General features: G+C 42.4%; 2 protein-coding genes and 3 pseudogenes across 3 annotated transcripts in view; 2 read left to right on the top strand and 3 right to left on the bottom strand.

The window, feature by feature from the left end:
• The window catches only part of LOC117162608 (uncharacterized), a 522-nt gene extending 243 nt beyond the window's left edge, over positions 1-279 (top strand). The window contains exon 1 of the mRNA XM_033344444.2: positions 1-279. This exon is cut by the window's left edge and continues 243 nt beyond it. Within this exon, the coding sequence (XP_033200335.2) occupies positions 1-279 (279 nt within the window).
• An 18,355-nt stretch (positions 280-18,634) lies between these two features.
• LOC143305048 (protein RRP5 homolog) lies at positions 18,635-19,824 on the bottom strand (annotated as a pseudogene).
• An 886-nt stretch (positions 19,825-20,710) lies between these two features.
• Positions 20,711-21,878, bottom strand: LOC143302420 (uncharacterized; annotated as a pseudogene).
• A 20,088-nt stretch (positions 21,879-41,966) lies between these two features.
• Positions 41,967-49,644, top strand: LOC143305046 (RRP12-like protein; annotated as a pseudogene).
• A 22,156-nt stretch (positions 49,645-71,800) lies between these two features.
• Positions 71,801-72,089, bottom strand: part of LOC143305044 (omega-amidase NIT2-A-like) — a 9,822-nt gene continuing 9,533 nt past the window's right edge. The window contains exon 5 of one of the 2 annotated variants that reach the window (XR_013061723.1): positions 71,801-72,089. This exon is cut by the window's right edge and continues 555 nt beyond it. The gene's annotated coding sequence lies outside the window, so the exon portion shown is untranslated. The other variant, XM_076627622.1, reaches the window with a different exon arrangement.

Here is a 72,089-nt window from a genome sequence, read left to right on the forward strand (position 1 = left end):
GGGATGATGGTGGTGGGGGTGTACGTGTCACCTAACAGCGGACGGGCAGCGTTCGAGGAATTCCTAGACGGAGTTGGCGACTGCGTCAGGCGACGACTCCCCCGACAAGTGCTCGTCCTGGGAGACTTCAACGCGCACTTCACGGAATGGGGGAACGCCAGGACCAACGCGCGCGGCCGCACGCTATCAAACTGGGCCGCGGGACTTGGACTTCTGTTAGTGAACAGGGGCTCGACCAGTACCTGCGTGACGTGCAGAGGGAGCCCATTGTTGACATAACATGGGCCTCCCCCGAGGCATTCAGGCGGATCTCAGGCTGCAGAGTGGCCCAAGGGGTCGAGACGCTGTCGGACCACCTCTACATATTCATGGAGGTGGACGCACCTGGACCTGGAATGCCGACGACAAACGACGGGCACGGCCCGCCGAGGGGGAGGCGCGCGCGCCCACCGCCCAGATGGAAAATAAAAGAAAGGAATGAAGATCTACTCCGAGCGGCTGCTATAGCAACAGCTTGGAGCTGGGAGGCCTCGACAACGACGACCGAAGCAGACGTGGAAGAGGAGGCCGAGAACCTCCGCCAAGCCACGACAACAATCTGCGACGCATCCATGCCACGGGCCACACCGGGCACGGTGCGAAGCAGAGCAGTTTACTGGTGGAACCCCGACATCGTGGAACTGAGGACGAGATGTGTCCGGGCCCGAAGACAGTACCTAAGGGCCCGCCGCTGGCGACGACGCGACGAAGAAGAAGTCTCCTTGCGCTACCGGGCGTACCGCGCGCTACAGCGCTCGCTACAAAAGGAAATTAAAAAAGCGAAGGACCGTGCTTGGTCCGAACTGGTCGAAACAGTCGAGTCGGACCCATGGGGAAGGCCATACAGGAAGGTGACACAGAAACTACGCGCGAAGGGCCCCCTGACAACGACGGAGATGGAACCTGCGCTGCTGACGCGGATCACCGGAACGCTCTTTCTCCCACAAGAAAACAGAGCGGTGGAACGGCCACGGGAAACGACACGACCGCTGGAATGGAGGGACGACTGGGAAGTCACGGAGGAGGAGATATGGGAGGCTACCAGAAGAATGACCCCCCGCAACGTGGCACCGGGCCCGGACGGAATCCCTAGCCGGATCTGGGGGGAAGTGATGGGGGTCATGGCCCCCAGACTCCGGCACCTCTTCACAAGATGCATGAGGGAGGGAGTCTACCCCCGGGCGTGGCGGACGACGAGACTGGTCCTGCTCCATAAAGAGGGCCGACCGACGACCTCGCCGTCAGCGTACCGGCCGATATGCCTACTGGACGAGGTCGGCAAACTACTCGAGAGGGTAGTCGCCGCCCGCTTGGAACGACACATAGCGGGCCAAGTGCCAGGTTTGCACGAAAGCCAGTACGGCTTCCGGAAGGGGCGCTCGATGATTGACGCGGTCAAACGCGTACGAGCGATTGCGGAGGACATGGTCTCCCGGAAAGGCGTGGCGCTGGCGGTTTCCCTGGACATCGTCAACGCGTTCAACACCATGCCATGGGACAGGATAGTGACGGCCCTGGAGCACTTCGAGGTTCCCAGCTACCTCGTCCGATTGATCCGAGCCTACCTCGACGACAGGTGGGTGTGTTACACCAGTAAGGAAGGAGAGGAAAAGCGATCCGTCGAGCGTGGCGTCCCGCAGGGCTCGGTGCTGGGCCCCATACTATGGAACGTTGCGTACGACGAGGTACTGCGATGTCCGCTACCCCCAGGCGCGGCCATGATATGTTATGCGGACGACACCCTAATCCTGGTCGAGGGTCGTGGCTGGCACGAGACGCTGCGCATTGGCGAAATCGCAACGGCCTGTGCGATCCGTGCCGTGAACGAACTGGGCCTGAGAGTCTCCCCTGCGAAGTCGGAGGCCACAGAGCCGCCCCGCCACCACCCCAACGGACTACGGCCAGAAGAAGTGACAGCGCTAGGGGCAACGACCTCCCCCTAACGCCTACTCAATAGCCGGCTCGAACAAGAGAACGCGAGAAGGGGATGCAACTGAAGTTAATTCATAAGAGGTTCTTGGAGCACCCCTGTCACGCGCATAAGGTGGTCATCGTGGAGTTTTAGTCGGTAGGAGTCCGACACTACTCTGCTGTTACGCGATTATTGCAGCAGCGGAGTGTCCATGAGGATTTCTCCACGTACAAAAAAAAAAAAAGGTTACGAACATTCGGAACGCGGGATCGAATCCCGGCGACCGAAGTCCGATTTTTATTCCACGATTCTAAATAGGAAGAAAATATAGCAGTACCCCCAGCAGCGACATCTACAGCCACCAACCACAATCATCACGGACTCGACTCATCCTCTACACATTATTTGACTCCAACAATAAAATAAAAACGATCCTCAGTAATCAAACCGCACTTATCAAACGCTTGCTAGACTATGCTAAGACGAATCAACTCGAGAACGTTAGCAATGTCATACGCAAGATTGAAAACCATAACGAGAAAAACGAAATATTGATCTCTTTACTAATTCAGACTGAATCTACCATATCGGAGCTCCATATTAACATCGACGAAATTTTTAACACTATAGTATCAGGAAAACAAGGAATCATAAACCCGCAAATTATGGAACCCAAACAATTCTTAACAACACTCGACCAAATAACGAAGCAAAACTTTATGAGTAATCATATCGATCTTTCAGTTCAAAACTTTCTACTAATTCTAGATCTAAGTAAACTAAAATTATGGACAAATGATAACAAACTCATATATATGATAACTGTATCGTTTTCAGAAGACAACGAATGGAAAATAACAAAAATTTATCCGATACCTTTCAAGCAAAACTCTGTATTTATCGCACCTGTAGTAGAAACTGATACTAATCAGCTTAGAACGATACACCTTTGTCGATAGCCACTACTTAAACAAATATAAACGAACGGCAATCATCGACATTTGTAAGGGAACTCAGTCAAGTCACAATAGAATCAGTTCACCTAAATGTAGAATCGAATTAACTAATAATCAACAGACAGTCAAAACCTGCCCAACTGCTGTATTCAAATTGGAAGAATTGACGTTCGTACCCTTACAGACAGAAAATCATTATATCATTATCATTAGGAAAAATGTGCAGATCGACGTATCGTGTAAAACACATAAAATCTTAGAAATCAGACAACCGAGTTTAATTAGCAGCAAAACTGGAGTTCGACTCGAGACGTCGTTGCTTGCGGACGTGTTTGCCGCGAGCTCCCGCTCGTGAGCATAAGGCTAGTTGTAATAGTAGTTGGTTAGGGGTAGATGTGTCATATCGTGGGTGGAATTAGTTTAAAGAAAACATGAGAAATACCAATTTTTAACGAGCTAGATAGTGATGGATAATTCCCATTTGAGATGAATTAGGGTGTCGTGGGTACGTACAGTGATTTTAGTTTATTGTTGACTTGAATAAGATGAGAGGGTTTAACGGATGCAAGAAGTCACAGGCTAAATTGGAAGGCGTAGCGGGGCTAAAATCGATATAACAATTAATGTTATTGAGTGAGTAAGCGTTTAGTGGATTTTAATTGAAGTTAAAGTGAGCTAAATTAATATTAAGTTAATCTATTGGCTAAATTAAAGGAAATAGAAATTAGAATTTGACTAGGATAGGAATTGAAATAAAGTGTAATTACGGTGCGGGAACTATAACAAATGAATAACTACGAGTCACATGTTAAGGTGAACGTAGGTTATAGACAGAAGTCTGGTTCGCGACGCAATTGAGAGCGGACATGTTGGTGGATCGCTCTCGCTAGCTAGGTGTTTGACAATATACGATGATACATGCGTGTGAAAATGCAAGCAGGATTGCTAAGGATTGTGGTGAATTACAAGGGGTGTGAGTGGAATAATATTGAGACGATATCAGAGTGTATGCATATGGAGGCGACAAGGATTATAATCATATGATCGTTTGAGTACAATTAAAGTGGGAGAAACATGAAGCGTGGCGGTCAATATTGGCATGATAAGTTGTAGGGGAATAGCTGTTAAATTAACTCGAGTACAGCAGCAGCAGCGTAGGATAAAAAAGTGTGTGATGCATTAACGGCTCATTGGTGATGGTGTCTATGATGGATAGCGGTGAATAAGTAAAAGGAGGAGTAATATAATATGTGAGTGTTAGCATACGCTGGTGATCTTCAAACCAAACAAGGGAAAAAGAACGAGTAGCATACATTATATGAATAAATATGTCGGGTTTACATTAGAATTAGGGTTAGGGGCGTGAAACGAATCCTCGCTTGGATTACGCGTTGTCGTTATGCAATAGAGAAGACATTGACTAGTGCAAATACGATTATCATAGAACCGGACAAGTAACCGTGGTGATTAGATACTCGAGAAACTAATGACAATGATCCTAGGTTCAATAACGAATCGGCGGTCGACGGGATGATAGATGAACGTACTCACAAAATCTAAGTCGGACGCGTAATATTCACTGGTCGTAAAGAGTTACTCCTTTCATCAATGAGATCGCGAGCGAGAATGCCTTTCCCGTCCCGATGATGCCACAGAGGAAAACTATAATGGGGTGTGTCTAAGGATACGAGATCATCGGATTCGTCGAGAAAAGCCTTCGTTCAGAAAGTAAGGGAAATTGGCGTTGCTGCTAATGGGTCAATCTCCATATCGGTGGTTAGAAAAAGATGCTAGCCGCCCTCGAGGGAAAGTTGCTAGTGGGAGACGCCGCTCGTTGAAAAATAGGTCTCCCCTATTTTCCTGTAGTTGGGACAAAGACCGTTTGTCTGTTTGAAGGACTTTAGTTGACTAAATCTTAAGATTTATAACAGGCCCTCGGGCTAGCTGAACATGTACTGCGGAGACGCATCGACATCTGGCAATCATCTTACTCGAAGAATAGGGTCTGCGTGTGGCGAGCTACGGGACAGAGCCCGTTGGAATGTTTACTGTCGAGTGTTCCAACTATTTCCTTTTTAAAGAGAACTATAGAATTATTCCATGCCTTTGTTAGACAAAGCGTTCATCCCGTGACCGCGGCTACGTTTGGCGACTGACTGTCGCCTCGAGCCCAAGCTCATTATCACAACTCGCGAACAATTACAATCGGATTGAATAACTACAATTGTTCAATTACAGCTATAGTAGACTCTGGGTTGCAATGTTGCGGGATTATCCAAAATTCCAAAGGCTCCGGTGTTCTTTCATCTCCGATATATATTACACTCCGAAGACCTCGATAACCTTCTTGTACGCACGCTTGTTGTCAACCGACCCCACCAGATTCTTCTAACAGCTTCGAATCGTCTTTCGTCTCAACTGAGACCTGGACGCTCTCCGACGCTTACACACACATTCACATGTACAGTGTAAATGTATCGTCTACCTAACAGTAGTAAAATTTATTGCATGAATCCAAAATAGTGGCGGTTCAGAGTGCTATAATAAAGAAGATGTCGAGCGCTAATTTAGAAAGGTTTTTATGCTGAGATTTTAGTCCTCCTGTAGGGATTATCGCCGGGTGTATATCAGAGGCGGCTATTCCGTTACTATCTGGTTATTGTTTCGATAGCTGTGGCATGCAGTATGTTTTGTTCACCCTATTACTGCTTCTTAACATGTGACGTTACTGAGCGTGTGACACTAGCACATCCGATACCAGGCGGGCCCGTCAGCCTCGCGGTAGACGCATCGGATTACGCCATAGGAGCAGTATTACATCAACGCGTGAACGACAAATGGCTGCCGCTAAGATTCGTTACAACATCCTTGACCTCCGCGCAGCAAAAAAATATAGAGCATATGACCGCGAACTTCTTGCTTTGTACACCGCAGTTAAACGTTGTAGATAAGCCGTAGGAGGGAGAAATTTCGCGATATAAACCGATTACAAACCCCTCATGTGCGCGTTCAATCAATATCTACACAAATGTTCGCCGCGACAATTTCGCCATCTTGACTACTTCGGACAGTTCACGACCGACATCCGATACATTAAAGGCTTGGACAATAATGTAACCGACGCTCTATCTGGCATCGAAGCGATAGGGAAATCTGTGGACCATAAAACTCTCGCCGCAGCGCAAGAAAACGACACCGAGCTACGCGACATCGTCAAGTCCGATACATCCGTATTACAATTAAAGAAGATACGTTTTCCTGATTACGGCGTATCAGGCGATTTTGTATGACCGTTTGTATCGAAATCCTTGCGGCACAGCGTATATAATTCGCTCAGGGACTTTCCCATCTTTGGATACGCGCTACGCAAAACATGGAGACGACGTGTTTCGTCCGATCGTCAATAAACAAAGATTGTAGAAACTGGGCACGACAATGCCTGGCAGCCTATGGTCCACGTACCGTCATTCCGGTCCTCAATAAACCTAAGGACCCACCATAAACCTTAACTTTTTAGTTTAATTGTTAGCACATGTTTTCAAGTTAATGTGCTTATCCGGAAGGATTTTCTAATCCTATAAGTGTTTTCGGTTTATGGCTGGTTCTTAGAAAACTCGTCAGGTTTATTAGACTCTGTTAAACATTACGGAGAGAGCGGGTAGTCACCTAATGGGAAAAACGAATGTTTGTCTAACGACAAAGCTGGTTTTTTCCATGAACAAGTTCACCCATGAGCCACGTTGGTAGGAGGCTTCCTCCTCATACCTTTATGCATTAAGGTGGGTTATAATCAAGCGGCATCGCGGACCGTTACCCTCACTTTTCATAACGAAAAGTGTGAACAACGAATCCGCTTCCTTTGTTCAAAAAATACCTACAAACCGAGCTTCCCTCCATAATTACATGAGAGCGGAAGTTCAGTTAACTCTCCATTCTAACATACTCAACACCTCAAGACTTCCTCTACGACAACATATCTACTAGGACTCGAGCTCTGTCTTCAGATCAGTCATCGTCTCTACACTGATTCTCTCATCTAAGAGCAATCCATTTATTCTTCACTTACCTCTTACGTATCGGCGTTACTATCTTGTGTAAAGTTGTTGGAAATACATATTTTATAACCCTGTTAATCGCAGCGTTATATCACCTCAACCACCCCTAATATCTCAACGGGAATCAGGGGATCGATTTGTTCGCGGCGTCGATTATTACAATCGTAACGGGAATTTACGACTTCCGTGGCGAATTTCCTAGCGGAAGCGTCTCCCCGCGATTGGTCGAAAATACAGTATGCTTATGCGAATTTCAAGAAAATTGCAATGGGTTACAATGGATTACAAAGGGAGAGGGAAGTGCAATGAATTATTACGATAAATTGTAAGGGGTGTGAAGTGGGATGAGATGATAGGAGAATTGGTGTGAGTGGAATAGTATTAAGTGAATATCAGGGTGTATGTTACAAGGGAGTCGACGTGGATTATGATCGAGTGAGTAAGTTACAATATGTTTGGGTATAATTAAATGGTAATATCCTAGCTGAACAAAAATAAATGGAATAATTGGAGGATCTAATGTTAAATGTGAGAGAAACAAGAAGTGTAATGCTCGATAATCATGGCGTGATGAGTCATAGGTGAACAATAACAAAGAACATAAAGCAATAAATTATTGAACTATTGAATTAAAATATGAAGAGGAGTTGGTAAAGTCGAATATCTATAGAAAATGCAATTACGAATTTCAATTTAAATGATAAAACTTTAAAAGGAAATAAAATTAGAATTGAATTAGAAGAAGCCAGAGTTAAATAAAATATAATAAAGAGTGGTAATATAATGGAGGAGTATTCTACGTAATATAATTGAAGAGCTATATAAATATAAAGTTTTAAGAAGAAATTTATTTTCAATCTTAAGTAATTTAAATACAATAGCTTAGGATAAATATATTTGGAACTATAATGACTCATCAGATAAAGTCAGTTCATAATGGAAAACAGTGGAAGAATTAGAAAGTGGTAGTATATATCGTTGATTTTCAAAACTAAAAAGGAAAGGAATTAGTAGGAAACAGTAAATAATTTAAAAAGTAATAAATTAATGTATATAACGTATTCGTAAATGTTTAATATGCGTGAGTACGTTGTTGTAGATAATTCGAAAGGACGTTGGTTGTTCGCATTTATTGACGAGTTATTATAGCTCCATAACTACAAATTAATTAATTAATTACAAACTACTAAATTAATGGTTAGGGCAAGAATTGACACAATTCGAATTTTTTACATTAAGCTACGTTATATGGGATAGAATATAGAATATCAAAAAATGTAACTAAATAAAGTTTAGCTAACTAAAAAGTGAAAGATTAAAAAAGCCTTTAATAACAATAACTCATCACGCTAAGCCTGTTTATCGTGTTTTGTTTTTGTTTTAGTCGTTATTTATTTTACTTTTAACTGAATAACGAGAATGGTTTTGTATTAATTGACAACGCAACAGTATTTAAAATTGGCTTCGAGATGATAATTAATATAATAGATTTAAATGTTGTAAGATTATGAAGTATGATAGAGAATGCAATTGCACACGATGGAACACAATAGTACACTAACACTACCCTTTGGGTGGCTTCGACACGGTTAATACCTGCTGGATTGGCACATGAATATCAGTAGATCGATGAATTGAAGAAAGTACATGTGGGTGGTAGCGAACACGGTGGGGTTTTCTTGTCACTGGGGTCAACTGTGAGTTGATGGGATAGGGGAAATGTAAATGCAAATGCTTATATGCAGTGGAGTGTAGGAAGTAGGGATCACATAATAGTTTGAACGACGTGATGAGACGCGCACGTGTCACACGGTTGCCATATTGGTAAGCGGGCCCCTTCTTTAGGGGCTTTATGATACATAAAGGAGTGGTGCCATCTACATGCATGAAGTAAAGTATTATTCAATATGAAATGGTATGTGTCAATCTGGCTAAGTGGGTCACTTGGTAGCAATGGTTAATTAGGAAAGCTTAGTAACAAGTACCGAGGGACATCTATGCAGTAGGGCTCGATGTGCGCTGTTACGGTGGAAACCCCATGTACCTCCGAATTAAAAAGGGTTTACCCTCCAACGGGCAAGAAAAATCATAATTATTGGCGGAATGAACAGTTGATGAAGTTAAGAAAGGAGGAGGTGATGACGACGAGAAGAAGAACTCAGAGAGCAGTGGCGTGAGGAACTGAAGACGCGGTACAGTGGGTTCAGGAGTTGCAGAAAAAGAAGAGGCAGACGAGGAAACTGATTCGAGCCCTTGTCGATGAGCTTTTCTTAACGAGACCGAGGGGAAATATAAGTAGAATCCACGGGAGTATTAGTGTCAGCGAGGGCTTGATCACGAAGGAAGCGCTACTGGATGCCGGAGCTGAGATGAACCGGAATAAAGCGGTTGGTGTAGATGGCATACCAGGAACGATGGTAAAAGAAATTGAAGATTGCAAAATTACGTGTTGAACAGTGTTATCAACTGAGCACGAAGAAATTCGTTTTTCTTGAAAATGAAGCTTTATACGGAAAGATTTTATTCCACATTTTTCTCTTATTTTTGCACGTAAAATAACTTCCATCTGCTTAATCGGTAACTAACCAAATTTATATGTTTCAAACAGATTTCCAAGATCAATTTTCTCGAAAACAAAGCCTGTTATTCTTTATATCTTTCTTGTTTTTCTTCGTACATAACTGTTTTTCGTTTGTTCCTAGTACTTGACCGGACCTTATGTTTCACATATTCTAACATACTCTATTCATATAAAAATTCGTATTATAATAATCGTTATTTTCGATATTAAAATTATTATTAAATATTCGTTTAATTAATCTTAAAATTCTGATACAGTTATGAAAAGCTATCAAAATAATGATGTCTAGATTTTACAAGTATGCCACAAAATATATGTAGAGTTTACATTAGAATTAATGTTAGGGGCGTGAAACGAATCTTCGTTTGGGTTACACGTTGTCGTTATGCATTAGAGAAGACATTGACTAGTGCAAATACGATTATCATAGAACCGGACAAGTAACCGTGGTGATTAGATACTCGAGAAACTAATGACAATGATCCTAGGTTCAATAACGAATCGGCGGTCGACGGGATGATAGATGAACGTACTCACAAAATCTAAGTCGGACGCGTAATATTCACTGGTCGTAAAGGGTTACTCCTTTCATCAGTGAGATTGCGAGCGAGAATGCCTTTCCCGTCCCGATGATGCCACAGAGGAAAACTATAATGGGGTGTGTCTAAGGATACGAGATCATCGGATTCGTCGAGAAAAGCCTTCGTTCAGAAAGTAAGAGAAATTGGCGTTGCTGCTAATTGGTCAATCTCCATATCGGTGGTTAAAAAAGATGCTAGCCGCCCTCGAGGGAAAGTTGCTAGTGGGAGACGCCGCTCGTTGAAAAATAGGTCTCCCCTATTTTCCCGTAGTTGGGACAAAGACCGTTTGTCTGTTTGAAGGACTTTAGTTGACTAAATCTTAAGATTTATAACAGGCTCTCGGGCTAGCTGAACATGTACTGCGGAGACGCATCGACATCTGGCAATCATCTTGCACGAAGAATAGGGTCCGCGTGTGGCGAGCCACGGGACAGAAACCGTTGGAATGTTTACTGTCGAGTGTTACAACTATTTCCTTTTTAAAGAGAGCTATAGAGTTACTCCATACCTTTGTTAGACAAAGCGTTCATTCCTTGTCCGCGGCTACGTTCGGCGACTGACTGTCGCCTCGAGCCCAAGCTCATTATCACAACTCTCGAACAATTACAATCGGATTGAATAACTACAATTGTTCAATTACAGCTATAGTAGACTCTAGGTTACAATGTTGCGGGATTATCCAAAATTCCAAAGGCTCCGGTGTTCTTTCATCTCCGACATATATAGATGAAAGGACACCGGGTCCTTCCTTTGGAATCCATCGGAAAACCCCCAATATTTTAGCCTCTATAACTTAACTCGATTACAATTGTTCGAGATTTGTGATAATGAGCTTGGACTCGAGGCGACAACCAGTCGCCGAACGTAGCCGCGGTCAGGGGATGGACGCTTTGCCTGACAAAGGTATGAGGTAATAGTATAGCTCTCCTTAAAAAGAAATAGTTGTTGCGGCACTCGACAGTAAACATTCCAACGGTTTCTGTCCCGTGGCTCGCCACACGCAGACCCTATTCTCCGGGTAAGACGATTACCAGACGTCGATGCATCTCCACAGTACATGTTCAGCTAGCTTGAGGAGCCGTTATAAATCTTAAAATTTAGTTAACTAAAGTCCTTCACACAGACAAACAGTCTTTATCCTAACAGTCCCTAAATCTCCAACACCTACTACGGGAAGATACGGGAAGTCTGCTTTTCTCAAGGACGACTCTTCCCGCTAGCAACTTTCTCTCGAGGGCGGTTAGCATCCTTCTTCAACTACCAACATAGAAATTAACCAATTAACAGTGACTTCCATTTCCCTCACTTTCCTAAGGAAAACTTTCCTTAACGAATCCGATTATCTCGTACCCTTAGCCACACTTCCGTAGCGTCATCGTCACAGAAAGACAGTTCCTCTACGTTCCTTGAGTAGTCATCATTTTAACTTATATCGCGCACTTTGCTCAATCGCCACCTTAACTCGTCGTCTATCAGTTGTAACCGAGAATTGCGAATCGTTAAGTGTAATCGCAAGTTCTACGCAAAGTATAGAAAGAGAGAATTGTTAATAAATATACGGTTTAAATATCTCCGAGTGTTTCTTTGGCACCTATCACGTCCGACACACTTCAAATTCAGACGACATGATCCGTTAATTTCGCGATTTCCTGTGTCTTCTACGTGACACTATATTCCATTATTGTGTGGAAGAGAAATCGAATAATATTAATAACTTAAAAAGGAAGAAACAAAATCAAGAGAACATGGTAGTCGCCAAAAGAATAAAAATTGAAAAGTTACAAGAAGTACCAAAGATGAAAAGCAAAGGGAAACGAAACAGAGAAAAACGAACGTGTGTTTAACGAACAGGAGAAGAAAAGATTAAACTGAAAGATACCAAACCTTCCAAAAAAGATTTGAGATATGCGCTTATCAATGTTAATAATGGTGACGATAACGAGCAGAAGCCAAGGATATTTGCGTATGGATTTTACTGGGATAACAACCCTGATTTAACTCTCCTTCAACGTAAAGAGTAATCTAGCGATTGTGAAGAAAAGCTAAAACTGAGAAATAAGAAATTAAGTGCCGCTGAACGTTGAGAACAGAAAACACAGAAGGAACGTGAAGTTCGTCAAAGAGAAGAAGCGCTCGTCGATAACCAGTTATCAAATTCTGCAGATCAGTTCGACAGATTAGTTTTAGCAAGTCCAGACAGTTCAATAGTATGGTTACAGTATATGGCGTACCATTTACAAGCAACAGAAATAGAGAAAGTAAGTGCAGTGGCGACAAGAGCGGTGTAGACGACTAATTTCAGGGAACAGAAGGAAAAATTAAACGTTTGGAAGGCTTAGTTGAATTTAGAATCGAAATTTGGAATTCCTGACTCATTAAATGATGTTTTTCAAGAGGCAGTGAGGTCTAACGACTCACTGAAAATATACAGTCACATGTTGACTGTTCATGTCTGGCTGGCAGGCAGATGGAATTAGAGAAAAGAATTAATACCATGATTGGGAAGTTTAAACATATTCCCGAGACATGATTTAATAGTGGAGAAGAATGATTAAAAATGGGTTTGAAGGATAAATCGAGGCACATTATGCAGAGAGCATTGCAATCTTTGCCAGCATCTGAACGTAACAAGTACTTTCTCCAGGACATTCCTATAATTTCATTTATGAAGTAAGCACTCTATGAAATATCAACTCTTTTTAGTTATTATTATCGCACAACTTGTCTTCTACATAGTATTTCTTTTCGAAAGCAAATCTTACCATGCAAATAGGCGTAATACTTTATTCTGAGGAACTTAATGAGATATATCGTTTTGAGGTGGTATGGTGATAGGTGCGTAAGGAACTACTCTTGGTGTTTTTAACGAATAACAGTTTATTAGAACTGTTACGACCGATCGCGGAGAGACGCGGTCGCTAGGAAAACGCGTCAGCGAGAGGCGTAAATTCTCGCTACGATTCGGTGAATCGACGCCGCGAAGTAGTCGTTCCCCTGTTTCGGGTAGGATAACAGAGGTGGTTGATTGAATATTACACAGTAGTAAGTTAGGTCACCGTTTATTCCACAACTTATAACGAGGATAGTTACACTGGTGCGTATGTACGAGATGAGTGAGTGACTGATCTGCGGGTGTGTATACCCGCTCGAAGGATGTTGACCGTTCGAAGGATGTGAAATCAGTGTTTTTGGGAGACGATGCTGTCTCGGTGGAAGGCTAAGGATCGGTCCCTCCAGCGCACGGGACCATCGGATTTGTTGGAGCCGATGTTATTTAGGAGAGTGAGGGAATAGGCTTCGTTTTTAATTGGTTAAACGAAGGGTCTTAACTGTCCTCGAGAGAAAGTGATTAATGGGGGGAAAGTTGCCGCGTGCGTGACAAAAAAAAACAACTTTCCCTTGTCCTGCCGTGGTAGACAATAGTGTTTAGCAACTCCTCGGGACCAGATGTTTGTTTTGTTTAAAGGACCTTTTCTAGTAAATCTATGATTTATGGACGGTGCTTAAGGATAATGAGGGTACGCCGTGCGGACGAGCGGACCTCTGGTGTCCTTCTGGCCCGCGGTGTGTGACCTGGGCCAGGCAGAGAGTCGCGCGGCGTAACATCCTCCCCCCGTTGAGAGGGTACCGATCAAAATTTCATTAAAGGTGGAGTTAATTGGAGCAGCCGCCCGACTCCTTGTTGATTGCTGATTGTCCTTATTCTGCGTGATCGGGTTGGCTCGTTGGTAGGACGCGCTGCGTGGCACGTCGTTCCAAGATGCTCGTTGCCGTATGACTTGTGGTAGTCTGGATGAGGCCGTTGTCGCCAGGGTGACTTCGAAGATACGGTCGAAGGCCCGTTGCCTGGATGGCACGTTGTCCCCTTTGTAGTCTGGATCGCCGTCTTCCTCGCCGATGCCGAGCGATTTCCAGGTGAAATTCACGACCCAAGAAGTGTCGTGAATCTTGCTTCTGGAAGTGTCGTTAAACACCTCGGCCCAGGAAGTATCGTCGAAGGGAACGTCGGTGATGCTTGGTGAAGATTCATCAAGCGCGGTGCGGCGGTTTGAGGTTGATTGGGAGGCTGGACTCCCTCCGATGACCCGCTCGAATCGCATTCTCTTAGTGATGATTCTTGATAGAGGAGAAGCGTTGGGCGTCGTGATTTGGACTTGTTTTGCCATTGGAGAGTGTGGTAGCGTCGTTGCAGCCAAGGGTGACTTCAGGGAGAAGTTCGTGACACGCGACTTGTTCGGTGTGGCGCTCTGTGAACTCAGCAGCGAATCGTTGAGATCAGATAGAATGTTCTGTAAATTACCGATACCATTTGAGTGATTAGTCATGGTATTAATAATGAGGCAATGATTCTGAGTAGGGCCAATTGCAGGCGTAGCACATCTCTGAGGTGGCGAAGTAGGAGTCTTCGCGTTACGTCTCGAAGTGTGACTGTCCGATGCAATGTTTCTAATCTCGGGTGGTGCAGATGACGTGATGTAAGAGAGATGATTGGACGTCGATACGTTGTGTTGGACGTCCATCGTAGAAGTATTGCCCGAAGAAACACTGCCCCTGGATGGTTTGAGCACAGTGGATTTCGAAGCCTTTACAGTAGGTTTCGACTCGACGTTGACCTTGTAACTATCCTGGATGGGATTCAACCCGTTACTATCTAGGTTGTGGGCTGCGGTTAAAGAGTCATGAACGTTCGATGCTAATGTGGTTGTCGTCGGGCCGCGTTTAGGTGACACGTTGCGAGTGTGATGCGATGAGCTTCGCGTGTCTTGCGATGGGATCGGTGGTCTCTGGAACCTGGTCTAGGAGCCTTGTTGCTGCATTCCGGAGGTTTTAGATTCGCTACTCTCTTGGAGGCATCCGTTGAGGAAGAATTAAGTTCGATGAGAGCGCTCAATCGTACTACCAGATCCACATAGACATCGAGTAAGTCCACAGGTGCGAAGTCGTCGAGCTCAAGTAATTGGTCGTTGACAATGTTAAACCGTTTCCAAATGTCGTCCACTTGTTTTCGATAAGTTCTTAAGGTGGCCTTGTAGTGCTGACCAGACTGTTCGTATTCGTCGAGTGATTTCGATACGGCCTGGAATTGGTCGCTTAGATTGCTTCGCTCCCGATGCAAGGAGGTGATTTTCTCTGCGTTTCCGGTTGCCATTGTTTGTTAGATAAGTGGAATGGTTATAACTTACTTCTGTTGAAGATTGTCCAGTTGCGGCAGGAGGTTGCGTGGTTGCGTTTTAACCACCGAATTTTACCTCTTCAAGGGTGACGATCCTTGACGTTACTGACCTCGCTGGGGGGTAACGCTTCCGCTGCTGGTTATGTTGGATTCACGTGGCACTGTATGATAGTGGGTGTCACTGGTGTGCGCTTTTCACTTGACGCGTGATGCGGCTTTGAGGATCGAATGATTCGACCGGTTACGTGTCCACACTTTTCACTTGTCACTGAATCCGGCTCGAAAGATCGAATGTTTCGACCGGATGGGTGACAAAACTATCCACTGCCACTGATAATCCGGCTCGAAGGACCAAGTGTTACGACCGATCGCGGAGAGACGCGGTCGCGAGGAAAACGCGTCAGCGAGAGGCGTAAATTCTCGCTACGATTCGGTGAATCGACGCCGCGAAGTAGTCGTTCCCCTGTTTCGGGTAGGATAACAGAGGTGGTTGATTGAATCTGACACAGTAGTAAGTTAGGTCACCGTTTATTCCACAACTTATAACGAGGATAGTTACACTGGTGCGTATGTACGAGATGAGTGAGTGACTGATCTGCGGGTGTGTATACCCGCTCGAAGGATGTTGACCGTTCGAAGGATGTGAAATCAGTGTTTTTGGGAGACGATGCTGTCTCGGTGGAAGGCTAAGGATCGGTCCCTCCAGCGCACGGGACTATCGGATTTGTTGGAGCCGATGTTATTTAGGAGAGTGAGGGAATAGGCTTCGTTTTTAATTGGTTAAACGAAGGGTCTTAACTGTCCTCGAGAGAAAGTGATTAATGGGGGGAAAGTTGCCGCGTGCGTGACAAAAAAAAACAACTTTCCCTTGTCCTGCCGTGGTAGACAATAGTGTTTAGCAACTCCTCGGGACCAGATGTTTGTTTTGTTTAAAGGACCTTTTCTAGTAAATCTATGATTTATGGACGGTGCTTAAGGATAATGAGGGTACGCCGTGCGGACGAGCGGACCTCTGGTGTCCTTCTGGCCCGCGGTGTGTGACCTGGGCCAGGCAGAGAGTCGCGCGGCGTAACAAGAACTAATCAACAATCTGAGTTAACAATTAATAATCAACAATTACACTTAACAGACAACGGGTAACAACTAACAAATAACGATAGACACCGAGATGTCGTTCGTCGCGTTGCTATCGAAAGGGACCGAGGAGTTACACTTCTAATGACGCAAGACAGACTGACCCTGCTTTTTGTTTTTCTTCGCGCAGATCCTTCCCTTCGTAGCCCATCGATATCCCCACTAGCGTGCATTCATAAGATGTGCCGCCTGTGCTGGCGCGTGTATGCTCTTCCGAGAATTCGGCGGAAAGAGTGTGAGGATATCGATGATACATTGGGCACGTCGGTGTTGCGCTTTGGTGGCGTCGCGCTTTGTATCCGGAGCCGTTGAAAAGTTCCGTGGCCCGTGCCGCCACAGTTTTATTTTAGAATGAACAGTATAAGACAGATTTATCTTTAAAATTCTTCAACAGGCTCTGATTTTTTTGCTTTACAAGCTGCAGGCAACTGATCCTAAACCAGATGGAGGAACCGGCTACACCGGGGCAATAAGCAACGAGCCAACCCACGTGCGACTACATCACGAATCAAGAACATTATATCCAGAGATGAATTTACCATAGACCTATGGTACGATCCATATTTTTATGTCCATAGTCTATGACTACATTTAGGAAGAAGTAGACGGTGGCCGCGCGGTTTTTGATTTAGCTTCTCAATTTTGGCTACTAACTATTAAAAATTTGTAGTTCGTCCAAAAATTCAAAATGTGTCTTTCTTCAAATTGATCAATGGTACACTTCATACAGAGCATCACATAAATGAATCGGGTAGATATCTCGAGTCGAAACAATATAAATCTACATTATTTAATGTCTTCAGGATGCATCATGGATTATCTCAAAAAATATGCTTAAGATAGACGCAAAACGTAATAACCACGAACGGGAAGTACAAAAACGAAGACTTCTTGGACAAGGGTATCTACCTGGGTACCTACAAAACCAACTTGTATAATTTCAGGCACAATTCAAATGTCGCCGAGACCTCTGAAGAAGTCAATAGCGCCGACGTGGTTGTAACGATCGGTTAGCTAAAACTACTGCTGCACAATGGAGCAGTTGCGTCCCAAACGTACTAAAAGATTTTTGATTAGACATATTCCTGGTTTTGTCATTACAGAATAATCAATAAAAAGGACGCACTTAAGATCAGAGAAATTGTAAATATGTCAAGTTATTATTACCTTTTTCATTTTTATATGTATCAATATTAATAGTATTTTGCATATGTGGTAGAAAACTTTACATAACTGGACTGTTTTAGGTATTGTGTAATTAAGGTTGTATTTTCGACCAATCACGGGGAGACGCAATCACGAGGAAAAACGTCAGCGGGAGTCGTAAATTTCCGTTACGATTATAATAATCGACGCCGCGAATAGATCGATCTCCTGATTTCTGTTGAGATAATAAGGGTGGTTGAGGCGGTATAGCGCTGCGATTAACAGGGTTATAAACTATATATTTTCAACAAGTTGATACCGTTGTACTTACAACTTACGCCGTTGCGTATGATATATGTCGTAGACGACGATTTAGCGTATGAAGATGCGATACACATGCACAATATTCTTTGGTAATCGAGCAAGACCCTTACAGTTGAGTTTCTTGTTGTAGTTGACGTAGCAATAGAGGAGACTGATGTTCCGCTCTCATGCAATTACGGAGGAAAGCTCGGTGTGGGTATGTTTTCTTGAACGAAGAAAGCGGATTCGTTGCTCACACTTTTCGTTAGTAAGGTGAAAGTAACGATATGTGATGCCTATTGGTTGTAGTCATGTTACTGAGTGGTGAGAGGAGAAGGAAACCTCCTACCAACCTTGCTAGGGGGTGTCATTGTTTACGGGAAAAAACCGGATTTTCCGTTAGATAAATATCCACTTTTTCCGTTAGGTCACTACCCGCAGTCTCCGTAATTTTTAAGAGCGCCTAATAAACCTAAGCACCTTTCCAATAACCCTCCATAAACCGAAAACCTTTCTAGGCTTAAAAAGTCCCTCAGGACAAAAGGATTAACTTAAAACATGTGTTAAAATAATGACGTTGGAAAGTTAAAGTTTTATGGTGGGGCCTTAGGTTTATTGAGGATCTGTTTAATGGTGCTTGGGTCTTGACGGTCTGATAATGAAGGACGTCGCACAGATCATCTTGCGCGAAGTAACGAAGGTTTTGCTCACATGATGTAATGAAATATGTGTCAAAACGTTTTATTATTTTTAATCATTTTGTACACTGCTTCTCTAGATATTCTACAGCCATTTGTTGAACACGAGTCACGTCTTCCTCAGTACCATGCTGCTCTTCAAAATTGATGAACTTTTTAAAGAGGATCTTCACCTTTCTAGGCGGTAATGCCTGAACAACTGCTCTCTCTAGAACTTTCCTGTAAATGCAAATTATTAGAAGGTAAATGCTCTATGAAATTAAAAAGACAAAATATAGTTGAAAAAATATTTTTACCTTCCTATATCAGTATCATTAGATTTAATTAGAGAATCAACATAACAAGACCATATATCCACCCGTTTCGGATAAGAACTTAGAATTTGCTCAAACAGAGTTACTGCTCTCTCTTTATTTCTGTAGTGTACATACGTTCAGATGCTGGCAAAGATTGGAATGCTCTCTGCATAATATGCCTCGATTTGTCCCCCAAGCCCATTTTTAGTAACCCTTCTCCACAATTAAACCACATCTCGGGAATATGGTTAAATTTTCCAATCATGGTATTAATTGTTTTCTCTAGTTCCATCTGTCTGCTAGCCTCGACATGTACAGTCAACATGTGACTGTATACTTTCAGTGCCTCTTGAAAAACATCATTCAGTGCTTTAGGAATTCCGAATTTAGACTCTAAATTCAACCAAGCCTTCCAAACGTTTAATTTTTTCTTCTGTTCCCTGAAATTAATCGTTTTCGCCGTTTCTCTTGCAACTGCTCTTGCTTTCTCGATTTCTGTTGTTTGTAAATGATATGCCATATACTGTAACCATACTATTGAACTGTCTAGACTAGCTAAAACTAATCTGTGGAACTGATGTACAGAATTTGGTAACTGGTTGTTGGCGAGCGTTTCTTCTCTTTGACGTATTTTATGTTTCTCCTGTCTTTTTTGTTCTCGACGTTAATTTCTTATTTCTCAGATTTGGTTTTTCTTCTACTTCATCTTTACTATCGCAAGATGACTCTTTATCCTGAAGGAGAGTTGAGTCAGCATATTCCAAATCTTTTTCGGAAGGTTTGGTCTTCCAGTTTAGTCTTTTCTTCTCCTGTTTGTTCAACACACATTCTCTTTGAATATTCCTTTTCTAAATCTTTCTCTGGTTTTTCTCTGTTTCGTTTCCCTTTGTTTTTCATGTTTCGTCTTCCCATATCTTTTCAATTTTTATTTCTTTGGCGAGTGCCACATACTCCTGATTTTGTTTCTTTCTTTTTAAGTTATTATTATCATCCGATTTCTCTCTCACATAACACTTCTTTTCAAATGCAGATTTTATGACGCTGAGAGGCATAATATCGGATTTTTGGGAATTTAATGAAGAGTAACATTTAATTTTAGAATGAATAATATAAGGTGTTAGATCTAGCAGTAAACTATTGTAATATCGAAAAATAAGAATAGAAATTTTTTTTTTCGATTACTTACAATTTATTAATATTAAATTGAATATACAGATATAAATTGGACAGAGAACGATATTTATTTAACGGAACTAAATGCAATACTCGTATCTATATCAAATAACTTTACAGTTATTTGATCACTCTCGTCACAACGAATCTAACACACACACTCTCTCTCTCTCTAACAACTCTATCAATTCTCACGACTCTACTCTTCGACGACTCGAAACCTCTAACGACTCTACTCTTCGACAACTCGAAACCTCTAACGACTCTACTCTTCAACGACTCAATTCGCTCTGATCTTCGCCAATACACTCCTGCTCGGTCGTGCTCGCTCTTGCTCTCGTCCTCTCACACACACACACTTTTCGGCTCACATACTTTGGCCTCTCAATTGCCATTCCTTGAAATATGAAACCGTACCTCTGTTTTGACACTGCTTATCCTTTCTCGCGTCGCTGTTACTAGGCGCTCTTGGATGTAAACAAACCACGAAAGACGACGTACACGGTGCTTTCTAATTTCAACCGATCTCTAATTCAAATCTATTCTACGATATTACACTATTTATGTGGCGACGTACAGTTATCGCAGCTAAAGTTCCGTTGCCAATACCTTGAAGGAATATCAAGATAAATCAATTTGTCACCATTAAGATTCTACCACGTAGCAATTTACCGCCAGGAAATTGTATTTACTTATTTTGTTTGGCACTTATTTTATGCATTATTGACGATAACGTGGTTATAATCGTCCCAGAAATTTTGTCCCCTATTTTCTTATTCTCGGAGTAATGATTCTTAGACACTATACCTAGCAAGTTATTCTGCAATTGAACAACCAACCAATCAGGCGTAATTTTTTCAATCTTTCCAGTAACTCTTTGTCCTAATTTGACAGATGCAATGGGTCTGTTTTTGTAATATGAATTTCTTGAAAGTTCTACTAATTTATTAAAATACAGGATCAATGGATCCAATGCTGCCACTATTCTACTTTTAGGATTAGATGGATCATCGTATATTTTCTTTAGCGACAATGTTAGTCCTAATTGTTGTTCTTTCCTGTTAATAGAAAATATTTTTGTCAATAAAATTTAGTTTGTATGCAGTAGATTAAAATTACTAACGTTACTATGGGACACATATCCAAATGGCGTACATTCTGCAACTGGTAAAATAAGTCTTATACCATCTGACCCCATATCTTTGATCGTACAAGGTATACAGTCTCCTATTTTCAGTTTTTCAAAATTCCTGTACCTTCCTTGAGTTGCAAAATTCCTAATTAAAATTAAATTAGGTACTGTAGCAAATACAAGAGCTGAAAGTGTATGATCAGGAACATATTTTGATGCTAGTAGAGCTGCAATCTCCACACAAGGTGACATGTGACCAGCTGGTAAAAATCCTGTACTAACAGTTTGTCCTTTATATCTACTGACTCTTAAATATAATCCCTGGGTGGATGATTCTATTATTGTGCCCTCTACTTCTTCATCGAGAAAGCGAGAGAGCGGGAATCAAAGACTAATGTAAAATAATGCCTAGCATAATGCTAATGCCACGTATCATATAGTTGCTGAAACTTTCATGCTTCCTACATAGATATAAAGATAAATTGTTTCATTATAAATATTAATAATAAATATTAATTGAATAAATATAGATAACAATGACCACTATAGGTTTCATATATGAAGTATTAGACCGAACGAAGTATGAAATATACTAGTACTCCTTATAACATTTATAATAAAACAATCGTCTACTCAGATTTAATTTTTTCAATTTATAAAAATATGAATTTACACGAACACCCGTACTTTACTTATCATTACTTCCACAACAACGTTCTGTTTCTAATGTTCAGATTTTTGTAACTGCAGTTAAACGTGACACCCACATAAGCACGCATCATTTTTTTGTATTCTGCTACAATAGCACATGTAATAGTTCTGCTCATAAAGAAATTTGACAGGCGTGTAATAGACAAAAAATCATTTATAAAGTCGTTTCCCCATTTACCCTTGTGCTACGTGCATTGTTTTTTACATGAAAATGCGACGCACTTACAGTTCGCCAGGCCTATTATACCGACTGCCAGTCATTCGGCTAATCCGTTTCCCATTCTTATTCACCATTCTTCACTCGTCCTTCTCCCGTAATCACTGTAGCGGCACATGAGTCAGAGGACAATTCAAATCATGTTGTTGTTTTGCCTTACAAGTAATGTAAGAACAAATAAACTCCATGCAAAACAATGTCGCCGCTTCGTGCAATCGTAGATCAAACGTAGACGAATTCGAATTTTCCGGTTCTCCCCCGGCCAGTATAAATAAACGGACGCGATCGCGTGCGTTTTAGTGTGGAATAGTATCGAAGAGCATTGAAATGTATCGAACAGTATCGAACAGTACATATAAAGTATCGAATATTATCTACAGAGTATCTCCGATTATTTATCGAGTTACGCGACGAACATTAATGAGTATTTATTCCGCGTCTTGTATTTTGTACCAACGACTCACGTATTCGGCTGTAAATAATTTATTTATTTATTTATTCAAGATATATTTGACGGACTGCGACAGCAATATTTCGCTCTCGTTATTTCGCACAACCTATCATCGACCAATTTTCCACATTGGTGACCCCGACGTGATTTGAGTTAGCGAAATTTAGTATTGTGAGTCTGAGTGCGCTAACAATGTTGAGCGAAAACACAACGGTTGCGACTAGTCAAACAATTCGCGTGCCTCCGCTGAAGCCGCAGAAGATCGTGTTCTGGTTCTCTTTATTCGACAGACAACTCGCGGCGGTGGGCGTCACGGGTAACGAAGAAAAATCCACCGCCCTTCTCGGGTGCCTCGAACCAGGATATTTAGAACGGATAAGGGACATTGCATTGGATCCCCCGACCACCGGACAATATGACCAACTAAAAGATGAGTTAATACGAAGTCTGTCCGAGTCCGACAGCGAACGGGGAAAAAGGTTGGTAAAAAACGAAATTATGGTCAACAATTAAGCACTGCAATCAACGTAATCGTGAGTATGTGATACACATGATTATTTGACTTTACGCACGTGAGCTACCATCCATCATAAATCTTATAATACTATACTTATAATTAAATTACAAATTTCAATCCATCATCTTAGCCTTAAAACTTACATACTAAATTAATAATTCAACACTATTAACGCCCATATTTATATAAATAATTTATTTCCATATTTATAATATGTCACTTTGTAACATAAGCAAGTCTCATACAAGTACTAAAAATACTTATAACCTAAAGCACTTAACTATCCAATTAAGTCATAACGTCAACTCTGCATCTAAACTACTATTCCTTTTCATTCTTCATCCTAAAAATCCGTCACAGTTACCACTCAGTCAATTATAATACCATCACCTCTGTGTACACACAATATATAACAGTATAAAACTCCTCTTAAAAAATTAACTATAGTAAAGTTTCATTACATTTATACGTCAAACTTATGAAATTCACTGACTAAACCATCCATACTATAATATATTGTTATACAAGTATCAGTTACTAAAAGACTATGGGGAGCCTGAGGCGGCTATGGGTTCTCAGGGCGTAGGACCACGCCCTGGGAATCCCCCACGAATCTGATATTCTCCTATAGCCGGATGGTGACTGGTCGGCGCCTTTGGCACCCGCCAGTTTGCCGATTCGGTGCGGAGAACTCTCGGAGAAGTTAGTGGGCCTGTATCTCCTAAGAACACTTACCTCACATTCTTGTGGGGCTCCCCGTCACTCTGCACCAGCTTTGACCGGGGCAGGGTGCGAAAGAGTGAGTGGCACCAGGATGGAAACCCTTGTTGACGACCTCGGCGATTTCTTAGAATTACAATGGATAGAAAAACGAATCAAAGAATCGTTTACGGTGGGGAGGGATACCATAATACCGGCGCAGCCGCGAGTTGTAAAGCGGCCCCTCTGCGTCGTCATCGAGCAACCGTGGCCATCCGGGGATGGGCCGCCAGTGCCCTGGACACGCTCATGCGTCTGGCGAAGGGGACACGCGAACTGGGCGGACTCGGAGAGGTTCGGAGGAAACCGATGTTATGACCGTCGGCCCGGTATCTTCGTGGGGTGGGATGAGGCGGCGGCGCGGCGGCCGGGGGGGGGGAGTGAAATCCGACGACGAAATGTCGTCGTGCTCTTCCTATTCGACCGTTGCGGGCACGCTCGGCAAGCGATCGTACCGCAGGATTACCGGGTCCGCGGAAAGCACCACCCCCGTCGATAACGGTCGCGGCGGCGGCGCGGGACACCGCACACGGCGGGGGGACGCGTCCGCGTGGGATCCGGACTCCGCACCACTGCTGGCTCACGATAAAAGGAAGAAGAGGGGCGCGAAGCGCGGGAAGGATAGCGACAACGACACCGACACCGAGGCTGCCACCGTGGCCGCCGCCACCTTTACCATCCGCGACGGTGCCGACGGCGGCAACGACACGCGGAGTGACGAAATGAGGATCGGACCGGTCGACAAGCAAGCTACCGTGAAGGACGTGGAACCGACCCAGGATCAGAAAGAGGAGGAGGTCGCATACCTGCGAAGGAGCGTGCGCTTTCAGGAGAGAGAGACGGTGTCTCCAAGAGACGGTTGACCAAGGAATGCACGGAGAGTAGCCAAAAATGATAACATCGACGGTGAAGGACGAGAGGTGAGGATCACCTCTACGAGGGGGACGAAAGAAAATGCTCCCGGGGCCCCAACGGGAACGATTATGGGTCCCCCTCCCCACCTCCTCCACACACCTGGTCAGCTTCGCGCCGTTTCCGCTGTCCCGACGGGTCGGGGAGTAATAATAAACAAACAAAGAAAACGGATAGAGGTCCAGGACCTCGAGATCCACTAGAGGATCTCAAGATCCTGTTCCTCCGCAAGTTGGAAGAGTGTCGGCGATAAATAATGCCAGGGGGGGGGCGATCCTCCCGGCTACGGACGCTGGTGTCATGTAAACTTCAGGGTTGGTTGATGAAATAAAATAGCTGAGTCGTAACACAACTATTAATTTTGTTTTAATTAAACTTTATTATGCATTCAGCAATCACAATGTAATACACACTGAATTAACATAAATCACAATTCACTGCAACCACGTTATGTAAGACTTAGTTACAATGATACGTTAAGTACGCGACTGTTATAAGGGGCGAGACCGATAAAGATATGTTGACTATTCTAAGGATACAGAATAAGTAAGTTTTTCTGGCAATAGTGTGTCTGAGGAAGGTTAGGGCTGGGTGTGTCTAAGGACACGGCGCTATCAGATTTGTTGATGACAATTTTGGTTAAGGAAGTGAGGGCAGTAGACACCGTCTCCGATTGGATAATAAGGCGGCTGGTGGACCAGGAAGGGTTTCAGCCGCCCTCGCGAGAAAGTTGCTAACGGAACATAAAAGATGTGAAGAAAACCAACTTTCTATGCTAACACGTGGTAGACAATAAACGTAAAGGAAATCTAAGACAAGAAATACTCGCTTGGTCCGAAGGACATTAACTATGAAAATTCCAAGACCCCTGGTAGGTACTTAAGACTATTGAGGGTACGCGCCAAGGATGTGCAGATATCTGGGTGCCATCCTGTCCGCAGAGTGTGGCCCGGTCTCTGATGTGAATCGACGTTACAGTAGCGTAGCCGTAAGAACCGTACAAGCACGATTGCGGCCGGCGAGAGACACCTCGCGGTCGACCGTGGAGTCGTCGGCCGACGAGGCAGGGTTTATTACCGTCATAGGCGGAGGAAGAGGGAGAGCGAGGCGAAAGAACAGGAAGCCCACGACGCAACCTCTTCCAACGGTCCATGCGCCGACCGACGCAAGAACCAAGGGACAGGTATTGTTACGCCACGAGGCTTACCACAGGCTGTATTTTCTAACCGTCGCTCGCGGTCCTACAGTGTCGCAGGCAGATCGTCTTATCTGCCTGCCGGATCATATACAATGTATCGACGAGAGCATAGTTGTCGCCAAGCAGCGAGCTCTAGAAACGTCGATTTTTATCCGTTACGTTTTTCACACAAGAGGCATACGTGATCATAGGCGCGAGCGATGGTGTGACCCGAGCATAGTGGGGGTCGTCTTCCAAATGAGACAAAGAAATCATCGAAAGGCGATCAAACTTCTGACGAGTCAAACGTGACACAACGAAAAATCTGACGAGCAAAATCAAATAGTCTAACGAATTCATCTAGAGATATCGTAAAGTCGAGTCAACTTTATGTAATATATTCATCATATTATTGTAAAATATATTATTTTATGTTAACCTGTTAATACAGTGTTACATTCATTGAACCACCTCTGTTATCTTAACACAAACAGGGGAACGACTATTTCGCGGCGTCGATTAACATAATCGTAGCAAGAATTTACGCTTCTCGCTGACGCGTTTTCCCAGCGAACGCGTCTCTTCACGAACGGTCGTAACAGATATCGTCGTCTTTTCCATTGTCGACGTTGCGAACAGGGGCCTCGGCGCCCAGGACGGCGACCAACAGTGGCGGAACAAGGGCAGGGACTTTTCAGCGCCGCTCGGCCTCCGGTACGCCCCCGCACGGGAAGGGAATCCAAGCGAGGAACGGGCAGGGGCGATGGATCCGGAGCGGTATCGCTCACCGTGAGGAACGGCTGGGGCTTCACGTACAGGGATGCGATATCGGTGGTGAAGAGGGAAGTCAAGTTCTCCGATCTCGACTTCACGGAGTTAAGACCGAGGAGGACAAACACGGGGGCGCTGCTGTTCGAAATCTCAGGCCAGGACGCTGGGTGCAAAGCTTCGCGACTGGCCGAGCGGATGGCGGCCACGCTGAAGGATTTGCCCGCCAGGGTAACCGTGCCGCGAAGGGCGGCCGAGCTAAGAGTGATCGGACTGGAGGACTCGATCACCTCGGAGGAGGTGGCAGCCGCTGTTGCTGAGGCCGGGGGCTGCCACGCTGACGAGGTCAACGTGGCAGTCATACGCTCCGCCCCTCGGGACCTCGGATCAGTATGGCTACGCTGCCCGCTGATAACGGGCAGGAAAATCAGCAGAGGAGACGCCCTACCAGGAGGTAGGATTAACATAGGTTGGTCAGCGGCGAGAGTTTCCCCTCTACCTGCGCGCCGACTCCAATGCTTCAAGTTCATAGAGTCGGGTCACGTGTGCCGGGACTGCACATCGATGGACCGGCCGGAGCGCTGCTACGGGTGCGGGGCGGAAGGACATCGCGCCAGGGACTGTTCGGCGCGAGTACCCATGTGTCCGGTATGCGCGGACCTGGGACTGCCCGCGTCGCACCGTATTGGGTCACCGGCATGCAAACTGCCTGCCCGTAAGAAGAGGGCCGCACAGGAAACAAGGACCGTTCCACGCGACGGTGGGGACGTGGTGACGAGGAAGGAAACGATGCTGCCGTCAACTGTCCCCACGAAGGCCAGAAGAGAGGACAGAGAAGTCGGACAAAACGACTGCGAGGGGAACGGCCCGTAGGAGCCTATGAAGACGGAGCCTTCCCCGACGTGAGCGGAAGAAGAGGAGGTGGACAACTGCTCCTGCAGTGCAATCTTAACCGCTCCCGCCGGGTTCAGGACTTAATGTTCCAGAGGTTGACGGAGCGGCGGATTGGTCTGGCAGCAGTGGCCCAGCCGTACAGCATTCCCGGCGCGTCACGAGGAGCTGGGGATCTGATAGGCTCGGTCGCCATATTCTGGACCGGGATCGCGGGAAACCCCTCCTGCTCGGTGATCGAGCGGAACGGGGCTTCATAGCCGAGAAATGGGGCGACCTGGCCGTGGTGGCCGTCTGCGTGTCGCCCAACATCAGCCGGACCGAATAAGCCTCCTTCCTGGACGGACTCGCGGCTGCGCGAGACGTTTGGGCGCCTGCCCGACACTGGTCCTCGGGTACATCAACGCCCACTCAACGGCGTGGGGATCCCGCAGGACCAACGGAAGGGGGCGCGACGTGCAGGACTGGGCGTTCGCACTCGACCTCCGGCTTATGACCCGGGGTCGTCTAACACGTGCTTGGCACGGCGGGGCGAGTCCATAGTGGACCTCACATGGGCAAACCCTGCCGCATCGCGCCGTGTTTGCGGTTGGGAGGTCTCCCCGGCGGAGACCCTCTCGGACCACCTTTATATCTTGATGGATGTGGCGGTTGGCGCAGCGATGGGCGACCGTTCGTTGGGTGCGCGCGGTTCCAGCAGCCCACCGGGAAGGAGAAGAAGATTCCCGCAATGGGCGGTGACTGCTATAGCCGTTACTTGGTAGAACGAATCCCCGACCGACGAGGACGCGAAAGCGGGCGCGACTCGGCTGAGCCGCGACATGCACGCGATCTGCGATTCGTGTATGCCGCGGTCTGGAGCCCCGCGCCGCGTCGGCGCTGTGTACTGGTGATCCGAGGGGATCGCTTGTCTACGCGAGGCGTCCATCCACGCTCGGCGCCGGTACACCAGATCCCGCCGTAGGCGGCGGTTAGTCGAAATCACTGGTCCCGGGAGCAACGAACGAGGGAGATGGCAACTTTACCGAAGAGGAGGAGCAGGAGCCTCAACCGCCGGAAGAAGAACCACGTGTCACCGCGAGAAGTTGGAGTCCGGAATCAAGCGTCACCGAGGAAGAACTTGCCGGGGCCGTCGTAGACGCGGAAAGCTCAGGGTCCCGATGGAGTCCCAGCCCTCCTGTGGAAGGACGTCTCCGGGGTCTTGGCCCCGAGAGTAACGCGTCAGTTGCTGTAGAACATCGCGTATGACGCGGTGCTTCGGACGCCGCTGCTTCCGAACTCGGCACTGGCGTGCTACGCCGACGACATGTTGGTGCTGGTCTAGGGCACGGCATGGGGTAGAACCGTCCGCCTCGCTAGCGGTGGCCTGCGTGATCGCCGAGATCAAGGGATTGGGACAGAGGGTGTCCCCTGAGAAGTTCGAGGCAATGTGGTTTTGCCGCAAGGCCGATCACGGGAGGCCTCTAGCTGGTTATTGTCTGAGGTTGGAGGGGGCTGAGATCGGGGTTGGAACAAGAATAAAGTATCTGGGTCTGACCCTCGACAGCCACTGGACCGTCGGCGCTCACTTCGAGCGCCTGGCACCGTCTGTTGAGGCGACGGCGAACGCCTCAGGATGTTTGCTGCCTTGGCTGGGCGGGCCCGACGTCGGAGTGCGCCGGCTGTACGCCCGCATGGTGCGATCGAGGCTCCTCTATGGAGCTCCGATCTGGGCGGAGGATCTGATGACAAACCGTCGCAGTCTCCTAGCGGTCAGGAGGCTGCACAGGACGGTGGCCATCAGGGTAGTGAGGGGCTTGCGTACCATTTCGGCGGCAGCAGCGGCGGTGCTCGCCGGGTTTCCCCTGTTCGAATTGCAGGCCCTGAGGTGTCGCGAGATTTATCCTCACACTCGGGGTCTGTCGGGCGGGATAGACCCGATGGGCGCCGACGTCAGCGTTCGGGCTCGGCGGGCTTTGCTTGACAGATGGCGCGCCAGCCTCGACACGAGATGGGGTGCGCCGGGGATAAGGGTCCTTGGGACCGTCCTTCCAAACTGGGACGCTTGGTTGGACGACAGCGGGTCTCCCCTGACCTACAGGGTGACGAAGGTGCTCACCGGACACTGTTGCTTCGGCGAGTATCTGCACCAAATCGGGAAAGAGGCGACCGCGCGTTGCCACCACTGCAATGCGACCGTGGATTCGGCGCAGCACACGCTGGAATACTGCCCGGCCTGGGCGCGGCCGCGCCGCGACATCATCGTGGAAAGCGGATGGGACCTCTCGCCGCCGACGATCCTCGAGACGTTGTTGGCAAGCGAGAGAAGGCGGATGGCCGTGACCTCCTTCTGTGAGCAAGTTATGCTTCGAAAAGTGGCCGCGAGGAGGATGAGGGTGCGGTACTCTCACCTTGAGATGATCGACTTGCGAGGGCGCTGCAGAGGCTGTGGGCGCGCTTCGGTGAGGCGCACTAGGTCCGCCGAACCCCCCGGTGGGGTGCAAACTTAGGCGCTGGTAGCTCATCGCCCCGGGGCCGCAAAGAATCCCGGTAAGGGAACCGGACTGTCGGGCACGGCGGCTCCGGTGACGACGCGCGGTGTTACGTGGCCGCACAGCGCTCCATTAGGGGACGTATTAAGCGCGGGGGGGCGGTGTATCGCTCACACCGGTTCCCGGGCCCCTCTCGATCGCAGCCGGGACGATCATCGTGAAGGTTTTAGTCGGTTGGAGTCCGGCATTACCACGCCGCTTTACCCCATCCCCCATCCGCCGCTTTGCCCGTGCGGATTTCCTCCATGTTAATAAAAAAAAGGCTACTACAAGACTATAAAATATTCATTTAAAATACCCCTATAATAATTCAGCCATAGGCTTACATGTATGATTTCATTTAGCTGACACGCCAATTTATACATCGACTGTTCTTGTAGCATCGAAAAGCTCAATTTATCAAGCAATTCACAACTAAACGTTTGTATATATTAAATATTATAACCACCGATTACATCAAATTCAAACTTTTTAATTTCCACTATTTATTAGTGCTTATAGACGACTAATTGTCCTCTCCACATCACACGAATATACCTCTATCTCCTTACTGTTCATTAAACGGTCAATTAATAGTCTATTAAAGTATTTGTCACGAATTGTCTCTCCTCAACTGTCATAACAACATTATATTTATCTTTCTTCGAAATTTTAGTTGGCTGTCCGTTTATGGCATGGATAAGCTCATTTCCCTCATTAGGAAATTCCGACTTACCAGTCCTCCCAGGGCTATAATTCGGAATTTGAGTAGCCGTCTGTTTATGACACGGACAGGCCCATTCCTCTCGTTAGGAAACTCCGAGTTACATGTCCTCCCAAGGCGGTAAATGTAATGACTCGAGGCCAGGAAAAAACCCAGGAAAGGACCAGCCGGAAGAGTACGGTGGAGAGAAGAAATACAACGGCGGGAGGAGAGAATCAGGAACGGGGAAGTTTAGTTCATCTTCAACCATCTGACATTACAGACTTAGGACGACAGTGGTCCTCCCTTAGTTCGGTTAAGTGCTACAACTAGTACAAATAAAGTGCCATCTAAATCTAACACTCGAGTTATTTCATCTCCTCCATCTTGAACGTTGAGTTATTCGAGGTACGCGATATCGACCGATCGGTTTGACCTGACCGGTTGCTCTTTAGTCGATAATACACCACAATCTTATTTGCGTTATTACAACCATCCACTCTTATTTCCATTGTTTTAACAAATTCGAATTATAGTTATTACACGTTATATTTGTCGGGTTTACATTAGAATCAGGGTTAGGGGGGTGAAACGAATCTTCGTTTGCATTACACGTATCGTTATGCAACAGAGAAGACTTCGACTAATGCAAATACGATTATCATAGAACTGGACAAGTAACCGTGGTAATTAGATACTCGAGAAACTAATGACAATGATCCTAGGTTCAATAACGAATCCGCGGTCGACGGGATGATAGATGAACGTGCTCACAAAATCTAAGTCGGACGTGCAATATTCACTGGCTGTAAGGGGTTACTCTTTTCGTCGATGAGATCGCGAGAGAGAATGACTTTCCCGTCCCGATGATGCCACAGAGGAAAACTACGTGGGGTGTGTCTGAGGACACGAGATCATCGGATTCGTCGAGGAAAGCCTTCGTTCAGAAAGTGAGGGAATTTGGCGTTGCTGCTAATTGGTCAATCTCCATATCGGTGGTTAGAAAAAGATGCTAGCCGCCCTCGAGGGAAGGTTGCTAGTGGGAGACGCCGTTCGTTGAAAATAGGTCTCTCCTATTTTCCCGTAGCTGGGACAAAGACTGTTTGTTTGAAGGACTTTAGTCAACTAATTCCTAAGATTTATGACGGGCCCTCAGGCTAGCTGAACATGTACTGCGGAGACGCATCGACATCTGGCAATCATCCTGCACGAAGAATAGGGTCTGCGTGTGGCAAGCCACGGGACAGAAACCGTTGGAATGTTTACTGTCGCGTGCCGCCACGAATATTTCTTTTAAGGAGAGCTATAGAATTACTCCATACCTTTGTTAGACAAAGTGTTCATCCCGTGACCGCGGCTACGTTCGGCGACTGGCTGTCGCCTCCAGTCCAAGCTCATTATCACAACTCGCGAATAATTACAATCGGATTGAATAACTACAATTGTTTAATTGTAGCTATAGTAGACTCTAGATTACAATGTTGCGGGATTATCCAAAATTCTAAAGGTGTTCCACAGAGGTGTCGTTGTACAGAACTCTGGTGGTGCTTGGTGACGATTCAGCAAACACAGCGCGGAGTTTTGAGGGTTTGATCCTTTCCCTGACTGAATCGTGATGTGGCAGGTAGTAGCTGTTGTCTGAGGGATGATCTGCCTTGGAAATGTGGACGATGTCTGTAGTGGGTTGGGAGACTGGCCTCCCCCCAATGACCCGCCTGAATCGCATTCTCTTGGTGATGATCTTTGGTAGAGAAGAAGCGTTGGGCGTCGTGCTTGGGACGCCGTGGCAGCCAAGAGTGGCTTCAGGGAGAAGTCTGTGGTACGCGACTTCTTCGATGTGGCGCTCTGTGAAACCAGTAGAGAATCGTTGAGATCACATGGAATGTTATGTAAATTACCGATGCCATTTGAGTGATTAGTCATGGTGGTAATAATGCGTAAATCATTCTGATTAGGCCCAATTGCAGGTGTGGCGCATCTCTGAGGTGGCGAAGTTGGAGTCGTTACGTTAGGTCTCGGAGAGTAACTGTCCGATGCCATGTTTCTAATCCTGGGTGGTACAGGTGACGTGATGTAAGATAGATCATTGAACGCCGATACGTTGTGTTGGACGCTCATCGTGGAAGTATTGCCCGAGGAAGAACTGCCCCTGGACGGTTTGATCATAATGGATTTCGAAACCTTTACAGTACGTTCCGACTCAATGTTGACTTTGCTGTCCTGGATGGAACTCAACCCGTTGTTTTCTAGGTTGTGAACTACGGTTAAAGAATTATGAACGTTCTGTAACAGATTAGGAGAGATTAGGTTTTGAAACGAGTTGTCGCCTGGCGAGACCTTCTCTTTCTTCAGGTCCAAAGGCTCGTTAAAGTTTGTCAAATTCAAGGTGATTTGTGGCGTTGGGTGAGACGATCGAGATAATGCGGACGCAAACTTGGTTGTCGTCAAGTCGCGTGTGGGTAATGAACTGCGGGTGTCATGCAATGAGTTCCGTCCCTTGGCTCGCTCAATTATATCGATGGCGCGTCCTTTACAGTCCAGAAATTCATATTTAATGTCTAGTCGTTCCTGTACTGTCTGACCCTCGTCTATCCCGTCTAAGTCGCATTGATGTTTTTTACATATTGCGTATTCGACTTCCAAGTCTTCTAACATAAATTGAACTGTGTTTAGTGATCCCTTTGCCTCATAATTATCAAGGATCATTCGAAATCTCGCCACTTCGTGTTTGGATACCTCCCGCTCCAGCTTCAATTGTTTTATGCGTGCTTCCTGGTTAGGGGCCATGGTGGCTTGGCGCACGATAGCTCTGATAATTTACGTAGGTTCGGCGTCCGAGGTGCTTCGCGACTACAAGTGTGCGACTTATCTTAGTCGTGATAGGCTTGCCTCGGCTGTTCGTGAACGCCGGTTACGGTGCAACGGGATGTTACATCGTGTACCTTGTGGTGAAGGTGATTCCTTCCCGATGGTGACACTCCGTTGATTGTAGCTCGTGGATTCTGATATCCTCCGGACTGATGCTTCCTCCAACGGCACCGAATCCGGCTGATATTTTGCGTAGGTTCTGCGTCCGAGTTGCTTCGCGACTAACAAGTGTGCGACTTGTCTTAGTCGTAATAGACTTGCCTCGGCTGTCCGTGAACGCAGGTTACGGTGTGACGGGATGTTGCGGAAATATTTCAAAGATATATAACAAATACAGAAAGTTGATAGGAATCGCATTCAAAGATAATGGTTTATATGAAATAAGTAGTTACATTGAAAGGCAATAATCTCACGCTAAAATTGTGGGAAAAATGACAAATAAAGAAAAATATCACAGGATCTTGGGGCATATAAACTTTAATTATTTAGATACAATGTGTAGGAAAAAAAATAGTTGAGGGAATGCCAGAAAATTTTGAACAAGTAAAATTAAAATGTGGTACATGTATCCAAAATAAAATGCACAATTTACCCTTCCAAAACAACAGTAGTAGAGCACGAGAGATTTTAGAATTAGTACATACCGATTTAAATGGACCTCATAAAAATACCGGGTTTGATGGATCCAAATATTTCTTAACATTTATAGATGACTACAGTAAGTGCGCATTGATTTATACTTTGAGATCAAAAGATGAAGTTTACAATTGTTTTCTTGATTACATAAACAAAGTTGAAAATCTTACTGGAAAGAAGATAAAGAGATTAAGATGCGATAATAGAAAAGAATATATGAACAAAAACATGTACAATCTAACTAGGGCAAAGGGAATTGTCGTAGAACCATGCCCACCTTATGTTCACGAATTAAATGGAACAGCTGAGCGCTACAATAGAACAATTATGAATTCCGCTAGATGCTTATTATATGATTCAAAGCTGAATATTAAATATTGGCCGGAAATAATTAGAGCTGTGGCGCAATTAAAAAATAGAACCATTACGAACACGTATGAAAATAAAACACCATTTGAAATATTTTTTAAAAGGAAATCGAATATAAATAATTTAAGATTGTACGGAAGTAGAGTTTTCGTAAGAATGCCTGAAATTAAAAGAAATTCGAAATGGGACAAAAAAGCAGATACTGGGATACTTGTAGGTTATGAAAACAATGGATATAGGATCCTAGTTAATAATAAAATTATAATTGCAAGACACGTAGAATTTATAGGTGAAGATGATAATTTAGTAGGATTTCAAGGAGAAGATGGACCAAACAATGAAACAGAAAAGGATTTAAACGAAAAGGTCGAGCAGGCCACAATAAAAGAGGAGAGAAATTTAAGTAACGAATCAGAAAGTAAACTTGAGAACAGAAAATAATTTGGGACGGTCAGAACGGGAAAGAAAGAAACCTCAAAGATATGGCCAAGCGAGCTCATATTTCATTTATGTGAATGTAGTTAGCGTAGGCAGTCCTCAAACCTATGAAGAAGCTTTAAGTGGAGATGACAGCATTTCATGGAAATGGATGTAGAAACAGCATTCCTAAACGGAACTATAAAAACGGAAGTATCTGTAAAACAACCTATAGGTTACGACGATAAAAGCGGGAGAGTATGTAAATTATCAAAAGCGTTATATGGATTGCGTGAAAGTTCAAGAGCTTGGTATGAATGTTTCGACAAGTATATAAAAAGATTAGGATTTCAAAGAAGTAAGAGTGATTATTGTCTGTATATGAAGTATGAGAGCGATGATTTTATATATTTAATTCTATTCGTAGACGACTTATTAGTATGTGGAAAAAACAAAAGAAAAATCGATGAGATTAAAAACAAATTGTCAAACCAATTTGCGATGAAGGACTTAGGTGAAGTAAAGACTTACTTAGGAATAAACATTGAGTACGATAATAAGAAGTGTGAGATGAAATTGGATCAGAGTAGTTATATAGTCATTAGCAAGGCAATATAATATAGAAAATAGTAAACTATATTTTATACCAATGGAACAAATCTTAAGTTTAGAAACCGCACAATCAGCTTCAGACGATATAAGATATAGAAATCTCGTAGAAGCTTTATTATATATTAGTTCTGGAACAAGATTAGACGTTAGCTATAGTGTAAACTATTTAAGTCGATTTCAAAACAGTTACAACGAGACACACTATAGATATGCATTGAGAATTTTGAAGTGCTTATATTTAACTAGGAAATTAAAATTAACTTATAAAAAAAATTTGAATGCTGGAGTTATTGATTGTTTTGTTGATGCTGATTGGGCTGGAGATAAAGTAGATAGAAAATCCACTACGGGATTTATCATAAGATTTTTCGGAAACGCAATTTACTGGAAATCGAGAAAGCAAAGTAGCGTGACAAAATCATCAATAGCCGCCGAGTATGTAGCTTTATCGGAAGCTGTGAGCGAAATTAAATTTGTAAGAAAATTGTTGAAAGATTTTAAAATAACGATCGAGACACCAATAAAAATTTACGAAGATAATTCTGGAGTGATTGCGATATCAAAATTTGGAAACTTAACAAAAAATTCTAAGTACATTGAAGTTCACTTCCATTTTGGGAACGAAAGATACGACAATAAAAAGATTGACACTATAAAAAATAGATTCAGAAAATAATGTAGCTGATATTTTAACGAAGGCTCTAGGGAGGAACAAATTTGAAAATTTTAGATTATTTTTAAGAATAGTTTGATTGACTTATAAAAGGAAATGAATATGCAGCACAAAAAATTAAGGAGGTGTGTTGAGGTATGTATAATTTTCTGTGCTGGACTAGGTTAAATGCGTAGTAGAGATACTTCTATGTGAATATCAGTGTGTGGAAGTATGTGTGTCCGAAGCGTCTCGAAAACAAATGAATGTAAACTCTTCAGTCGGTTAAGAGTCGTCGAAGAGTCGGTTTACAGTCAGGTATAGAAGAAAATGCTGAGACGCGTGCAAGTGTGTATCGATGAATATATAAGGAATCATCCATGAAATAAATATTTCATTATTTTAATATTAATCCTCAGTATAAATTTAGTGTTCCTATAACATTATTTCGGCCTCAAAGATCCACAATTTTCAACAAGTACGATAAAGATGGAGTTGACAAAACTAAAGCTAAAATAGTTAGATTTAACGCCGGTGATTTTATATTACGCAAAATTTTGATTTTGTAATAGCAGAGAATTTTGAGGGAGACAGATATTCTAAAAACGTTAGACGGCAAACGCTCTTACAAGTACAGTCACGACAGGTTGATGAAAGTGCCAAATAGTCACATTCCTGCGGATTTGGACGTTGGTAGTAGCGGCGAGAACAGTGCCCAAAACGATATGGGTACCCCGACCCCTGAGGGTCATTAACCCAATGCCACGAAGCTGAAGCGGTCGTGTACTCACATGCACTGCCAGCGACAGTGCCACGGAGCTGAAGCGGTCGTGCATTCGCACGTACTGCCAGCTGCAATGTTACGAATCTAAATCGGCCATATATTCGCACGCACTACCAGTGACAATGTAATAAAACTCTGTGCGGTCGTGCAATCTACAAAATCAAGATTCAACTGGGTACAAAATCGCAAATAGTCCATCATGCCATTACGATCCGACTGATAAACCACAGGACGCAACTAACACTTTGAATACAAATTATAACGCTACAAATTCTCGTTCTCTTTCATTTTTCTGTTATCAAACCTCCGAACGAAATTTCATTGTTGGAATGGACCCTTGACTTATTTGGAACATTTAGTTGAACGGTAAATAATATGAGTTACGTCGAGTCTAATGTTGGAAAAACGCAATATTTTAGTTACACACGAGGACGTGTGATTGTCAGGATGGCTTTGTCGGAGATGAAAGGACATCGAAGCCTCCCCTTTGGAACTTCGGGATAATCCCCTAACACCGTAATCTAGATTCTACCATAGGCATAATTAAACAATTGTCGTCTTTCGATCCGATTTGTATTTGTTTGAGATTTGTGATAATGAGCTTGGGCTCGAGGGGACAGCCAGTCGCCGAACGTAGCCGCAGTCACGGGATGAACGCTTTGTCTAACAAAGGTATGGAGTAATTCTATAGCTTTCCTTAAAAGAAATATTTGTGGCGGCACGCGACAGTAAACATTCCAACGGTTTCTGTCCCGTGGCTCGCCACACGCAGACCCTATTCTTCGAGCAAGATGATTGCCAGATGTCGATGCGTCTCCACAGTACGTGATCAGCTAGCCTGAGGGCCCGTCATAAATCTTAGAATTTAGTTGACTAAAGTCCTTCAAACAAACAGTCTTTGTCCCAGCTACGGGAAGATAGGAGAGACCTATTTTTCAACGAACGGTGTCTCCCACTAGCAACTTTCCCGCGAGGGCGGCTAGCATCCTTTTCTAATCACCGATATGGAGATTGACCAATTAGCAGCAACGCCAAATTCCCTCACCTTCTGAACGAAGGATATCCTCGACGAATCCGATGATCTCGTGTCCTCAGACACACACCATCATAGTTTTCCTCTGCAGCATCATCGCGACGGAAAGTCATTCTCTCGTGAGGTCGTATTAGCGAGTTACTTAGAGTCTGTACGCTCGGTGGATATTCCACGGTTTCGCAAAGAGTCCGACTTATATTTTGTGAGCACGTACACCTATCATCCCGTTGACCGCGGATTCGTTATTGAACCTACGACCAACATCACTAGTATCGCAAGTGTCCAACCGCCGCAGTTGATTGTCGAGTCGGTAGCATCCATACTCGTATTAATAGACCGTACCTTCGTTATAACAAGACGATGGCCGATTCCAATGAAGATTCATCGAACGCCCACAACCTTATTCCTGACCCTTCTCCGACATGTTTAATTCGGTAGTATTCAGGAAGTATGTGCCAATCATCAACGAGTGTTGCATCAAAATATCTGAAACTACATGTATCGTTACAACGCACGACTCATCATCTATCAGAATATCTGTCGAAAATTCTTCGAGTGTACAATTTCTTCCGGACCCGATACCGCGAAATTCAACAATTTTGTGACTTAATCTGGACGCCCCAATTTTCACATACTGATCCGCTCTCATTAAAGTTAGTTCGCTACCGGTATCTATTAGCGCGCTCAATTAAAAATTTCCGATCTTAACGTCTTTACCACGCTTCGTCTGCAACGATTGCCACATACTAGAAACAACTTTATGGGACTCGTTCAGGTTGTCGCACTTCGATACGATGTGTCCGTACTCTCTACACTTAAAGCACTTAGATCCTCTCGACCTATTCGGGCACTCTGCACACTCATATTCTTCGCCGCCGCAATTGTAACATCTCGTCTTCCTCAATTCTGTAATGGATGTAGTACCGTATAGTGTAGACTTATTGTTTTCTTCATCTACTATTCCTTCTACAATATACTCCACTTTCGCCTCCTCCTCCATATCAACATGGCTGGCTATTTCAAGCATGCGGTACATATAAGCCAATCATGTTTCGTCGCTTCTCTTTTTCGTATCTCTAAGTCTTTGATGTACTTGCCGACTATTAATCTTTTTAGAGAATTCTTTAATCAGCCCTCCCTTCAGCTCATGCCAAGTCCTAACATGGCACTCGAAACTCGCGAATATTCTACCTGATCCTTTCAGCAATCTCTTCGGATAAATCGCTTTCTGTCCCTCTGACCACATGCACATGTCTGCGATTTACGACACCCCCCAGGCCCCTCATTCATGATACCACAATAATGTACAAATTGCACCAATTCTTTTTAACCTGTTACATTACAACGTATTACAAGTTCTACAAAGCTATAGAAACATTAACTAATAGACTTTTATAGTGGCTTGTAGACTTATATTATAAATAACAATAATGTAAATTATACAAATATTAATTCATAATAACAATAAACTTTTTAATTTACTTTTTAATTTTAACTTAATTTTACTTTAAAGGAATATAAGCATAATTAAGAGAAATATGCGCGTTTCTATAAGAATGTTTTAGTGAAGCTTTTATTCCTGTATGGAAACATTATTATAATATGATCTACAAAAACACATGCTTTGATGTGATAACGAATAATAAAATTGACAAAATAATTTATATATGGAACTTAGTCAGCTTCGTTAATAATATATAGAACTTTCTATAAAATACTCATTAAACATATATTTATACAACTTTATTACCGACTTTAAAACATATTATATAGTTTCTAGTAATCAAATTGTAAATATAGTAAACAAATAATTGTGTTAAGTTATTGTAAAGATCCATAATCCATATAATATGACATATTACGTACATACGATTATTGTAACATTAATCACATATATATACAACAATACAACGTTATTATTACTTATTTAGTTATTACTTATTATTATTATTATATTAGTAAAATTTATAATATCGAGTTTTTCAATCAGGTTTTTTCAAATAGTAGTTTCATAAGGTTTTGTGCCCAATAGAATCACACAGTTTTCATAGTTGTCAAACACGTCCACATTGCGTATAAGTAGCGTTTGCTTAGAATAACGTCGTTTTTGTACCTCACAACTCCATTATATAAATATCCTAATACCTGATCGTTATTTTTACAACCGCGGACGCTAACAGAAAATTATTTTACGTGAAGATACAATGATGGAAATTGATAATTGTTCGACTAATCAAATTACATCGGATGGAATTTAACTTTTAGAGAAAAATGGCGCACCCGGGAGAGTAGATCGCGTTAAACGCAATGATCCAAATTGAACTGAAAAGTCGTTATGTATTTAGAGGACTTGTGTGTAGAGGATGGTTGGTCGTGAAATTTATTAGACGAGATTGCCCGTTGTAGAAGCCGTCAGTATATTTTAAAATGACTAAATACATAAGAACAGATAATGCTCGCAAAGACGCTCGTACTAACAGATTCGCTAAGACAGTGTATAATCGCTCGCGGATAACTCGTTAGTAACTGATCAATACTCGGTAGATAGTCGGTAGAGTCATAGGACGAGGCGGATGGAGAGCGTGCACACGGAATGGAGCAAATATTACGCACAGCTGCCATTATTGAATAACGTGAAGTTTCCACGTAAAACGATAATCAAACCCGTAGCGGAAATTGAGTTACACGGGTTCTGTGATGCCAGCGAAAGGACATATGGAGCATGCGTTTACCTTCGCACCATCACCCCGGATGGTCATGTCTGTACACGTCTCCTCACTGCGAAGTCGAAGGTAGCTCCACTCAAATCACTAACCATTCCAAGGTTGGAACTGAGTGGAGCACTCCTTCTCGCGTCACTGGCCACTACAGTCCTCCAAGCCTTACGAAGCAACATTGCTCGAACCGTTTATTGGACTGACTCCACAATCGTTCTACATTGGATCAACACATCACCCCACCTCCTCCAGTGGATTACATAATGGGCGACCTTCCAGCTGCACGGATAACAGAATCTCGGCCATTTACCAACGTCGGAATCGACTACTGCGGACCGTTTTACATCAAGGAACGAAAGGATCGCAACCGACGCAAACTCAAGGTATACGTAGCAATCTTTGTATGTCTTGCAGTTAAAGCAGTCCACATCGAGTTGGTCAGCGATCTCACTAGCGAGGCCTTCATTGCTGCTCTGAGAAGATTCATCGCTCGCCGAGGATTCTGTGTGACAATTTACTCCGACAACGGTACCAACTTCGTTGGCGCCAACAATGAATTACGAGAGCTCCGAAATCTCCTGCAATCTGACGATCACAAGGCACAGGTCCAGTCCTTTTCAGCCGACCGACGGATCGAATGGCGCTTCATCCCTCCCAACTCACCTCACTTCGACGGGTTGTGGGAGGCTGCAGTGAAGTCTTTCAAACGACATCTCAGACGTGTCGTAGGTAACGAGCTTCGAAAACCTTAATACTCTCATCATTGAAATCGAGTCTATCTTCAACTCCCGCCCGCTGACTCCGATATCTTCAGACCCAAACGATCTCCTAGTTCTCACTCCCAGTCATTTCCTCATCGGAGATTCACTAACAAGTTTCCGAGAACGAGATTTCAGGGACACGCCATCCAATCGTCTCTCCTGCTGGTAGCATATTCAGAAACTCAAACAACATTTCTGGCGCCGGTGGAATCGAGAGTATCTAAACAGGCTACACATCCGAAACAAATGGAGCAAGGGCAGTCACGACATACGAGAAGGCACCATCGTCCTTCTCAGAGAAGACAACGTCCCCCCCGATGCAATGGCCATTGGGCAGAATCATCAAGGCCCAATCCGGCGCAAACGGCATCATACGCACGGCTATCGTTCGAACGGCGACGAGTACCCTCGATTGGAGCATCAAGCGGATGGTACCACTACCGAGCAGAACGACTCCAGACGACTCCGAACCAATCAACAGCTCCGAAGTCTGACAAGAGATCCACCTGACAACATCACACCATATCACTTCATCGGTGCCCTCTCAACGGGGGGAGGATGTTACGTCGCGTAACGCTCTACCTAGCCCAGGCCACACACCGCGGGCAATATGGCAACCAGATGTCTTCGGATACTCACTGCGTACCCTCAATAGTCTCAAGTATCTTCCATAAATCTCAGGAATTTCCTAGTAGGGGTCTTTCAAACCAAACACATGTCTGTTCCCGAAGAATTTCTAAAGACCATTGTCTACTACGGCTAGACAAGGGAAAGTCGGTTTTTCTCTCGTATGATACAACTTTCCTCCCACGAACCACTTTCTCTCGAGAGCGGTTAAGACCCTTCGTTTAACCAATTAACAACGAAGCCTATTTCCCTCATTCTCTTAACTAAAATCATCACCAACAAATCCGATGGTCCCGTGCGCTAGACACACCCATCCTTAGCTTTCCTTTGCCACCGCATCGTTTCCGAACATCACTGATTGTACATCCTTCGAACGGTCAACATCCTTTAACCGGGTATACACACTCCTAAATCAGTCACTCATTCATCTCGTACATACGCACCAGCGTAATTGCCTTCGTTATAAGTTGTTAGAATAAACGCTGAAATATAACTTACTATACTGTGTCATATTCATTCAATCACCTCTGTTACCTTAACCGAAACAGGGGAACGACTAATTCGCGGCGTCGATTAACCGAATCGTAGCGAGAATTTACGCCTCTCGCTGACGCATTTTCCTCGCGACCGCGTCTCTCCGCGAACGGTCGTAACAATATCATACGTAAAGGTGTAACTATTTAGTGTATTAAGTTATTGGAAATATGAATTTTATGACCCTGTCAATCGCTATATTATACCATATCGTCAATTACCCCTATTATCCCACAAGAAATAAGAGGATCGATCTGTTCGTGGTGTCGATTCTTATAATCGTAATGAGAATTTACGACTCTCGTTGACGCGCTTCCTCGCGATCGCGTCTCCTCGCTGGTCCTCGCTGGTCCTTCGAGCTGGATCACGTGCCACTGAAAAGTGCACTTACCAGTGACCATACAGTGTCACGTGAAATCAACATTTTATCGACTTAATCACCTAATCACACGAGTAGCCATCGGAAAGGAACTCCTCCCTCGCTAAGCATATGCGCGACCCCACGCCGCACAATAACGAAAGGCAACCGATTCCCGGACCAACGTCCAGTTCTTCAAGATAAACTCGCTCAATCTATTAAACTAACACATGGCCCACGCTGAACAGATCAGTATATTGCGGCGGAGACGAAGCGCCTTAAGGAAAATTTAAAAAGACATAATGCTGTTCAAGGGATTTGTGGCGGATCGGTACCAACAGGACGCCGACAGGTCGAGGCATCAACACGGTCGTAACACCTCTAGGACGATCCGGGTACCAACCGTCGGCACCAGAGGGCCGCTACGACGACAACGAGTCTGTCTATCTCGCTAGCGGTCGAATATAGGAGGCATGATACAAATACCGCACCTAGCTAGACTCCCTCTACGTCTAAGGCAGAGACTACAGGGCATAGCCTTACTGACGAGTCCACCGGTAGTCCTGGGACGAAACGCTCAGTCCCTCCTCACACGGCAGTGCCATAACACTGCCAAAATGACTGCAAGCCTGGATTCATGAGCATGAAGAGATCGTTGATCTCGTTGATCCTGCGGCTGCTCGAAATATATCAAGTAAGTCTAGTTATTTTTCTCAATTCGATTAGTCGAAGTTGGAATTAGATGTACAAAATAATTTTTAAGCAACGCAACCTATAGTCGCTATTAATTCAAAAATAGCAACTATAAAGCGGAAAGATCGTGAATTTAAGACTACGTCTGATGGCCGTCTTATTGTCACAGTAGAAAAAGATGAACCAGAACGCAAGAGAAAGAAGAAATCTGCACTTTTGTGCAGTGATTCAGAAGACGATTGTGGTAAGAATTGGGGTTAGATTTGGGGTTAGGAATTGTAGAATGTTACGTTTTGCCTGGCTCGTTTTGGTTGAGTTGCCGTTAATTTTTGAATTTAGACTAAATTGTAGTATTGTCTGTTATATAATGCGATTTGAAATTAAACTCCACGTTTCGGCTAACCTGCTATGCGCAGGAGTGCTAGCACGGGAGAGGATTAAAGTTGGTGAAAATAAATGTTCGCTTAATCCTGCTATATTATTAGACAAATATTCTTCACAAAAAATGTTTATTCGTATTCTAATTGGATATTGACAGAATAGTCGTTGAAATTTCGAATGCTCGGAGTTACAATCGTTCGCAATACGTTTCGCTCTTATTAATTACAAGATTTTAATTTCGATAGATTTTCGATAGTTTACAAATTGACAAATACAAACACGTCGATTAACAAGACTAACAAGAATTGGAAACTAATAAAACAAAGAACTAAAAGCTAAAGAACTAAAGGACTAGAGAATCTAAAAGCTGAGAGCAAGATCTAAGAGCTAAAGGAATTAAGAGCTGAAAACTAAGGAACTGAAGAATTAAAAAAAACAAAGGAATTGAGAAATTAAGAGCTAGAGGAATTAAAAATTAATCGCTATGAACAAGAAATTACTTGCCAGGAAATGAGAACTAATCGCCAAGAACCAAGGAATTAATCATCAAGAACTGAGGAACTAATCACACAAAACTGAGGAATTAACTACTCTAAAACTAAGGAATTATTACCGCTTCTTCTATGCCGCTACGCTTATTTATATTTAGGTCTACCGTGGGGGGGTTGTCATGTGACGGGTTATTCCGTGGGGGTTGTGAGGTTCGAATTTGGTTTATACAAATTGTTAAAATTTATTTAAATTTCAAATTGGAACGCTCACTCGCGCTATTGATAGTTTTAGCCTACGTTACGGCGCGTGCGCAGCGCGGGACGTGACAAGAAAAATGTAAAGTAATTCAAAGAAACAAGTGAACGAAGCCAATGAATTTTTATGTTACATGATCAGAAGATGATGTTCAGTCTGTAGCCATGTCGCAAGCAATGGATAAAAAACGTAAATATAACGATAGTTATAATAACGTCAGCGTAAGGAGTGGATCCACATTAAAGTATCGAGGTATAATAGTAATATATAACCTATAGTAAATTTTGGTCTGTTGTTTAATAACAATTTTGGTATCCGTAGCAGGAGGGTCTGGAATACATCGACCATTGAAAAAATCAAGAACAGAATGTATACCAGGAGCGGAATATAAAGCATCAAAGGCTGGAGGTGATGTTAAAAGGAAAGGAAAACCAAATCCATATGCTTATGTACCTTTGTCAAGAGCAGCATTAAACAAAAGGTAAATAATGATACCATGAATTTTTATTTAAATCGAAGATACGCATTGAATTGATTCATTTTTATCTTTAGAAAAAAGAAGAAAAATGCGAGTAAATGTTTATAACTTTATAACTATGAGAAAACTCGAAGCAGCCCGAGCGCAACTGCATATACGAGGCTGCGAAAAGTATCTGTTATAACTCAATTAAGAGCGAGTATCATCAATGTATTGGGTTTAGATTTGGGTCAGATTTTTCAATGCAACAATAGCAAGGTGACCCTGGCAACGCTTGCACGAAATAACAACTATAATTTTATTTCATAAAATAACAAATCGGAAGTTATATCTGGTTCTTCGCACACGATAAAAATTTTATTACGGAATTGTGTCGGTAAAATATGTGAAACCGAAGAATCAATGAAAACGTAAGATTAGATTTAATTATTATTTTTCGTATCTATAATTTATATTTCATCATTTATATCATACTTTTAGATATAAGGACACTATCAATCAGATAACTTTTATGATCCATCAAGCATTAGGTTATCAATATTTGGAAGCTTGGTATCATATTCTTCATTTAATAGCCCTACTGTTTCAGGTAATATCGATTTTCTGCTTCTTACCCATTTGTCAATGTTGTACATTTCAACGTTTCCTTTTATTACAGGCAACTGGTAAAGCGAGAAGTCCGCAATTAATAGAGATATTAAAAAGTCTTGCTGAGTAACGTGATTCTTACAATTTTGCGTGGAAAAATGACGCTGAGTACGCTATTGGGGCTGCGATAAGAGTGCTAGGACCGGAGACAGTATTAAATTTGATTCCATTGAAGGCAAGTAATTCTATATGAACCGGATTATGCTTAGAAAAAAAACTTTATTTTATAATTACAGTAATATAAATCTCTATTCTATAGGTATCAGACAATGCGATTAATTTAAAAATAACTTGGCTACTACCATTATTGAAAGATTGTGTGCTAAGTGGGTCACATACTTTCTTCACGGAAGCATTGCTACCTATCGTTGCATTGTGCGAGTAAGTATTGTAATCTATCTTTATTATAAGAGTATAAATTATCTTATATTGATATTTTGAATGATAATTATACTCAATTTTAGAAAAAAAGCAACCGAACACCTGTACGCAGGAAAACTTACGAATTTCTCGTTTACCAAGTCTGGGCTATTTTACCAAGTATATGCAACAACGCTACTGATATGAAAGATAATTTCAAGGTATATAACAGAGATAAATATAAAAGATATAGTATCAAGTATCCATGAGATAACTTTTATCTTGTTTAGAATATATTTAAACTGTTAGGAACAAATTTAAATGAAAGAAAGAATTTAAGGACGTCGATAACGTCTGCCTTACAAAGATTAATAACGAAAGCAGTCGAAGACGACAAAAAAGAAGATATACACGAACTAGCTAGATTTGCAAAGAATTATTTACCATTGTTTTTAAATCTATACACTACTAAGCCACTTGGAACTGACGAAGAAGGACAACGCTTCGCCACGTTTGATACAATAAGAGTAATTTGTGAATAGAAGGAGTAATTTTCTTTAAAGAGATTAACTAATATTTTGTACAATTACAGGTGTATCTTACAATTACGGATAAAGAATTGGTACACGAATTATTCGATCGTGCATTATTTAAGTTGAAAGAACCTGATATTGACGATTTTTTCAAAGAAAGTATTCACGATATAATAAGATTATTTATTAATCATACTGACATTAATAGATTAAGGACGTTTTACGATATGTGTGTACCACTTCTTAAAGAAATTTCTAAAACCAAGGAACAGAAGAAAGCGTATAGGTAACTTTTTAATATATTTGGAATTAAATATTTTAACTATCTTTTCTGCAAAAACAAAAATTATTTTTTATTTGTATGTTCTTTCGGGTTTTTAGAAGAGATATGTGGCAGTGAGAAGGAAACGTGTAAAGAGTTTGTAGTTCAATACAGACGCGAGATACAAAAATTATTAATAATAATAATCCTCTGCTACTGAAGTCGCAAAGCCAAGCAGAGGAGTATGTGCTAATTTTACAAACGTTGTTCTATAATATCAATTTCTTATGAAAATTTTAACAAATAAGCCTTACTCATTTTTTAATTAGGTACGATTAAGATGCTTAATTCATCTCATAAAAATTCATCCACAACTTGAGAAAACTAAGTTCTTCGAAGCCATTGTGCCCGAAGCAATAATGAGTTTAAAAGAGTTAAATGCGAAATGTTGAACTTCTGCATATCAACTTTTAAACATTATTGCCGAGAAATTTTTAGGAAATCCTACACATCTTAAAGATTATGTTAATATGCTCATGGTTGGTTTGAGTGGTGCGATAGAAAATATACAAAAGTATTGTACCGCATCCTTGCTGGCACTTTCTTCTATCACTTATCATTACAACGGTACAGTTTATTTCAAACTAAAGTCAAAATAAATATTTCGTATAAAAATAAATTGCAAGTCTGACAAGAGAAATTGCAGAAGCTGCATTGTCATATATCAAAATATATATTACTGTGATGCCATCTCATATTGCTGCCTCGAATTTAAAATTGTTGGTTAGTAACAAAGGCGTTTAATTAATAATAATAACAGGTAGTAACAAAATCCCGTATATCTCAATAAAAAAACGAATAAGTGAATTTGCAGATAGGCGCTTTATGTGCAATGAATGATGACTGCCATACGCATTTCAGACAAAAAATACGATATTCTGGTACAGTTAATAAGAGAATACGGAATGGAAACAATTTTTGGCATGATTCCAGCTTCCAATGCGATGTTACGTAAGAGATTAAAAAATATGAATAAGGCAGAAGAAGCGAAGAAAAAGAAAAAAGAATTGAGGAAATTGAAAAAACAAGAAAATGACGAGGATGCTGAATTCAATGCAAAGAGAAAACCTAAAAGGTAACTTTGTATTTTCCTTTAAACGGAATTTTTCTTAAACCGAAACAACTCTACAATCTTTATCAAAATTCAGTATAGAAGAAATATTGGCGGATAGCGATGATGAGTTCGACGAAGATATGGGCAATGAAGAGTCAAAGAAAAGGAAGAAAAGAACATCGCGAAAGGAAGCCTGGATTCATGAGAATGAAGAGATCGTTGATCTCGTTGATCCTGCGGCTGCTCGAAATATATCAAGTAAGTCTAGATATTTTTCAAAATTCGATTAGTCGAAGTTGGAATTAGATTTACAAAATACTTTTTTAGCAACGCAACCTATAATCGCTATTAATTCAAAAATAGCAGCTATAAAACGGAAAGATCGTGAATTTAAGATTACGTCTGATGGCCGTCTTACTATCACAGTAGATAATGAGAAAGATAATGAATCAGAACCCAAGAGAAAGAAGAAATCTGCGCTTTTGTTGCACAGTGATTCAGAAGACGATTATTCAGAAGACGAATTGGGGTTAGATTGGGGTTAGGAATTGTAGAAAAATGTAAAGTAATTCAAAGAAACAAGTGAACGAAGCCAATGAATTTTTATGTTACATGATCAGAAGATGATGTTCAGTCTGTAGCCATGTCGCAAGCAATGGATAAAAAACGTAAATATAGCGATAGTTATGATAACGTTAGCGTAAGGAGTGGATCCACATTGAAGTATCAAGGTATAATAGTAATATATAACCTATAGTAAATTTTTAATAATTATATTAAATTGACATTGAGATGGATTCCTCTAGCCTAGACTGTGTAGCTATGTATATTAATAATAATTTACTTCTCTAGATTAAGTGACTTGTACTTATAAAGATGGCTACGTTAAGTGGTTTGTATTTTTATATCATAAGTAATTGAGTGGAACTCAACTGTTTCTGTGAAGCAGAGTGTATACTGCGAAGGAGGTGGCGATACCTGAAAGAGGTAAAAACGAGTATTATGGGGATAGGTTGCTACCTTACTTTTATTAAGTTAATATGAAATGGTGCCTTATAAGGTTAGCTGGTAGCTATTTAATACGTGATGGGTTTTTTACAACGATTGTGTTACGTCGTGCGACATTCTTTCTAGAACAGGCCACACACCGCGGACAGGATGGCAACCAGATGTCCGCACGCCTTCACTGCGTACCTTCAATAGTCTTAAGAGCCGATCATAAATCTTAGAGGAACTTCTAAGGTCCTTCAGACCGAACCAAACATCTGCACTAAGTCACTGTCTAAAGGTTATTGTTTACTACGGAAAGATAGGAAAAGTTCGTCTTTCTCATATACGATGTTTTACACTAGCAACTTTCTCTCGGGACGGTTAACACCCTTCCTCCACTCTTCCACCACCAATCCAGAAAATTAACCTATTACCAGAGAAGTCCTTCCCTCACTCTCCCAACAAGAACTTGGTCTTAACAAATCATCTTTTCTCGCATCATTAGACGCACCCATCGCAAGTGTCCTCCGCTGCATCATCGTTACAGAAAATTAGTCTTTATACGTTTTTTTGAACCTTCAACATCTAAGCGTGCGTCGCGTACAACACCTCGTTACTCTAGCTATCAATCGAATTAATTGTACATTTATAGTCAAAAAGTTGTTGGAATAAACATTAATTGTATTCGTTAATTCAGTGTAAAATCAATTTAACCACCCCTATTATCGCAAACGAAATCAGGGGATCGATCATTTCGTGGCGTCGATTATCCAATCGTAATGGGAATTTACGACTCCCGTTGACGTGCTTCCTCGCGATCGCGTCTCCCCGCGAATGGTCGAAACAGATTGATTACTGCTAAGTGTTTTGTATTCTTATTTACTATAAGTGAATGAGATAGTTTAAGTGCTTTGTATTCTTATTTATTATAAGCATGTATTCCGCAATTAAACGGCGAAGACGATATCGGAAGTACGTGAATTGCGAGCCATGTGTAGCGAACCCACGCTACTACTAAAAATGATCAAAATCGGGAAAATCGCAGGTAAAGCCGCAATGGCTATCCGCAATATACCAATAAACGAATACGGACACCTGTACGATGCCCTACGACGAAACGTAGCCACCCAAGATACTGTTAGAGAACAACAAGACCAGCTACGCGAAACGAGACAGCGTCACGACGAAAGTGTGCAAAGTTATATCATCAGGTTCCGCAGAGCACTCAATAAGCTACAATACAGTATAACGAACGAATACTGTGACGAAATTACTAGACGAGCTATGAACGACAGGATTTTAAGAGACTCCGTAATCGATTTTATTCGAGGCCTGAAAAGCGAAATAGGACAATTACTACTCGCCAATCCACCATACAATATCCTTGAAGTCGTAAAGAAAGCCACCGACATCGAGCGCATCTTCAGGGAAGATCGAAATCGACGACCAAAACCAATGGAACGATTACGACTCCACGAGCAGCGACGACTAACAACCAATAATCCCTATTCAATCATTAGAAAACCAACTCCAACACCCAGTCCAATGCCAAGAAGCTTCCGACAAACTGAACAAATACCACTTGCCCAAAGTACACAATTAAAATGCTTCAAATGCAATCAGATCGGACATGTCTCCAGTTAATGTAGAAATTTTCGAATACCCAGCCAATTTCCGAGACCACCAGCAGTCCACAATCTCGAGACAAGCAAGGAAGAAATAGAGAAACCAATATACCAGACTTACGAATTAACGCCACAACAGGAAGACTACCCACAGTACTTTTACGATCCGACGGACAGCGATATAAATTCCTCATTGACAGCGGAGCAGGAATTAATATACTCAAGCGAAGATGCCTATTACGACCAAGAATACAAAAGAACGAAAATTCTCGATGGGACACTCTAAATTTAAAACTAACGAACACGCTTTGATAAAACTATTTGGCAAACCTCTAGAATTCTTTGTGATAGAAGACAACTTTCCAATTATAGAAGACAGCATACTCGGTTTACCAGCCCTATCTAAATCCAAATTTGAACTCTCAAATCAACAATTATAACGTGACAATAATATACTTTTATTGCAACAGGAAAACGACGTACCTCCAAAACAAGCAGTGTCAAAAACAGTCTACCTGGAAGGAAAACCGACAACGACATGCTTTATCAATGGTGGTGAGTGTCCAGTCAAAATGACTAATTTTATCGAAAATTCAAACACGTACGATCAAGTCTCCACGTTTAAAGATTTAGTCAGACTTTCGCATACAAAGAAAACTCACCGTGAACCAATCGAAAAGATATTGCTGTTTTACCTCGACGTATTCAATCTAGAGACCGACTTATTACCATACACTAACCTTGCTAAACACACAATAACGTTAAAAGAAAATAAAATCATTAACACAAAATCTTACCGACCGCCTGAATGCCATAAAGAAGAAATCAAACGATAAATGGACGAAATGCTACAAAAGAACATCATAGAACCATCTGATTCTCCTTACAATTCACCAGTCTGGGTAGTACCAAAAAAGGCTGACGCCTCAGGGAAACAGAAATGGCGAATTGTAATAGACTTCTGAAAAATAAACGAACTAACTGACCAGGACGCATATCCATTACCTGACATAGACGACATACTATCCCAACTAGGCAACGCAAAATTTTTCTCAGCCCTCGATTTATCCTCCGGATTCCATCAAATTCCAATGGACACAGACTCTAAGAAATACACAGCATGCTCCACACCACAAGGACACTACCATTACAATAGAATGCCATTCGGTTTAAAGAATGCACCTGCAACATCTCAACGCATGATGGATACCGCGCTAAGAGGACTCATAAATAAACATTGCTTCGTATATTTAGACGACATTATAATATTCGGACAGTCGATTGAAGAGCACAATAGCAACCTCGCGATAGTATTGCAACGCCTACGCGAACTCAGACTCAAAATACAGCCGGACAAATGCGAATTTCTCAAACCAGAATTAGAATATCTCGGACATATAGTAACCGCCGAATGTGTAAAGCCAAATCCCCAAAAATTAGAAGCCGTTAGCAATTTCAAACAGCCACGTAATCCCACAGACATCAAATCGTTCTTAGGACTAGCAGGTTATTACCGCAAGTTCATCAGAAGCTTTTCTAAAATCGCGAAACCATTGACCGAACTTACAAAAAAGGAGACACCATTTCATTGGACAGATAAAACCCAGAAAGCATTCCAGACATTAAAAGACAAACTCTGTTCATCACCCGTACTAAAATTCCCAGACTTTGCGAAACCATTCACATTAATGACTGACGCCAGTAACGAAGGTATAGGTGCAATCTTATCACAGGACGGACATCCATGTTGTTATATCTCGCGAACTCTAAACCCACCGGAACGAAATTATTCCACCACAGAAAAAGAACTTTTAGCAATAGTATGGGCCATGAAACGCCTCCGACAATATCTGTTAGGGCGGAAATTCCTCATCCGAACCGATCACCAAGCACTAAAATGGCTACAGAATTGCAAAGACCCCTCATCACGCTTGATGAGATGGCGATTGAAACTAGAAGAATACGAATACGACATAGAATATACGAAAGGAAAAAATAACACCGCAGCCGACACACTATCTAGAATACATATTCTGACCAGTCGACGCGAAAACTTGAACATAGAACTCGACAAAAAGTTTCACGATTGGGAAAAATCTACCGACGCGTTACCCAAAATTCTCAAAATGACTCCGAACCGTAAATCTTTCTATCAATTATCCAAAACAGAGCTTGGAAATTACGACAGAGTCGAATGGTTAACTAAATTAAGCGAAATTATTCATACAAACTAGAAGATAGGTATAGGCGACGACAGTTTCACAGAAACCGAGAAGAACGCGATCAAACGAATTTTATTATTCCTGAACGGCACAGTAAAAGAATTAAATTTTGCATGGGAACCAATCCAAACATATAGCGCCGAAGAAATAGACGAATTATTAAAAGAAAATCACCATTTAGTAGGATACCCCGGTATACAAAAGACATACGACCGCATTCGTGAACGGCACAGAGTACCAGATTTGATGAAACGCATACAACAACATATAGAATCATGCGACACCTACCAAACATCTAAAACTACACGTATCAGACCGCGCGAAGAACCTTGTATCACCGACACACTCCTCGAACCAAACGATAAAATTGATATGGACTTATTAGGCCCACTGAAAAAGACGAAGAAAGGCAATCAGTACAATCTATCCATACATGACGAACTGACAAAATACTTAATACTCGTACCACTAAAAACTCAGCAAACGGAAACAATTTGGAACGCACTCCTCAATCGTTACATTTACATCTTTCCGCTCCAAAAAAGATATTAACTGACCGCGGACAGAATTTTATATCTAGTTTAATGCAACAGTACGAAGACGCGTTTAAAATCAAACATATCAAAACGACATCCTTGCACCCACAAAGTAACGGATCTTTAGAACGGACACACGCAGTAGTAACAGACATGTTAAAATCGATACAGCGAAATTCGGATGAAGAATGGGACGATCAACTTAACTTTGTATGCCTTGCATATAATACAATGATACACGACTCCACTGGTTACACGCCATTCGGACTCACATTCGGACACCAAGCCAATCTTCCCTCCACAATATCCAAGAATCCCCAACGCACATACGCAGACGAAGTCACGTTCCGCAAAAAGGAATGGGACTCTAGACTCCGAAACGCTCGCGAAACATTGATTAAAAGTAAACAGCGATATCAGCGCGATAAAAAACGTAAAATTATAAAACCTCAATCAGTTTTCAAAGAAGGAGTCTCCGTTTTAATACATAACGATCATAAAAGGCATAAACTTGATGCGGAATGGTTAGGACCATACACGATTGATAAAGTATGTACTCCATACTGTCTGATTCAAGACAAAAAGATACACGGTAATCGTTTAAAACCTTACTTTCCAGGTCGACGATCCTCTTTGCCGGAATAGTATCCGCGCAAATAAATATTACGCCATTAGAAGGAAACTCTGTATTCGTAGAAAACATAGGAAAAGGATATTTATACAGAGATACTGCCAATAGTAGGATTAGACACTAGCGACATATACGAACAGATAAGCACAATAGAATCATATAAATTAACAATAGACTCACGTGTAATCAGCAAACAATACGTTGAAGAATTAGGCGGATTACAAAATCGTATCAATAACCTAAAACAACTCGCAAAACACTTGAAAGCGTTAACACATACCTGAAGCACACGAGGTTTACTCAACATCATAGGTTCCGTATCGAAAAGTCTGTTCGGAACTCTCGACGATGACGATCTTACGATCATAAACAATATGATAATAATAAATGATAATAATAATGATAATAATAAAATCAAGACCATAATAGCTAATCAAACAGCACTTATTAGAAAAATTATAAACTCAGAAAACCTAAACTACTTAGAGAAATCATATAGTTATATATTAAAACCACAACAACAGACAAATATCGATAGATTTATGCTTAAGATGATCATGAAAGTCGACACCGCGATGCAAACTTTACACTTCCAATTAGATGAAATACTTAACGTCATGATATTAGGCAAACAAGGAATAATTAGTCCACAAATACTCGACCCCGATGAATTCATAGAAAATTACGCCAAGGCAATAGGTAGCCAGATGTACAACCCCGCGATTTCTGCCAAAACCGAACACTTTCAATTCATACTCGACATCAGTGATCTTAAAATCTTCACAATAGATTACAAAATATTTTTCAAAATCATAGTACCTTTAGTCTCTAACACAGAATGGAACATATTACAGATATATCCTATCCCGAGTAAAAGAAATGCAGTATTTTTGGCTCCAGTAGTCGAACATCAGATATATTTAATCTCAGGTCTTTCATTTATAAACGCTGATATCGAGCATTTCAACAAACTTTGTAAGAATCGAGCCGGAACCACTATATGCAAACAAACACTACCAATCCATGACAAAAACTCAAGAACCGATTGTCGCAGCGAAATAATAAACTTCAAACCACACATTGAACATTGTCAAACAACTGTACTTAAGATTGAAGACATTAGCTTTATACCGCTCAAAACTAGCAACTGTTACATTGCGATACCAGCAAATCCGATAGAAATAGACACAATTTGTCAAACGAAACATACCTTACAAAAACTTGACAAGCCTTCCATCATAAGAGCCAACACTTCTTGCGATATATTCTACAAAGACGAACACACGCGTAAGGGCGAAACAACAAACGAAGTCAAATACGAAATCGAAACAAAAACCCTAGCGGTCAAAACAAACGATAGTTTCACTCATCTGTTAGATAAACTCGAGCGAGCACCGAAGATAATAGATAATTTACAAGGCTATAAAACAACGATCGATAAAATAGGCGACGAGATAGAAACTCTTAATTTCGAACATAGAATAAAAAATATACAGTATTGGGGACTAACCACGCTCCAGATATTAGGGTACATAGCATTAGGCATACTAAGTATATATGGATTAAACAAAATAGGGATATTCAAATGCATCAGGAAATGTATACCGAACAAATTATGTATCAATCTATTTTGCTGCCGAAATGAAACCGTAATCAACAGCCACGATGCGACAGTCCCACCAGTATCACTCACCCTGGCCTCAACACCCAACATCTATATTCCAACCAACACATACCACTTAGATGAAGAGGAGGAATCAGCTGTAATTTTCAAGCCACGTCAAGTTCGATTCCACAAAAGTCATCTGAAGAAAACTTCTGAAGAGACCAAGTTCAATCTAAGAAGGGGGAATGTCACAGGTGAAATTCGGGCAAGCCATATGATAAACCAAAATTCCGAGCGCCTTATCACGTGTGACCGTCCGGTCAGCATCCGTTCTCAGCCGCCTGGTTGGCATTCGGTCACTCCAATCGTTCTCCGAAATACATGATAAGTACAAGCAAAGCCTTCTCCCACTGCAACGAATAAAAGAATATAAATGCTCCCTTCAAAATCATCCAGTCAGTCTAAAAAATTCTTAACTAACCCAAGTATCGAAAGTGTATCATCGCGAACCGAAAATAATATTGTACAAATTGAGTAAAAATAAAAAGAACTCGATCTCCTGTTCGGAAATTGACAAGTGTCTTATTTTTATCTTAATTTTACGCGACACAGGATTGATACCTTTTTTTTTTTTTTTTTTTTTTTTTCGTGTAGGAAACCTTCATAGGCACCCCGCGCCCCTCCGGGGAGAGGGCGCTGGGTAGTGCCGGATTCTTACCGGCTAAAACCTCCACGGTGGCCTGTCCTGACGCCTGAGTCGAGATGCACCCGGGATCTCTCCCGAATTACTCCGGTTGCCCCCGGGCGTCTATCTCTCCTTCTTTGTCGAAGGGAGGCGTCCTGCTCTTCTTGGACCGCTGGGGGGGAACCACGCCCCCCAGCGCCTCGCTCCTGCTGCGTCATCTTGGGACCCCGTCCCCTGACGCCTCTTCCTGGTTCGACGTGGTCCTGGCAGGCGTGGGGCCCACTAACTTCTCCGAAAATTCTCCGCACCGGATCGGCGCACTGGCAGGTGCCGCGGACACCGCCAGCTGCCATCCGTCTATGAGAGAATATCAGATCCGTCGGGATGCTCACAGGACTCCGTGGGGGCCACCAACTTCTCCGAAATTTCCGCACCGGATCGGCGAACTGGCTAGTGTCGCGGGCACCGGCCAGCCGCCACCCGACTATAAGAAATATCAGATCCATCGGTGTTTTCCCAGGGTAGTCCTGTGTCCCGGGGGCTTCTGCCTGCCTCGTGCTCCTTGGATGGTCCCGGAAAAATTGGCTTCGGTGCGCCTCCTTCCTTTTTTCGTCAACGCCTCACGGAGCGGTCACCCATCCTAGACCGCTCCGTGACCGCTGCTGCTTAACTTTCGTGATCGGCCGGGAACGAGTGTTTCCAGCGCGGCTAACGGCGTTGACACAGGATTGATACCTATGATAATAAAATGAGAATGAATCAAGTGGGTATATCAGTTGGCGAGGAAGCCGGGTTCTTACTGCTTACTGCTCATAAGAAATTGTAAGAAATTATTAGGAGTTAACGTGTGGGGGCATAATACCAGTAATTAGAGATGAGATACCGGGGGATGTGAGATGGTGCGCCGTTTGTAGACATTGACGGAGGAGAGGGACATGCCACGCGCGGCCGAGTTGCGAGTGGTTAGGCGGATAGCGTAAGTACTTCTTCGTATGTTTCTTCGTTGCATACAATGAACGATGGAGGATTAAAATGGCATGAGAATAGACGCACTGTCACGCGTCGATATGGCCGATGCAAGTTAGTAAAAGTTGTCAACGATTATCAATTGGTAATCGGGAAATTATCAATTGGTAATTGGTAATTGACGCCGTATACGATCACGCACGACGCGGCACATTTGTTTGTTAGATGTTTGCACTCGTAGGGCCGCGACACTTTACGGTCGCGCGATGCGTAATACTTAATTAATATATGCACGTGGGAGGCATTTGATGCCATCTTGCCCGTTGAAGCGCTAGAAAGCACGCGCACGCGCATGAGATGTGCTTCGCTGCGTCGCCATGTGGCGTAGAGAACGTATGGTCGGCTAGGTGTAAGCCCCTATTACGAAGGAATAAAGTCGGGTTGACCAGAGTTCTATTCAGATATCTTTTCATTATTTTATCGAACTATGCAAAGTGTGGGAGAAGTGTCTCAAGTTGATTATCGAAAGATGTATGGGAGTGGACCCATTTCATAGGGGACAATATGGGTTCAGGAGAAGAAGGAGTACGGTGGACGCGATCACACAGGTGATTAAATACGCGGACACCTGCAAGAAGAAAAGGATGGTATGCTTGATGATTGCGTTGGACATCAAGAATGCATTCAACACCCTTAGTTGGAACAGCATTGTTGACGAACTGACCAGGAGGTAGCTGCCTTGCAAGATCATTAGACTGGTAAAAAATTACCTGACGGACAGGAGGATAATCGTCAGCAACCAGTTTGGTACGGTGGAGTACCTGGTTGCGGCTGGAGTTCCGCAAGGATTTGTGCTGGGGCCTTTCCTATGGAACATAGTCTACGATCGGTTGTTGGAAAGGCTAGATAACAGGGTAATGTTTAAGGCGGTCGCGTTTGCAGATGACATGGCAATCGCATATGCCGTGAAGAAAAACGGAGGCGTTAGCGGAATAGTAAGGGAGATCATGAGAACAGTGTGCGATGGGTGTGCAAGAGTGGGTTTGACGCTGGCTAAGGAGAAGACGGAAATAATCCTCATTACGGGCATGAGGGCGCCCAAAGTTATCGGCCTGAATGTGGACGGCATGGCTATCAACACGGTAGAGGCCACGAAATATCTTGGCGTCATGATTGACACGAATAGGAAATTTGGCAAGCACATTGTGCCATAAAGCGGGCATCAAATAGGAGCATTACGAGGAATCCTACCGAATATTAAGGGCCCGCCTGGTTTGGCAAGAAGGCTATATTACAGCGTGTGGGAATCCATAATAATGTACGGTGCGCCTGTGTGGGCTGATGCGATGAAGTATGAGAAAGACAAGAAGATCATAAAAAGGGCTCAACGAACTGCCCTGTGCATCACATCCACGGCCTACCGCACTGTATCCCACACCGCGCTTTCTGCATTGACCGGGAACTTACCGATCTACATTAAAGTGCGAATGTTGATGGGGATATATGAGAGAAAGAAGATCTATAAGACCTCAGCTGTTGGAGAGGAGGTGATTGAGAGGCATGCGGAAAAGAAAGAAGATTTGGAAGAAGTAAAGAAGAAGGCCTCAACGGAGTGGCAGGCGGAATGGAGCATGTATAATGAGGATAATGTGACCAGGAGATTAATAAGTAATGCGATCATATTCGCCAGGAATAGATGAGACATCGATCACGCGACACGGCATCTTCAACAGCTACCGTAAGAGGATCGGTAAGGAGGTCGACACGCAGTGTTGGGACTGTGGAGACCCGAATGACGACGCCGAGCATGTCTTATTCGCGTGCCCTAAATGGATCAATAGAAGAATCGAGTTCGAAAACTTCTTGGGTAAGCGTGGACAACTTGGTGGACACTGTAGTTACCAGGGATAAATACTGGAGGAAGTTCAGAGAGTTCTGTAAGGGCATAATGAGATATAGAAGGGATATGGAGAAGGCAATGGAGTCAGCGAATAGGAGGGGCACCACCAGTACGCGACGATAATACGCCGCGACACGGTTGAGGACAACCCTGATGAATGCTGATCGGCTCTGCTGGGGTTGTCTGTGCCTAACAAATCAGAGGAAAGAGGAGGGGTTTTTAGTGGGTATGACGATGTCATCTGGAGTCCCACATAACCTGGTGTCGCGAGTCACTGGGTATGCTTAAATTCATTTTCCTCTCCTCGCGCAAAAAAAGGCCCCACCGACTTGGAGGAGGAGTTCATCCTTGGTACCGGTGGGAGTGAAGAATGCTGTGCCACACAAGCACTTTGGGGGGCTTTTTTTATTAACGTGGAGGAAGTCCGCACGGACACCAAGTCGCTTCTGGGAAAAAGCGGCTTGGTAGTGCCGGACGCCAACCGACTAAAACCTCCACGATGACCGTCCCGGCTGCGATCGAAAAGGGCCCGGGAACCGGTGTGAGCGATACACCCCCCCCCCCCCCCGCCGAATACCACGGCTTAATGGAGTGGTGTGTGGCCATTCTCACACCGCGCCTCGTCGCCGGAGTCGCCGGGCTGCTTTGCGGCCCCGGGGCGCTGAGTTGCCAGCGCCTAAGTTTGCACCCCATAGGGGGGTGCGGTGGAACTAGCGCGCCTCACCGAAGCGCGTCCATGGCATCTGCCGCGCCCTCGCCGGTTAATCCTCTCAGGGTGAGAGTCCGCACTCTCACCCTCTCCGCAACCTCTTTTCGAAGCATAACTTGCTCACAGAAGGAGGTCACGGTCCATCTCCTTCTCTCGCTTACCAACCTCGCTAACTAATGCCTGGAGGATCGTCGGCAGCGAGAGATCCCATCCGAATTCAGCGAAGAAGTCGTGGCGCGGCCGCGCCCACGCCAGGCAGTACTCCAGTGTGTGCTGCGCTGAATCCACGCTCGTGTCGCGTAAAATTAAGATAAAAATAAGACACTTGTCAACTTCCGAGCAGGAGATCGAGTTCTTTTTATTTTTACTCAATTTGTACAATATTATTTTCGGTTCGCGATGATACACTTTCGATACTTGGGTTAGTTAAGAATTTTTTAGACTGACTGGATGATTGTGAAGGGAGCATTTATATTCTTTTATTCGTTGCAGTGGGAGAAGGCTTTGCTTGTACTTATCATGTATTTCGGAGAACGACTGGAGTGACCGAATGCCAACCAGGCGGCTGAGAACGGATGCTGACCGGACGGTCACACGTGATAAGGCGCTCGGAATTTTGGTTTATCATATGGCTTGCCCGAATTTCACCTGTGACATTCCCCCTTCTTAGATTGAACTTGGTCTCTTCAGAAGTTTTCTTCAGATGACTTTTGTGGAATCGAACTTGACGTGGCTTGAAAATTACAGCTGATTCCTCCTCTTCATCTAAGTGGTATGTGTTGGTTGGAATATAGATGTTGGGTGTTGAGGCCAGGGTGAGTGATACTGGTGGGACTGTCGCATCGTGGCTGTTGACTACGGTTTCATTTCGGCAGCAAAATAGATTGATACATAATTTGTTCGGTATACATTTCCTGATGCATTTGAATATCCCTATTTTGTTTAATCCATATATACCTAGTATGCCTAATGCTATGTACCCTAATATCTGGAGCGTGGTTAGTCCCCAATACTGTATATTTTTTATTCTATGTTCGAAATTAAGAGTTTCTATCTCGTCGCCTATTTTATCGATCGTTGTTTTATAGCCTTGTAAATTATCTATTATCTTCGGTGCTCGCTCGAGTTTATCTAACAGATGAGTGAAACTATCGTTTGTTTTGACCGCTAGGGTTTTTGTTTCGATTTCGTATTTGACTTCGTTTGTTGTTTCGCCCTTACGCGTGTGTTCGTCTTTGTAGAATATATCGCAAGAAGTGTTGGCTCTTATGATGGAAGGCTTGTCAAGTTTTTGTAAGGTATGTTTCGTTTGACAAATTGTGTCTATTTCTATCGGATTTGCTGGTATCGCAATGTAACAGTTGCTAGTTTTGAGCGGTATAAAGCTAATGTCTTCAATCTTAAGTACAGTTGTTTGACAATGTTCAATGTGTGGTTTGAAGTTTATTATTTCGCTGCGACAATCGGTTCTTGAGTTTTTGTCATGGATTGGTAGTGTTTGTTTGCATATAGTGGTTCCGGCTCGATTCTTACAAAGTTTGTTGAAATGCTCGATATCAGCGTTTATAAATGAAAGACCTGAGATTAAATATATCTGATGTTCGACTACTGGAGCCAAAAATACTGCATTTCTTTTACTCGGGATAGGATATATCTGTAATATGTTCCATTCTGTGTTAGAGACTAAAGGTACTATGATTTTGAAAAATATTTTGTAATCTATTGTGAAGATTTTAAGATCACTGATGTCGAGTATGAATTGAAAGTGTTCGGTTTTGGCAGAAATCGCGGGGTTGTACATCTGGCTACCTATTGCCTTGGCGTAATTTTCTATGAATTCATCGGGGTCGAGTATTTGTGGACTAATTATTCCTTGTTTGCCTAATATCATGACGTTAAGTATTTCATCTAATTGGAAGTGTAAAGTTTGCATCGCGGTGTCGACTTTCATGATCATCTTAAGCATAAATCTGTCGATATTTGCCTGTTGTTGTAGTTTTAATATATAACTATATGATTTCTCTAAGTAGTTTAGGTTTTCTGAGTTTATAATTTTTCTAATAAGTGCTGTTTGATTAGCTATTATGGTCTTGATTTTATTATTATCATCGAATAGTTTGTCCATATCCTTGTTTATGAGCGTAAGATCTCATCATCTGAACAGACTTTTCGATACGGAACCTATGATGTTGAGTAAACCTCGTGTGCTCCAGGTATGTGTTAACGCTTTCAAGTGTTTTGCGAGTTGTTTTTGGTTATTGATACGATTTTGTAATCCGCCTAACTCTTCAACGTATTGTTTGCTGATTGCACGTGAGTCTATTGTTAATTTATATGTCGGAGATGAGAGGACACCGGAGACCTTCCCTCTGGAACTTCGGAGAATCCGTAGTATTGTAATTAAGCGGTTTGCTATCATTGTACTTGTTTGCGATGTGTGATAATAAACTTGGGCTCGGGGCGACAGTTAGTCGCCAAACGTAGCCGCGGTCACGGAATGAACGCTTTGTCTAACAAAGGTATGGAGTAACTCTATGGCTCTCTTTAAAAAGGAAATAGTTGTAACACTCGACAGTAAACATTCCAACTCTCTCTGTCCCGTAGCTCGCCACACGCAGACCCTATTCTTCGAGTAAGATGATTGCCAGATGTCGATGCGTCTCCGCAGTACATGTTCAGCTAGCCTGAGGGCCCGTTATAAATCTTAAGATTTAGCTAACTAAAGTCCTTCAAACAGACAAACAGTCTTTGTCCCAACTACGAGAATCTCCTCGTAGGAGGAGACCTATTTTTCAACAAACGACGTCTCCTACTTTCTCTAAAGGGCGGCTAGCATTTCTAACCACCGATATAGAAATTGACCAATTAGCAACAACGCCAATTTCCCTTACTTTCTGAACGAAGGTTGTCCTCGACGAATCCGATAACCTCGCGTCCTTAGACACACCCCATCATAGTTTTCCTCGGTGGCATCATCGGGACGGAGATTCATTCTTTTTGCGATCTCATCGACGAGGAGTAACGCCTTACGGTTCGTGAGTGTTACATGCTTGAGATAGTGTATTGTGCAAGTTGATCTATCCTCCCGTTGGCCGCGGATTCGTTATTGAACCTAAGACCAATATCACTAGTATCGCGAGTGTCCAACCGCCACGGTTGATTGTCAAGCCTGTACTATCCATACTTGTGTTAGCAAACCGCGACGATGTTTGTTATACCGCGACGATGGCCAGTTCCAATGAAGATTTATCAAACGCCCACAACCCTATAGCTGTCACCTCTCCGACATATATATGTATGTAGTAATAAATTTGTGATCTACAAGGCGCAGGGAAATTTTGAGTTGAGTTGTTTAGACAGCGGGCTGATCGACATTATTTTGATGATCCCTCCTAAAAACAAATATCGTCCATTGGTTACGTTGGATAATCAAAGGTAATAGATAATTATAATTATTAATAGGAGCCTAATTCGATGGGTTAGTGCAAGGGAGGAGGTATGGCCTACATGGCCTAAGTATATAGCAATAGAAAGGAACAATGAGTTTATATGGTATGACTGGAAGTATACTAGAATGATTTTATAAGGCATGACTCGAAGTTTTATATTAATTATATAGATGGATGAATAATATAATGAGTAGTATCACGATCTTATAGTATGAGTTTACAGATGGTTCTATTTTAATGAGATATGTGGGCAAATTAATTTATATTATTAATTTAATTATGTTATGAGATAGGGGGAATATAATGGAAGTAGTTTTTAATCAGCATGGGATGAAGATAAGTATGGGAGTGTGGTATTGTCACGTCCCGTGCTGCGCACGCGCCGTAACATAGACTAAAACTACCAATAGCGCGAGTGAGCATTCCAATTTGAAATTTAAATAAATTTTAACAATTTGTATAGCAACCAAATTCGAGCCTCACAACCCCCACGGAATAACCCGTCACATGACGACCCCTCCACGGTAGATAAATATAAATAAGTGTAGCGACATAGAAGAGAGAGAAAATAATTCCTTAGCTCAGAGTAGTTAATTCCTCAGTTTTGTGTGATTAGTTCCTCAGTTCTTGGTGATTAATTCCTTGGTTCTTGGCGATCAGTTCCCCATTTCTTGGCAAGTAATTTCTTGTTCATAGTGATTAATTCTCAATTCCTTTAGCTCTTAATTTCTCAGTTCCTTTGCCTTTCAATTCTTTAGTTCCTTAGCTTTTCAGCTTTTAGTTCTTTTAGCACTTAGTTTTTGCTCCCAGTTCTTAAGTTCTTTAGTCCTTTAGTTCTTTAACTTTTAGTTCTTTGTTTCATTAGTTCCCAGCTCTTGTTAGTCTTGTTAATCGACGTGTTTGTATTTGTCAATTTGTAAACTATCGAAAATCTATCGAAATTAAAATCTTGTAATTAATAAGAGTGAAAACGTATTGCGAACGATTGTAACTCCGAGTATTCGAAATTTCAACGACAATTCTGTCAATATCCAATTAGAATACGAATAAACATTTCTTTTGTGAAGAATATTTGTCTAATAATATAATAGGATTAAGCGGACATTTATTTTCATCAACCTTAATCCTCTCCCGTGCCAGTACTCCTGCGCGTAGCAGGTTAGCCGAAACGTGGAGTTTAATTTCAAATCGCATTAAACAACAGACAATACTACAATTTAACCTGAATTCAAAAATTAACGGCAACACAACCAAAACGATCCAAATAAAACGTAACAATTTCATGTCCGTGGCATTACGGGGTAATCGAAAGTTTTTTACAGCGTCTAATTTCTTGGGGTTTGGTTTAACTCCTTCGGATGAAACTACCTACATGGCCTAAGTATTCTAGTTTGGGTTTTACGAATTCATATTTGTCCGGTTGCCAACATTTTACCAATTATCTCGAAACGATTTAGGAGAATACGACGAGACACTTTGGATCAGAAGACTTTACAAAATTCTTAAAGATACAACAAAAGTCGGCAAAGGAAATAACGATTTCACTGAATTAGAGAAAACACAGATTAAACTCATGCTAATATATTTTAATGACACGTACAAGAAAATTACTTATGCACCTAATCCCATCTTAAAACTAGACGAAAACGAAATAATACAAGCAATAAATGAAAACCACAACGACACCGTAGGACATTTAGGGATACAGAAAACGTATCAACGGATCAAGGATAAATTCAAAATTTCCGGACTTTTAGAAAGAGTAGAAAACTTTGTGAAAACATGCGACACATGTCAAAAGGAGAAACTACCACGTATCAGACCCAAAGAATCCCCACAAGTCTCAGACACGCCACTTAACCCTAACGACAAAATCGCTATGGACATCATAGGACCGATGATGACCAAACCAAACGCGATGAAAACCAAACGCGGAAACCAATACATACTTTCAATTCACGATGAACTTACGAAATATCTGATATTAGTCCCCCTTAAAACGCAGCGAACTGAATCCATAATTAACGCGCTCACTGAACACTATATTTACGTATTTTCGGCATCAAAGACGATCCTAACAGACCAGGGACAAAATTTTGTTAGCGATTTAATGACGAAATTTGAAGAAGCTTTTAAAATCAAACACATCAAAACAACTTCATTTCACCCACAAAGTAACGGATCCCTCGAAAGAACGCATGCCTCAGTTAAAGATTTAATTCGTACTGCATTACACGACAATGACAAAGAATGGGATGAAGTACTTAATTTCATTTGTTTAGGGTACAACACCGCGAAACATGAAGGAACAGGATTCTCTCCCTTTGAATTGACCTTTGGGCGAAAAGCTAACTTACCTTCCGCAATATCCAAATTCCCCACACTTACCTATGGTATGTACTCACTTTGGCAGAAATAGTTGAATAAATATTGGGAAACAACTCGCAAAACGCTCATTCAGAATAAGCAACGATAAAAGCGAGACTAAGAGAGAAAGATTGTTAAAACTCAGGCCGTGTTTAGGAAAGGAGACTTTGTTTTAATTCACAACGGCCATAAAAGAGATAAGTTGGATATTGAATGGTTAGAACCCTACAGAATCAACGATGTGAAAACTTCTTATTACTTTATTTCTATTGACAATGTTAAGAAAAAGATAGATGGTGACCGATTGAAAACGTACTTTTTTCAGGATACTGCTAATAATAATACTAATAATAATACTCTAAAATAATACTAGTAATAATACTCTTAGTTGCCTTAAATTCACGGGATAGGAATTACGCTTTGTAAACAAACCCAGCCAATTCACGATCGAAAACTACAACATGATTGCTCCTCTAAAATCATTAGCTTTTTGAACACTATCAAATATTATAAAATTGCTATATTTAAGATTAACGAAATAACTTTTGTACCATTACATGCAGGAAATCGGTTCATAGCGATCCCAATATTTTGTAGCAAATACAATTCCTCGCAAATTTTTCAAAAACCTTCGTTGGCGCGATCAGACAAACCCCGATGGACTGATGATGGAGATAAAGATGTGGCGGCACTCGGCGACAATTTATATCGCCGAAGTGCTTAATGAGCAAATTGTAAGAGCTTCAATCTTGGAAAGTCACGGCTGGAGTTCAGAACCAAATCGTAATTAGTATAAACCACGTGTTCAAAAATAAATTCTCTTTTTATTTTTTTATATTTTATTTTTCTTTTCATCTGAGATTTCCTTTTCTTATTTTACGTGACACGAGTTTGGTTCCCGGTTGCTGCCACCTTGTCGGCGGCGTACTGGTAAAACTATGAACTAGTGACATATGAGAGTGGCGACTCGAAGTGGAGAAGTAAACTGCCAGTGAATGTATTGAACATAGAGCCGAACTCAGTTGTAAATCTGGTACATTTTGGAAAATGCGAATTAAAAAAAAAATGTTTAGAGAATAAAGTTGCTAAATACTATGAAACGTAATTTATTTGATACGCACGCATAACGATAAAAATAATGAACAATAAAATAAATGTTGTTATTTCTATACTCAGAGGTAGAATCATAATAATTATTATTTTATTGAATGGATAAATCTATCACACCTTCTGAGCCAAAAAGAAAGACCTTTATTGCATGCTCTTACAAAAACGAGGGGTAAAAACAAAAAGGCATCTTAAGCCTATCGATTAAATCTATCGATTGTAACTAGGACTATCTTCTGTTACTATTTCTTATAACTAACGCATTTGCATATGGATGGCGAGCACGAATTCACGTTGTCGTTTACAACACCCCCTCTCAACGGAATTCGAATGCTCGTCAAACCAATGGTCTCTAGGTGAACACTATGACTTGGCTTGCTCAAGCTTTTCGTTAGTAAATCGGCTGGCATCTCATTTGTGGGCATATAGCGAATTCCAATGATTCCTTTTTGGAAAATTTCACGAATATAATGATGGCAGATGTCTATATGTTTCGTGTGACCGTGGAACACTGGATTTTGAATTCACTTGGCTGCATTCTGGTTGTCACAATATATTTCGATTGCTCTTTCTTCAGCGATCATATCAAACTTGCTTAGAAATCGTCGCAAGTATACGGCTTCTGGAGTGGCTTCTGTTAGCGTCATGCATTCTGCTTCGGTGCTGGAAATTGCCACACCTTTTCGCTTTCTAGATTCCCATGATATAGCACCATTCGATAGTTTGAATATGAAGCCAGTTCTGGATTTTTTATCATCAATATCACCCCCCCCCCCCAGTCGGATTCGACATATCCTGTTATATCATCACCAATATCCCTGAAACACGGACCAATGTTAGACGTTCCCTTAAGGTAACGTCAGACCCTTTTGGCGGATAACCAATGACTTTCCTTTGGGTTGTTATTAAAACAACTTAGTACGCTCACAGCATACATTATATCGGGTCAGGTAGCTATGACGACATACATTAATGATTCGATCAATGGTTGATAGATGTTCGAATCAATTTCAGGTGAATCGTCATCTTTGCTTAAATTTATTTTTGCTTCCAATGGGGTAGTTGCGATTTTAGCATCTTCAAGACCGAATTTCCTCACCATATCTGTAATATATTTCCTCTTGACTTATTTTTACCTCTTTGATCTCTTCATTTTGATAAATAGCCCAAACAAAAATTCAATTTTCCAAGATCTCTTATTTCGAACTTTTCCATTAAATTTTCTGTTAAGTAAGTAAACAACATATATCTATTAGTGGCTATTATTAAGTCATCCACATAAACTGCCAGTGTGAGGATTTTATCTCCATCTCTTATTGAATAAACACAAGGATCTTCTTCAACTTGATTAAGGGGAAGTTCTTTCAAGCAGTCATTTAATTTATCAAACCATTGTTTACCGGATTGCTTCAATCCATATAAAGATTTCTTTAGGTGGTATATATAATCTTCCTTGCGCGGTACTTCAAAATATTTGGCTTGATGCATCTAAATATTTTCATTCAGATCACTATAGGTATATGCCATGGTTATATCCAATTGATATAAATCCAATTTTAATATAGCAGCTAAAGCCATTATAACTCTAATGGAAGTTAATCGTGCCACAGTAGCGAAGGTTTCATTGTATTTAATACTTGGTTTTTTAGCAAAACCTCTCGCTACTAACCTAGCTTTTCTGCGTTCAACTTTTCCATTTTCATTGTATTTGGTCATTAAAACCCATTTTGATGCAATTGCAGATCTATTTACTGGACATTTTACTAATTCCGAAACGTTATTTTTGATCAAGGCGTCATGTTACGTCGCGTGAAATGGTCCGTGCGACGTCCTTCACTGTCTGACCGTCAAGGCCCAATCCTCTTTCGACAGACCCTCAATAAACCTAAGGCCCCACCATAAACCGAATCTTACTAGCTTGCAGGAACCTTTAATCCTGCAAGTATTTTCGGTTTATACCTGGTATTTAAAACTGTCTTTAGGTTTATTGCACGTTCTTACAGATTACGGAGAAAGCGAATGAGTGTTTAACGGAAAAGCAGGTTTTTCCTATGCACAAGGTCACCCCCGAGTCACGTCGGTAGGAGGCTTCCTCCTCCAATCTTCACTTATTAATATTGGCTATAACCAATGGGCATCACGGATCGTTACCCTCACTGTTCTAACGAAAGTGTGAACAACGAATCCACGTTCTTAGTTCAAAAGACACATCCACTCCGAGCTTTCCTCCGTAATCACAAAAGAACGAACGTCACTGATCCCCTAGACTACAAAGCAGTCACTACATCTCTATACTTCTTCTACGACATCAGCAGTGTCAACTCTACGTCTCCTCTATTGCTACTTCAACTACAACAAGAAACTCAACTGTAGGGGCCTTGCTCTATTCCCAAAGAATATTGTGCATGTATATCGCATCTTGATACGCCAAATCATCGTCTACGACTTATATCATACGAAACGGTGTAACTCTTGAGTGTATTAAGTGTTGGAAATATAAATTTTATAACCCTGTTAATCGCAGCATTATACCACCTCAACCACCCCTATTATCTCAACGGAAATCAGGGAATCGATCTATTCGCGGCGTCGATTATTATAATAGTAACGGGAATTTACGACTCCCGTTGACGTGTTTCCTCGCGATTGCGTCTCCCTGTGATTGATCGAAAATACACGTCATGTTCCTCTTTCATGGCTTCCTTCCATTTTTCTGCATGAGGTCCAGATAATAATTCATCTATTGACTCAGTCGAATCATCATTGACTAATTGTACCGTTTCTTGATCAATTGGGACAGTCTTATAAATTTTCCTTGGTCTACCGACATTTCCTGTTTGCATTATGTGTGTCCTTCCTCCCCCCCTCCCCTCTTGACCACAGATCTATCTTGAACATAATTTTCATTTTGATTTATGTTTTCACCATCATCATGTTCTTCCTCATGAATCTCTTCTGTGATTTCTTCGTCAAGTTCTTGACTTATCAGTTCATATTTAAATTGTTCAAGTTTATTTTTAATTTTATCATTGTGGTACTCAATATTTCTTAAGAAAGAAACATCTCTACTTATTAAGATTTTTCTTTTACTTGGATCCCATAGTCGAAACGCTTTTGATTCATCGAAATATCTTGCTTCAAATTTACTTTTATCGGGCCATTTATTTAATACATAGGCTTCGGTACCAAAAATTTTAAGGTGATTCACATTTCGTTTCCTTTTGTGCCAAATTTCATATAGTGTTTTACCATGACCTGTTGGGCACCTATTCCTAATGTATGATGCCGTATTAATAGCTTCTGCCCAAAATTGGATAGGTAACTTTGACTGGATCAACATGCATCGTGCCATCTCCACAAGTGTTCTATTCATTCGCTCAGCTACTCCATTTTGCTGAGGTGTGTGGGCAGTTGTAAATTTCCTGCAAATACCACAATTTCCCAATTCATTTGTGAAATGCTATCCCAAATATTCCAAACCATTATCAGTTCTGAGGGTGTTACGCAGCCTAAAACATCTGCACGCCAGCCCGCGCGACCGAACAACAACCGGCCTGCGTAACGTCACTTCGACCCTCAATAAACCTAAAGACCCACCATAACTTTCACTTCCCTGTATTGTTTCGCCGTGTGTCTTCAATCCGTTTGTCTTGAAGAATTTCTAAAGCTTAAAAATATTCTCGAAACACAGTCGGTTTTTAGAGAGGTCCTTGGGTTTATTAGGCGCACTTAAAACACGAAGAAAGCGGGTATGCGCCCATTAAGAAAATCCGAATAGCCCTCTAATAAAACAAGCTGGGTTTTCTTCACGAATACGGTCATCTATCCACCACGACGGTAGGAGACTTCCTACTCATCCCTTCGAGCAGTAGTGCAGGTCATGACCAATCGACACTGCGGTTCGTTACCCTCACTTTTCCTAACGAAAGTGGGAACAACAAATCCGCGTTCTTTAGGCACAGGGGCACACCCACACCGAACTTTTCTTCCGTATTAGAAAAAGAGCGACAGACAGTCTAAAAACTAACGCCTAACGCGGCAGTCTACACATAGCGCGAGAGTCGCATACTTCACGAAAATCTTTTGTCGGTTCTCGGTGTTGTCGAACATACATCTTCTCTCCTAAATATATTATAGTGCTAAGTCCATTAATACATTAATTTCCATTATAAGAGCCCTGCTCTAGCGTACATATCTATCACATCTTCGTGCGACAAGTTGTTAACTATTTATTTCTCTACGTCAGTGTAATCTAAGTGTTGGAAATATATAATTTATAATTCAGTGAATCACAGTGTTATACAAACTCAATCACCCCTATTATCTCAACGGAAATCAGTCGTTGCTTTAATAGTCTCCTTTAACAGTTTTCTTAACTTGATTTCGTTCTGCTTCTGCATAGCGTCTAGTATGGCCCGAATACTTGGATCCACACCAGTAGCCATAGCCAAGCCGGTGAAAATTATCCTTTGTTCCGTGGTATATATAGGGTAAAACGAATGGTAGACCGCAGCATAGTGGTTTCCAACGATCCACACTTGTTCTAATTCCTCACTCAACGTCTTTCATGTCCATTGACGTAGAAAAAGGTAAGTTATTGTAATATCGGAATATATTAAAGGTGTAATTTTGTCCGATTAATTATAATTTATTAATAATGGATTGAAAATACAGATATTAGTTAGACAGAGAAACGATGTTTGATTAACAGGAAAACTAAATGCAACGCTCGTATTTACATCAAATAACTTGACAACTATTTGGTAACTCTCTCTCTCTCACTAGCAACTCTAACACTCGACACCACTCGCAACTCAATTCTAACGACTCTATGCTTCGACGTCTCGATCAACTCTGAACCTCACCAATGCATTCCTGCTCGGTCCTACACACACACACACACACACACACACACAC

This window comes from Bombus vancouverensis, unplaced genomic scaffold (assembly GCF_051014615.1).
Source record: "Bombus vancouverensis nearcticus unplaced genomic scaffold, iyBomVanc1_principal scaffold0077, whole genome shotgun sequence".
Classification (NCBI taxonomy): Eukaryota; Metazoa; Arthropoda; class Insecta; order Hymenoptera; family Apidae; genus Bombus; species Bombus vancouverensis.